The 72,089-nt window shown below is 35.1% G+C and overlaps 3 protein-coding genes across 5 annotated transcripts; 1 reads left to right on the top strand and 2 right to left on the bottom strand.

Moving 5' to 3' along the window:
• Nucleotides 1-27,472: 27,472 nt before the first annotated feature.
• On the bottom strand, nucleotides 27,473-29,229 carry LOC131029939 (uncharacterized). 3 transcript variants are annotated; one of them, XM_057960626.2, is made up of 5 exons: nucleotides 28,911-29,229; nucleotides 28,600-28,811; nucleotides 28,335-28,487; nucleotides 27,996-28,243; nucleotides 27,473-27,891 (listed from the first exon to the last, which is right to left on the bottom strand). In XM_057960626.2, the coding sequence occupies exons 1-5, from the start codon at nucleotides 28,978-28,980 to the stop codon at nucleotides 27,639-27,641; spliced, it is 936 nt and encodes a 311-aa protein (XP_057816609.1). In that variant the 5' UTR covers nucleotides 28,981-29,229; the 3' UTR covers nucleotides 27,473-27,638. The 3 variants fall into 3 exon arrangements, with proteins under 3 accessions (XP_057816609.1, XP_057816608.1, XP_057816610.1); XM_057960625.2 differs by having other exon boundaries at nucleotides 28,335-28,505; nucleotides 28,911-29,228; XM_057960627.2 differs by lacking the exon at nucleotides 28,335-28,487.
• Nucleotides 29,230-40,886: 11,657 nt separating this feature from the next.
• LOC131029938 (uncharacterized) lies at nucleotides 40,887-43,117 on the bottom strand. Its single transcript, XM_057960623.1, has 5 exons — nucleotides 42,811-43,117; nucleotides 42,513-42,724; nucleotides 41,841-42,011; nucleotides 41,463-41,710; nucleotides 40,887-41,326 (listed from the first exon to the last, which is right to left on the bottom strand). Exons 1-5 carry the CDS (start codon nucleotides 42,878-42,880, stop codon nucleotides 41,080-41,082), a joined length of 948 nt encoding a protein of 315 aa, XP_057816606.1. The 5' UTR covers nucleotides 42,881-43,117; the 3' UTR covers nucleotides 40,887-41,079.
• An 8,757-nt stretch (nucleotides 43,118-51,874) lies between these two features.
• On the top strand, nucleotides 51,875-53,316 carry LOC131029943 (uncharacterized). The gene is made up of 5 exons (XM_057960629.1): nucleotides 51,875-51,944; nucleotides 52,030-52,241; nucleotides 52,432-52,602; nucleotides 52,690-52,937; nucleotides 53,064-53,316. Exons 1-5 carry the CDS (start codon nucleotides 51,875-51,877, stop codon nucleotides 53,314-53,316), a joined length of 954 nt encoding a protein of 317 aa, XP_057816612.1.
• The last annotated feature ends 18,773 nt before the right edge of the window (nucleotides 53,317-72,089 follow it).

Raw genomic sequence — 72,089 nt, 5'->3', positions numbered from 1 at the left:
TCTCCAGGAGTTAAGCCACTCAAACAAAAGCTACGAAAGATAAATCCATAGGTAGCACTCATGGTCAAAGCTGAACTCAAGAAGTTATTAGATGTCGGATTCATCTGACCCATTGACTGTGTAGAATGGATTTCCAATATAGTACTAGTATCAAAACTAGACGGCAATATCAGAATCTGCACTGATTTCAGAGATGTCAACAAAGCTTGTCCAAAAGACGACTTTCCTCTACCCAGTATCGACATCATTGTAGACCTCACAGCAGGCCATGCAATGCTCTCACTAATGGATGGTTTCTTAGGCTATAATTAGATCAAAATAGCCCCGGAAGATCAAGACAAAACAACATTCACCTGTCCTTGGGGAACATACTATTGGAATGTTATGCCTTTTGGCTTAAAGAATGCAGGGGCTACCTATTAGAGAGCAATGACAACAATCTTTCATGACATGATGCATACATTCATGAAAGACTACGTGGACAATCTACTAGCTAAGTCATTCACCAGAGCAGAACATCTCAACATCCTAACAAAGATCTTTGATCGATTGGAGAAATTCCAAGTTCGGCTCAACCCTAAGAAGTGTGTCTTCGGGGTTACATCAGGAAAGTTACTAGGCTACATTGTGTCAGCTAAAGGTATTGAAGTGGATCAGCAAAGGTACAAGCCATTATGGAGATGCCACCACCAAAGAATATCAGTCAACTCAGATCTCTACAAGGACGACTTCAATCAATCAGGCGATTCATCGCTCAATTAGCTGATAAAAGTCTACCATTCAATCATTTGCTCCATAAAAATGTACCTTTCCGATGGGAGACCAAGTGTGCAAAATCTTTTTATCAAATCAAACAGTATCTGATGAATCCACCAGTTCTAGTACCACCAGTAGCAGGGAAGCCACTTATTCTCTATATTTCAAAACAGGCTATTTATTACATCAGCAGGACATTAAATGGCTATGAACTCAACTACACATTCATTGAGAAGGCTTGTCTAATAGTGGTCTTCGCATCTCAGAGGTTCTGACATTATATGCTAGCACACACAATTAAGCTAGTAGCAAAAAATGATCCCCTCAAATACCTACTCAGCAAAGCAGCTCTTACCGGACGGTTGGCTAAATGGGTCACGATTCTCAGTGAATTCGACATCCAATACACAGAAAGAAGAGCCATCAAAGGACAAGCAATTGCAGATCAACTAGCTGAAGCACCGCTACTAGGAAAACAAACTATGGAGATTGAATTTCCGGACAGGGACATTCTTGCTATTTCTACCACGCAATGGACTCTATACTTTGATGGATCTTACACCCAACACGGTTCAGGTGCTAGCATTCTTTTCATCACTCCTGAAGGACACACTATACCAAGATCATATAGGCTTATGTTCCCATGCGTGAATAATGTGGCTGAATATGAGGCATTGGTTATAGGCATCAAAATGGCCATAGAATGGAAAATCACAGAGTTAATGGTCTATGGAGATTCACAACTAGTCGTCAATCAAATCAACAACAACTATCAAACAAAGGATGACAAGCTACTACCCTACAAACGAATGGTGGATGACTTCAAATAGTATTTTGTACACATCACCTTCAAGCAGATACCAAGGTTGAACAACAAAGTAGCCAATGCCATGGCTACTATCATTTCATTACTACAAATTCTAGAGCAATAGAGTCGTTACGAGTTCCTGGTAAAGCAACTGTTCTCCCTAGCCTATGACCACTCTAAATCCCATGTCGTCTATGCCTTAACTGGTTTGGATTCTCCTTTATATGGACCAATATATGATTATCTAAAGAACAATATCTTACCCATTGACCTATCCCATAACCAAAAACGTAATTTTATCCGACAAGCCGCCCGGTATACTCTTACTGCTGATACTTTGTATCGTCGAGGTCTAGATGGTACTCTTCTTCGTTACCTTGATCGTAATGATTTTGATTTCACTTTGCATGAGCTTCACGAAGGTATTTGTGGAAAACGTTCAAGTGAGACTACTCTTGCTAAAAAGCTTCTAAGGATGGGATACTACTGGCCTACAATGGAGAAAGATTCTTACTACTTCACCAAGAAGTGTCCTAAATGCCAAATCCATGGCAATCTGATACATGTGCCAGCACGGGAACTGCAACCATTTACAACATCCTGGCCCTTCTGTCAGTGGGGGTTAGACTTGGTTGGGAAAATTCATCCTTCATCTTCAAATGGACACAAGTTCATTATAATTGCAACAAAATACTTTACCAAGTGGATAGAAGTAGTCCCAATGACCACAGTAACTGGAAAACAAATTGCGTCTTTTATCCTAAACTATCTGATCTGCAGATATGGTATTCCAAGTTCCATCATCACCGATAATGGATGCCCATTCAAAAACCAAGATGTCCGAGAACTATGTGAAAAATTCAAAATACAACATCGGTTCTCTACACCATACTACCCCTAGGGGAATGGTCAAGCAGAAGCATCCAACAAAACAATACTGAAGATTCTCAAGAAAATAGTAAATGATGCAGGCAAAGATTAGCATATCCAACTCAATCCAGCACTTTGGGCATATAGAACCAACATCCGTACACCTACAGGAGCAACACCTTTCTCATTGGTCTATGGATTTGAAGCTATTTTACCACTAGAGGTAGAAATTCTGTCTCTCAGAGTCTCTCTAAAAGGCTTAATCCCAGATGAAGAGTATAGGGTCAACCGACTACAAGAACTGGAACTATTAGATGAAAGATGTCAGCATGCTTACACTCATCTCAAAGCATATCAGCAACACATGTGCAGGAGCTACAATCACAAGGTCATCCCTCGCAGCTTCAAAATTGGTGACCTAGTCCTCAAAGAAAATCCAAGAAATCAACGAGATCGAGAAAAGAAAGGGAAGTTTGAACCTAACTGGTTGGGTCCCTATGTCATCATATCAGTCTATGGATTAGGTGCCTATTAGCTCACAACCTCAGAAGGAGATGTGCTCGAAGAACCAACTAACAACATTCATCTGAAGAAATACTACACTTGAGTAGTCTAATGCACAGAAAAAGCAAAAACAAACAAAAACATCAAAAAATCCATAAAAAGCAAATAAAAAGGTACAATAAAAGCAATTGGTGAAAACCTGGTAACAGGCGCTATTGTGCGAGGACAGCTCCTCTATCTATATCCACATCCTTATCTTCGTAGTAAAGTACTATCGGCCATCGCCCAACACTTAGCTAAAATCCCTTCAGGACATACTTAGCGTAGTCACTATCCTGGTCTATCCATATATATCCTCTTACCACATTCCTCCATGGCTTGGAAATCGCCGTACATATTCACATCAAGAGGCACACTCAGCTAGAGGCAATAAATCGTGAAAACTTGCAACACATTCAAGACATCAAAACTATTTGCAAAACTCAGAAACACTGCATCCAATGACCAAAACTAAACTTCATCGCAAAAACAAAACAAAGAATTGTAGAAATACCAAAGATGATTTTCTGAAGTACCAAATGTTGCATTATCACATAATGTCTTGACTATTTTTGCATTTGAACTTTTTGAATCATTGGATTCTTTGCATTTTCTCGCTAAAGGCTTCAAAGCTAGAGATCATAGGGAAACTCCAATATTTTCTTAGTCTTCTGTTTGGGAGGCAATTATTTGTACTGTGTAAATACTTGTCTCGAGACGTGATGTGCAAACACATCATTGAAGACCTGATTCCACTTTACACATACAAATGGTTTAATCTTGTTTGTTTATACGCAATCCGCACTCAGGTCATCTTGGTTCAATTATACCTTGACGCTTGTGCTATCTTGCAAAATCAAACATCATGTAATTTTTTCTCAGGTCATTATGGTTCAATTATACCATTATGCTTGTATAAATTTTCAACATATCCCAAACAAATCAATGCTCAATGATGATACTTATCTTGAAAGCAAATAACATATGGTTATATCAGGATGACAAATGCACAATGAGGATGCTCCAAAAACATAGTTGCATATCATTTTAAAGTAGTTGCATATCATTTTACAAATAGTTGCATATCATTTTATAATTAGTTGCACATCATTATCATACATCTCATTTTCAAGATACATCTCATAAATCAAACATCATAGCACATATTCATCATGCATTTACATCTATCAAAGCATTAGATCATCATAGAATAAACAAACAACATATAGAAAGCATGAATCCATAACACATCACATAAAGATCAAGGAAAAAGGTGTCCTCTCTCTCTCTCTCTCTCTCTCTCTCTCTCTATATATATATATATATATATATATATATATATATATATATATATATATATATATATCTCCAAAAATGATCACAATACAACATATGTCATGTCTCTGTCAAATACAAATACAATGATCAAAATAGAATGGAGACAACATCTCTCAAGTATGACTATCTCTTGATGGAGACGGTCTCGCTACAGAAGTCCCCACCCCTAGATCTCCAGGAGGATCATGTCTCGATGGCCCTGTCACACCTTGGCTCTCTGACCGCGACCCGATCTCTCGAGATCGACTAGATCTCGACAGTGTAAAGCTCTATACTCGACGATCCCTAGGCACCACAGCCTCATAATGATGACGGTAGTACTCCACCTCCTGCGCTCTCAAAGAAAGCTCTCTCAGGGTGTCTCTCATTGGACCACCTGCTGCTGCTCTTTGCACACTCGCTACAAGCTCCTCCGCTTGACCTCGCCGCTCTATCTACGTGTCTCGTTCAGTGGTCAGCTAAGCAATCTGCCGCTGCTGCGTCAGAGTTGTGCTTGCAGTTGCTGTACTGTCATCTGTAGGGTCCTAATCCGTGTGTCCTCCACATGAGTAGGGATCCGGACCCGTAGGGGTACCTGTGAAGAGGTATCCCCTCTCCCTCTGCCTGTCCTCGGTGCTAGAGGCGGTAGCACATCAGTCCTCCTCCTCTGAACTGGCCATCTCACCTCGTCAGTCCCTCCAACTGCAGCTATCACCTCCCCCACCATCCCCTCACTTCAAAGAGGGGCAAAATGTAGACGTATAAAAATGACCATATTCCTAAATGAATATTTTATGTTCATTTCTCTATTTAATTAAATCTAATTTAATTGAATCACCCACATTCTTCTATTTAAATTAAGTAAATTACTCAATTTATTTAAATTAAATTCACTAGACTTCTTTTTACCATTTAATGAATAAATCATTTTATTCAATTAAATCCCTTCTATCCACTTTTAATTAAATTCAAATTTAATTAAATAGTTGTCCTAAATTGAATAAATCTAATTTATTTAATTTCCCCAAATTGCAACCAAATTGAAGTAAATTCATTTTATTTCAATTAAATCCTATTATCCCTCCATCCACTTGCAAAATCCTACATCTCCCACTTGCCTCCTAAACCCTATTCCTAACCCCCTTCTAGACTCTTCTAAACACTTCTAATTAGCCTAACCCATCTCATAAACTTTGTCACATCCCTAAGCAAGGGGAGGTCACTTCTCAAATCCTCAAAGTCTTTGAAAACCTTTAAAGGCTTCAACCACTTAATTTTCCAAGTCTCCCAAACCATTAATGGTTAACTCAACCCTCTAGCATGATTAGAGAATTTCTCTAAACTTAACCTCCATGTAACCCAAGGGTCTCATCAAGCCTTCAATGCTTTGACCATGGTTATCCCTTAATTATTTGCGCAAGAGTTTATCCTTTAATAAAAGCTTTATCCAATGGATAACCCTAACTTAACCTTAACCCTTAACCCCTAAGATAACCATGAGGTCTTCTCAAGCATTTAATGCCTCCAACCCCTTTTCTCAACCCAACCCTATGTTGACATTTGTCACCATTTCATTGGTACCAATTACAAATATGGATCCCCAACTTTCAAACTTGGCCCTTGATTATATCTTTCAATCCTGACCATCCATTGCCCTATTTTTGCTATAAATAGAGCTCTCATTCCTCCATTTTAAGAACCAAGTCTTTAGCATCATACTTATACTCAAATACATTCAAGCTTTCATACCATTTTATGCTCATCATTTTAGCCTCTCTTTTAGATAGAAATTAATCTAAATATGCATGTCTAGAGTACTTTCTTTATCATTTAGCTTAAATCAGGGACTAATATAGTATGCTAGGATAGTCTTGTTTACTAACCTTGTCATCTTATAACTAGTTTATTGCATTTATAGGATCATGCATAGCTTAGGATGCATCTCATCTCAAAATCAACAAAAACATCCCTCGTTCTTGCATTTGTCATCCCTAAACATTTTTGCTCAGTGATCTGAGAGCAAAAACATTGATTTGAGGGACCTTGTGAGATAGAGAACCATGGAACCAACCTTGGGAAGCTGAGCCATACTTCATGACTCGATAGCTTGCACCAAGAAGTCCTGTGGGTGTGTGGACAAGTCTCCCTAGAACTCCATTTTTTGCATTTTTAGTTCTATCCACCCGATTTTCCCGCATACAATAATAATATTGGTTTACACTTTATTCTTTACACATTGGAATTTTTTTGCATTTTCCATTATTTTGGTGCAAGTTATGTGAGATGCATGCTTAGTAATGTGATTTTAAGGATGCATCCACTTTAAAAATCACAAGAAAAAGACAATAAAAAATTACAAAAAACTATGCAACTTCTAGTGCTCACTCTTAGCTGTATTTCTACTAGTGGGTTTTTCAAAATACTAAATGCAACAAAAAAATTGTGGGGCACACACCAGACACTATGTTATGTTTTCTTGAAAAAATGTAGAAACACTTTTGTGTGCAGGGTCTTATCTATTTTTGAAAAAAATTAAAAATTTAGAAGTTGGATTTAGAGTACTACAATTCTTGTTCTTTTGGCATCTTCAAATTTTGAGTGTGTGAATCTAAAATTACTCCTCCAAGGTTAGGTTTAGTTGATTTCAAAAAAAAAATAAAATTAATTAATTAAAATAAGTGGCCACTTTGACCTCCTTTTTGTGCACTATCTTGGTGCATATACTCTTTTGCATTACATTTAATATTGCTTATTACAATGTTCACAAGATTCTAAAGATACATTATGTATAAGAGGTCTTGCTTATAAGGCAAGGTGAGACCTAGGAATGTGTAGAATTAAGACAATTGTCACAATCACATTCAATGAGACATAAAGAGATATTTTGTTGGCAACAACAATGAAGGAAAACTAAGAGGGGGGGGGGGGGGTTAATCTGTTTTCACCGGATTAACAAACTTAACAATAAATGTAAATCTAGTAAACTACAATAGCAAAAAAGCCAAGCACAACACACAACACCAATATTTTGACATGGAAAACCCAATTAAGGGAAAAACCATGGTGGGAACCTACCCACAATAAGATGATACTCTACAACAATATGTGTAAATATTACAATGGGGAATGCACCCGCATTCAGGAACACTACCTAGAGCTTACAGCTCAAGATACATTAACTAGAAGGCTACAACCCTCAGTGAAGGCTCACTACCTTACAAAGAAGTCTCACTGACTTACAAATTCTTTGAACAAAAATCCGAAATCAAATGAATTGCAATAACATCATCTGCTAATGTCTGATTACAGTTCCGGTTAAGCATACATGTCTGCTCTGCATCACTTCAATCTCTGTTCAATCTCAATGCCAAAGGTATTCACTTATTCGTACCCTTTTCAACTCTCTGATAATGTAGACACAACACCCATACCTAAATTATATGAATATGACACCTATTTATACAATTCATCAACCTTGACAACAAGTTTGGCTAAACCCTCAACACCTAATTACAAAATTACATCGCACGATACAAAGATCGACCACCAGACCAATATGATGATATACATGACATAACATGGACCCAAAATAAAATCTCCAAATAGGCAACACCATCGAAAATCTTGCCAAGATTAACCACAACATGCTACACCACCAGGAATACCACATAACATGAAGAACAACATCAGATCATGAAAACCACCAAAAACTCGCACAATGATCAATGTGGATCATCAAAACAAATAGGACATAATTAGTAAACACCATCAAGCACATTAGAATTATCAATAACATTTGTACCAACACCACTTATCAAATCTTCATCGATCAACATCTAAACTTCAAGAAAACTCAAACAACAACAACTATCACGAAGAAAGATAACTTGCAGAGCACCAAATCATGAACCATCTGAAATGAATATACACAAGACCATCCCAAACAATCTCCCAAGAACTCAAATCAATAACTGATCACACCATAATATACCAGAGGAAATACCGAACTATGCAAAGCACTGATCATAAAAACGGGATCATATGATATGATCAATTGAGATTTCTGGATCACCAAAACCAATACAGAAAGATATAATGATACTAGAAATTCTCCATACACCAATCCATGATCCCACTAAACCAATCCGTGACCACCGAGGCAATAAATCACAAGAATATGTTGACATCAATGACAACAACATATCCTAGCAGCAACAATGTCCAACAATATCCCCCTTTGACATCAATGACAAATGTCTTCAAAATAGAAAACCAAACTTACTATCCCCCTTTTACAAACAAATCACAATTCTCTCCTCCTAAAACACACTGACTGCTTCAACAAAGTAGTAGCACCAACTCATCAATCTCGACAAAAGGATAAGATGGTGAAGTCCATTGGATTGGTGCAACTCAATGCATCTAGTTCTCATTAGGAGGGGTAGATACCCCTAACTTGTCTCTCAAATAGATAAATGTATCTACAGACAAAGGTTTAGTGAAGATATCAACAATTTGTTCCTTTGTAGGCACATACTCTAGCTTTACTTCCTCTTCACTGATTTTTTCTCTCAAGAAATGATACTTGATTGACACATGTTTAGTCTTTGAATGTTGCACCAGGTTCTTTGACATATTAATGGCACTAGAATTATCACAATATATGACAGTAGGCTCATCATAGATAACTTTGATATCCTTCAATATTTGCTTCATCCAAACTACCTGAGTGTAGTTACTAGCAACAACAATATACTTAGCTTCAACAGTAGATAGGGACATTGAATCTTGTTTCTTACTTGCCCATGAAACCAATTTCTTACCCAAAAAGAATGCATCACCATCCCAATCCCAATCAGCATCAGTGTAAGCACATAACATGAAATCATCATTCCTCAGATACCACAAACCATAATCCATAGTTCCTTTCAAGTATCTGAATATCCTCTTTACAACAGTGACACGACTCTCTTTCGGATCAGCTTGATATCTAGCAGCCATGCACATAGCATGCATAATGTCTGGTCTAGTCTGAGTAAGATATAGAAGTCCACCAACCATAGATCTATACAAAGTCTGATTAACTTTCAGAGATTCATCTTTTTTAGACAATTTGCACCCAGTCACGATAGGAGTTCCAACTAGTTTGGAGTCTTCTAACCCAAACTTCTTCAACAATTCCTTCACATATTTAGTTTGAGATATAAAAATACCTTTTTGAGTCTATGAAATCTGCAATCCTAAGAAAAATTTCATCTCTCCTATCAAAGACATCTCAAATTATGTCTGCATATGATTGGCAAACTTCATACTCAAGTCATCATCTCCTCCAAAGATAATATCATTAACAAAAACTTCAACAATTAAGATGTTATCATTCTCAATCTTGAAATACAGATTACTATTAGCAGTACCTTTATTAAATCCCAATTTCAATAAATAATTATCCAATCTGGCATACCAGGCTCTAGGGGCTTGTTTCAATCCATAAAGAGCTTTCTTCAATTTGCATACCATGTCACCATCATGTGATAATGAAAATCCATTAGGTTGCTCAATGTAGACTTCTTCCTCAAGATCACCATTCAAAAAGGCCGACTTGACATCCATTTGATATACCTTGAAATCCTTATAGGCAGCATAGGCAATCAATAGTCTAATAGCTTCAAGTCTAGCTACTGGAGCAAAAGTCTCCTCATAATCAATCCCTTCTTTCTGTGAATATCCTTTGCATACCAATCTTGCTTTATTTTTGAGAACTTCGCCAGCTTCATTCAATTTGTTCCTGAATACCCATTTAGTACCAATCACATTCTTATCTTTAGGTCTAGGCACAAGCTCCCATGTTTCGTTCTTTTCAATCTGATCTAATTCTTCTTCCATATCCTTTATCCAATTTTCATCCTTGAAGCTTCAACAACATCTTTAGGTTCAACTTTAGAAATCAAACATACCTCTTTAACAACTAACCTTCTTCTAGTCATCATGCCTTTATTTTTATCTCCAATGATCTGATTTTTAGAGTGATTCAATCTTACATACCTCGGGGTCTTCTGATTATTTTAATTTTCAGGTTCCTGCACCTCTTCATTGGAACATTCCTTTCAATTGGCATAGTCCTTGCAACATCCAAGACAATCCCGTTCTTCCTTTCAACAACTCCATTCTGTAATAGGGTTCTAGGATCAGATAATTGTCTTCTAATCTCATGCTTCTCATAGAATGAATCAAACTCACCGGAATAAAATTATCCTCCTCTATCAGATCCCAGACATTTTACCTTCAATCCTGTCTCAGTCTCAACCTTTTCTTTGAATATCTTGAATTTATCTAATGCTTCTGATTTCTCCTTCAAAAAGATAACCCACATCATTTTGGAACAATCATCAATCAACAACAAAAAATATCTGTCACCCTACACACTTCTAACATTTGTAGGTCCACACAGGTCAGTATGCACAAGATCTAGCAACTCAGACGTATATTGCTTACTCTTAAAAGAAATTCTTGTTTTCTTTCCCATTTGACATTCCTTACATACTGAATTAGTAGGCTTAACAATTTTAGGCAAATCTCTAACAACTTGTGTAGAACTGATCTTAATCATTGAATGAAAATTAACATGACACATTCTCCTATGTCACAACCAACTCTCATCAATTTGAGAAATCAAACAAATTTTCTCACCAGCATTCAAATGAAAGATATTACCTTCAGTCTCAGTTCCTGATGCAATCTCTATATCATAGGTATTTAGGATTCTGCATTTTCCATTCTTGAATTGCAAATCATAACCTTTATCTACCATTTGTCCAACACTTAAAAGATTATGCTTCAAAACTTCAACATACAAGACATCATTAGTGTTATGCTTACCATCAAAGGAAATAGAACCTCTATCATGGATTACCCAGGCTTTGTCATTTCCAAATCTTACTATTCCACCATCATACATTTCCATATTCACAAATTTTCTTTTATCATTGACCATATGATGTGAACAACCGCTGTCAATTACCCATTCATATTTCTCTTCAACTTTAGTAGCTAGAGCTTTCTCCTCAATAGTGTAGCTTGTGGAATCAATAGGTACCGATCCATCCTCTTTAATAGCAATAAACATAACTTCATCTCCTTTTAATTCTTCGTTTTTAACACCTTCATCAACAATATAATAATAGTTCTTCTAATGCTTATACTTTTGGTCAGGCTTGTAAAGCTTAAATCATACTTCTCATGCTTCTCATATCTATCATTCCTATCATGCTCATCAAATTTATCACGCCTATCATATTTATACATTCTCTCCGGGAATCTTGAAGCAAAATGTCCTATCTTATAGCAAGAGAAACATTTTAGAGGCAATTTTCCATAATACTTACTAGCTCCCTTAGACATTCTTCGGGCAATAAATGCTTCAAGCTCTTCCAATTCTCTTTCTTTCTCTTCCATCTCTCTTCTGTCTCTATCATATCTGGATATTTTGCATTCTTCAGGATCATACTTCTGCTTCTTGGATATAGATTCTCTAAATGTTGTCTCAAACTTTCCATGTGATTCACCAAACTCATTCAATTCAAATGCAAAAATCTTTCTAACCAACATATCTCTTGTCACAATAGTCACACTCTGAATCTCATCAATAGCAGCTACCTTATGTTTGTAAGCAAGAGGCAATTATCTTAACACCTTAGCAATAATTTCATCTTCTACAAGGGCTCCACTAGAACATCTGATACCTAGGACAAGTTCATTCACCTTAGCCATAAAGGAATCTATGATCTCATCTTCTCCCATCCTCAACATCTCATACTTCCCTTTCAAACTCTGCAACATAGCAACTTTGACTTGTTTAACTCCTTCATACAAGATTTTAAGCTTCTCCCAAATCGCATGTGCAGTTTGAAGTCCCATTACATTTGTCATCTCTAAATCAGTCAGGGCACTCAACAATGCTTCCTTAGTTCTAATGTTATTTTCAGCTTCCTTGATCTCATCAACAGTATCTGGCCCATTCAGAGGAACAAAATAGGCATTCTTAGTGTAGACACCTAAAATTGTCCAATCTAATTAAATAAATAAATATTTATTTAATTATTTTAGCCTAATTCTTCTATTAATTAAATAAATCTTTATTTATTTAATTAATTCATTTAGCCTCTTCTAGCCTTATTTCTCATTTAAATAAATACATTTATTTATTTAAATTATCTTTTTTCTAAATTAAATAAATATTTTATTTATTTAATTGATCCCACTTCTATTAATTAAATAAATCTTGATTTATTTAATTAATTCATTAACCTTTTCTACCTATGACACATGTCATTCATCTCTTAATTCCTACACTACCTACCCTCTCATTATTTTCTTATTTTCTTTACCTACCCTCTAATCATAGCCGACCATTTATCTTTTACACCTCTTAATCTTATCCCTCCATTTCTTATGGTGTCTTCTATATAAGGAGATGTTTCCTTCATTATCAAACCCCGACCCCACCCAACTACACTATGCTTTCAAACTTTCATATGCAATCAAGCCTACTTGCAACCACATTTCCGTTCTTTGTTGAGCTCTTGTGCACACATAAAATCTGAGAGCAAATATATCAAGCAAGATCAATGTAGATAGGAAGAATGGAGATCCAAACCCTATTGGACATGTGATGGTATAATCTTGTGATTTCATTTGATTTGCATTGTATTAGGTAATCTTCATATGTTATGGTGGATCTTTGTTGTTGTTAGGCTAGGGTTATGTGGTTGAATTCATTTAGTCTTTCAACATTGTTGTTATCCATTTTCACCATAAACATTTTGGCATGCCCCGTGGGACATGGATTTTTGTTCGATATGTGTTTTTTGTAGGTTTTTCTAACCCTATATTGCGGTTTTGTAAAACAATTTGGAGAATAACCTTGTGCAACTAGGGTTTTGGACACAAAATCAAGATCTTGGAGAAATTTGATCCGATCTCACAAATAGCTTGGAAATTTTGCACCAATTTTTTTTTGCAGGTTGAAGATAGTAAATGAGAGAATTTTTCGGATTTTCTTACATTTGTGGAAATCTCTCATAATTATACACAGGGTTTGTTCTTTGTGATTTTAATTTTGATGCAAAATATTTCCTAAAAAATCAGATCTTTGAAAATTAGGGTTTTTCATTATTTTGATCAGATCTCACAAACGGCTTTGAATTTTGGCATCAAATTGTTTTTGCAGGTTAAGAACATTATCAGAGGTGTTCACTAAAAAAAGAAGATTTTTTGGAGCATATTTTAAACTTCTATGAATTTGTTATGTATTTACATAAAAAAATAATTTTGAGAGAAAATTAGCAAATTTTTTGGATGCTCTCTGATTTATACATAGGATCTATTCTTTGTTATTTTAAATTTGATGCAAAATAATTCCTAAAAAATCGGATCTTTGAAAATTAGGGTTTTGCATTATTTTGCTCATATCTCACAAACTGCTTGGATTTGTTGTAGAAATTTTTTTATACAGGTTTGGAAGACCATCAGGAGTGTCCAAGAAAAATTTCAGATTTTTTGGATCAATTTTTCATTTTATATTAATTTTTTATGTATTTTCATAAAAAATTAATTTTGAGAGAAAATTAGTAATTTTTTTGGATTTTCTTACATTTCTGGAAATTTTACAGGTGGTCTTTTTTTATGATGAATCAGATCTTTGAATTGGTCAAAAAAGTGCATTGTTGAAGGCCCCTATTTCACAAAGTCTTTTTGGATCTAAAATTTACCTAACTTGTGTGCTTGCAGGAGGGGTATTATTGCAAAACTACTAACAAATCTTTGTTGCAGAATTTTGGCAAGGGTTTTTTATCTTTATTGTGTGCCTTGTTTTCATAGATTATCAAACACTTCAATTGGTGCACTAAAATTGAACCATTGTCTTTTATGTCTTGGGCAATAGGCTCTTTTTGTTTCATCTTTAGAGGGCCTGTCTCCCTGTGTGGTCATTAGGACTACTAGTGAGGAGAGAACAACCCAAGTGGTAGTGAGGAAAACCCACCTCATCTAAACCACTATAAACAACTGTATTCATGGTGAAAACCATGGGTAACGTGTGCTAATTAGTTCATACTGACACTATGTCTCCCCATAAACCCGTTTGATCAAATTTTTTTGATCAGTTATAGGGCATAACCCCTACCGGCTGGGAGCCTTCTGTATTTACAGAGCCGAAAGTGCCGCATGTATGGCCACATGAGCAGATGCCCTTACTAACACCTTTTTGTTTTAGAAAGCCAAAATCCTTCTAGTTGTTGGGTCAGGAGGTCGGACCTCTGGAGCGACCCACACACATACGGTTCTTAGTAGAGATACAAAGTTTGCCACAGGGAGTTTTCGTGGGGACTGATGCTTGGTTGACTCAGAGAAGTGAGTGCCGAGGGTGGAGCCAATGGGGTCAAACATCTAAGTATTTGCTCTGAATAGCATAGCCTTGGGGGAAACCCCATGTGGGATCAACAACTATTGTCTTGGCCAACCATAAGAATTTTGCTTGTCTTATTTTGAACAATCAAACATTCAAGACCAAACATCAAAACATTGTGTCTTTTGTGTCTTCAAGTGTATGCAAAACATTTTTACATCAAAAAACACACTTTCTTTTGAGCCATTTTGAGTCTAAACACTTGCAAACATTGAGTCTTCATCAACATTGTGTCCTCTTGTCACGGAAAAACAATCAAAAATTCAGATTTGGTCACAACAACAACTTCACAAATTGGAAAAATTTACAGTCCAGCAAACAAGAGCAATCGGCTTCAGACTTATTGAGCTTCCTAGGTCATCTCTCTAGGTTTTCATCTAGCATTCAATGTATTTGTGGATCTCACAAAGTCCATCATTGCTTTACACCTTGCATTACATTCACATTCATCTAAACTTGAGTCAAAATGTCACTTGCTTGTCCTCATTTTGTGAACACACTACATACAACAACATTTTGCTAAGTGGTCCCTCATCAAGGTCTATCACCTTTGGGTCTCATTTGATCTTACTTAGAGTCAAGGTCAACTTACCTCATCAAGAGAAACTATCATCTCTTTGGAAGCCACACCTACTCTACTACATATATACTTGGTTTTACAATTTGGACATTGCAAGTACACTTCAGATTCATTTACATTCCATCCAACTATTGGTCTTTCATACTCTTTCCATCTTCATCTAGTCTCACACATCTTGGTCAAGACCTAGTTCACGGTTGAAACCCGTTCCCAAAAATCTAGGAGAGAAGCTAAAGAGGCTCAAGAGTCCGCAAACATGAGTGCCTATGAGTATGACGATGATGTCTTTTTCAATTCTAATCATACCACATTACCTGACATGGATGCCTATAGAAACATTCCAAATGTTGAGAACATGGATACTACAAACAACAATGATACACACAATGACAATATGGACAAATTTTCCATACATTCAACATAAGCGGAAGACTCCATTATGGATCCCCATTTCAATCGATTGCTTGAGGAAATAATGAGGCGAGATAGACAATATTTCTTACAAGTGATGGCACAAAGTGGAGCCAAGATTGCTCATGATTTTGACATGTCTCAAATAATGGAAAATCAACCTTTGCAACAACCTCACCTCAACATGGATCAAAGGAGGCCTAATAGTAGAGGCAATAGAGGACCACATCTTGTGCCTGAATCACCATCATCTTTGTTTCAAAAACATGAGGTCCCACATACACATGGTCAAGCATATGATACTCATCTTCGCAGACCATTATGGAAGTCTTATGCATAAAAATATGCTCAATCACATTCCAATGTTAAGGACCAACCACCAAAGCAATTAGATATCCAAAGGCATGTTCAAAATTTGGACATAAGGAAACCCTGTGTCAAATTTGGGGGCAACACATTAGAACAAACTCATGACATGCTTATAGAGTATGGTATACATGGACAAAACAAATATTCCATTCCTCATCATGACTCTATACCAAGTGGTCCTTATACGCAGTATCATTATAGACCTCCTCCATATGAACATGTGTATGATCAATACCATCTATATATGCAACATGCTCCTCCTCCACACAATGGCTCAGGCATGGGATTCTATCTCCACCTAAGAACAATTTGGAACAACAAATTAAGGACTTACAAAAGACAATGGAGGACATAAATACACCGAAGCCAACTTACACAATGAGAGACATATGTCCCTATCCATTTGACAAAAGCATTCCAATGCATCCATTTCCTACACACTTTGTGATACCTAAGTTTGATAAGTACAGAGGAAAAGGGGATCCTAAGGCACATATAAGACAATTTTTCACAGCTTGCATTGAGGTAGCAGTAGAAGAGACATATTTGATGAGATTATTCCCACAGAGCTTAGATGATCAAGCTATGGAATGGTTCTCCCAACTCCCACATAGAATTAAGTCATGGGGTGACTTAGCAGAGGCATTTATCCAACATTTCTCATACAACATAGAGACAGACATATTAGTCACCACTTTGTGCAACACCAAGCAAAAGGATGGAGAGTTTTTTTCATCATTTTTACAAAGATGGAGGAATCTAGCCAGTAGATGTTCTTGTGAAATTCAACAAAAACAAATGGTAGAGATGTTCACCCAAAATGTCAACAAAGACATTGGTTATGACTTGAGAAAAGCTTGTTTGTCCACCTTCAAGAATGTCATTGAAAAAGGCTTAGCAACAGAGAAGGTCCTAATTGAGCAAGGCATCATTAAAATATTCAAAGAAAACAAAGAGGACTTTAAAGGAAAAGACAAGCAAATATTTTGGAACAAAAACAATAACACAATCAATGATGGTGTTGTTGATGCCAATACAGTACGACCCAAAATCATTTTTTCGAGATCAAGCTCTACAAACAATCAAGTGAATACTCAAACAACTTCCAAATCATGAAGGAAGTACACCCCATTAGGAGAACCACTTGAGTCAGCTTTCAAGAAGCTAGTGGCAAACAAAATAATAACAATTCTAGATATGCCTCCATATGAGCCAAAGGTCAAACCAAATTGGTGGAATGATGATGAATACTGTGAATAAGGGACATAACACAGGAAATTGTCATTGACTGAAGAACATTATACAAGATCTTATTGATAGAGGAGACATTGAGATCGAGGGACACTCATCTAACCAAGAACATGAAATGTTTAAAGAACCATTCCCAAAACATGACAAGGGAAAAGCCAAAGCCATAGATGAGCAGACCAACTATACCAGAGCATCCTATAACTATGATTCAACTGTCAATCATTTTTCAATGGACAATTATGTCTCTACCATTATCATCAAGGACAAAACGCCTAAGAATTCTATCCAAAGACCCAAGATTGTCCTAAAAGGCATTGGATCTTCTTCCGAACCTACCTCTGAATGTAATGTGACAACTTGTCGAGGTAAATTCACTTTGCAAGGTGCTCCAGCTAAAAACACCACTTCCTCATCAACTAAACCTGAGTATGACCTTGTAGAACAGTTAGGGAAGACACCCGCCCTTATCTCCATCCTTGAGTTCTTACGCATATCCCTTGCACATAAAGCCATTCTTGACAAAACTTTGAGAGACACTTCCGTCCCCACTGATCTGAACATGGATTAGTTTCAAGCCATGGTGGGATACCTTTTCGTTCCACACTCCCTTACATTTATAGAAGCTGATGACGCCTCCATGAGCCAACCACATAATGCACCTTTACAAATTGAAGCCTTCCTACACAAACATCGAATAAAATGAGTCTTGATAAATGGAGGAGCTGGTCTCAATATATGTACTTTGAACACAATAATACAATTGGGATATTTAGACAGAGCTGTGAATGCTACAAAAAAAATTACCATAAGGAAATATGATGATGAAGAGCTCTCATCCAAGGGCACAATCACCTTATCTCTCAGAGTTGGGTCAGTTACAAAAGATGTGGTTTGTCAAGTCCTTGATCTAGAGCTCACATTCAACATATTGCTAGGATGTCCATGGATTAATGAGATGAGTGCAGTACCATCTACATATCATCGATACATCAAGTTTCCACACAATGGAGTTGAAGTGACCGTTAAAGTTGACCCAAATCCATTCATATATTGCAACAATCTGCGACCTAGATCAAAAATAACAATCCTAATCAATTGAGAAGCTATTCCATCATCAGCATATGTGGATCCCGAATCCTTGAAAGATTCTACATCAAAACAAGCAGAGATCAAAGAAAATTTCAAGATTAAAGACATGGGATGTGGTGAGTATATCTTTCATGTTAATCAAGTCCCACTATCTCCTAAGTTATTCAGTCAACAAGAACAACCTACAAAAAATTTGCAATGCCAAGGAATTGGGTGTGAACCACCTAGTGTTGTGGCTAGTAAGTCTAAATGCAAATCTCCTCTAATGGTGCAAGCATCTCTTGAGATCAATAGTCCTAAGAGTGGTTCCAGTGAAGAATTTATTGAGTGTATTGCCAACCCTCTTGAGAGCTCACATAGCCTTACCATTTCATCCACTCATTCCATTTTCACTCCACTTCTAGACTTGGATCAACAAGAATTACAAAAGCCCTTACTAATTGGGGATCAAAAATCAAGTTTTGAAAAGAAAAATCTAAAAGAAAAAAATAAAGAGAAGTCCTTTAGTCCAAATCAAAATCAAAACCTATTGAACTTTAAAAAAATAAAGGTCAAGGATAAAAATCCTATGAAATAAAAAGAACAATAGTTGATCTCCCTAATACCAAAATAACTGGGGGTAAAAGCTCTAAAATTTTAAGTCAAAAAACATACTTGTTGATCCTAAGTCTCCATCATGCCATCCTACTTTCACTTCTTTTCATAATCATAAGCCTTCATCACTCAACCACTTGTTCCACACATCCTTTCCCTTATGGTGATACATCCTGGACCTTTAATGGAGTTTCCTCGAGGGACTTTGTTATCAGGGATGCCCAAACTCCTTTAGGTGACATGCATATGGGCCTACGTAGTCCACACGCTAGTAATTCTATCTCAGTTCCTTCATCAAGGAAGACAGTCACTCGAGCTACACATCATTCAGCCAAGGAACAACACAACTACAATCATAAGGTAAAGCCTCACACATTTGAGGTAGGTGACTTAGTTCTCAAAGAAAATCCTAAAAATCAGCAAGATAGAGAGAAGAAGGGCAAGTTTGAACTAAATTGGCCTGGTCCTTACATCATTACGACAGTCTATGGATCCGATGCATATCAACTTTCAACCACAAAGGGTGAACCTTTGGAAGATCTTATCAACAACATGCACCTTTGTAGGTTTTACATATAGCTTTTCAGAGTATCCTAATTTAAAAATACAAAAAATTCAAAAAAATATCAAAAATACAAAAAAATCATAAAAATAAAAAAACCGTTACTTGGTGAAAACCTGGCAAATAGGCGCCTTGTGACACAGCAAAAAAATTGAAAAATAAAAGAAGTAAAGAAAAACATTTCGTCCAATGGTGAAAACCACTTTGGTGGCGCCCTGGGCAAGTACCATGGTGAAAACTGGGTCACCAACGCCATACATAGAGACATTGCTCCTCTCTCCTTCAGGATTCACTCTCATCCTTTCACTTTGCACACACTCACAACCTCTTCATCCATAATAAACTTACCCATTCCCATCATGGCTTGTTATTGATCTACCTAAGATTGGTTAGCCATTCATAATAAACTTCCATTTTCACCCTTTCCATCTATAATAAATCAGCTCCTATCTGTGGCTAAAGCAAATCCTACGTCTAGTGATGGGTGTGGAATTGAGAGCATCACATGTTTTGAAGAGTACAATTTCTTTTAGTTTTCTTCAGTCTATCCGTGCACAATCCACAATAAAACAACATTTGCATCGCCAATCCACAATAAAGCTCCGTCTTCTCCGCAATAAAGTATCAGTTTCATGGATTTGGTCAGTTTTAGATGAGACGTGACAACAATGGGCTTCAACAAATCAAATCTTTCAGCAGACTCAGACAACATTATGGTTTAGTGCTATCTATCCTTTTGTGAAAGTAAACATTGTGACCATAATCAAATTGACTTATACAAGTGACAAGAGACACTAAACTTGAGGACTACAGTGGATGTTGGTGTTGAGTCTTGGTTTTCTTTTGATTTTATCTTTCTGGTGACATGTCTTTTAGCTTTTCCAGGATGTCTCTGACTAGAGATTTTATCTCCAAGATGTCTTTGACTAGAAAGGCGAGGATGGGGTATCGTTACCTCTTTTTCTTTGTTGTCTGTGGATTGTCTCTTAGTAATGCTATGACTTGTCCAAGGATATGAAAACACTATGAGTCTACTATGAACTGGGGCATTCCTTGTTTGTGATTATCTTATCTCCATGCAAATAGGTACAATGACTTTTCGGGTCAAACATATGCCTGGATTGTCATAACCTACTTGCCATAATAAAGCTCAATGATGATAATAGCACACAAAGATCTTTCACTTCCATATCTTCTATCTTCCATCCCCCTTTCTTGATTGACTTCCATCATCCTTCCCGAGTCCGTGTAGCCTGCTATCACATGACTAAGTATAATGACACACCAAAAATATTTGCATTTCATGTAGTTTGCACCTGCACTACCACATGTTAGCATTTCATACATAACATATATATATCACAATTCCATCACATCCTGCACACAACACATATTAGAACATTTTACATTCTCATCATGTAAATAGTTATTTGCATTATCATATTCATCTACATTTCGTACATTCACATTTGCATTGACAAAACATTTAAAAACATAAAAGAAAAAAAAAATTGCATTGCATCACGTACATATTTGCATCCATATCATAAGCATCATATAGACACATGCATTAACACATAGGTACACATGCATATAGGTGCTGCAAGGATGAATCATCTCATATAGATATATAAAATCATAAGTGTCATGATACAAGGATGTCAAAATAATATGGCTACAATCATCCGAAGGTGTCATCATACAAAATAGTACAAAACTGATACATAGGGAGCCCTCTAAGGCTATGATGAACTCCCTCTAAGGCTATGATGAACTCCCTCCCTTCGAACTGGTTGGCCTCGACGGAGTCTGAGCCCTGGAAGGACTCGCCCCAGGATAATCTCTCCTGCCCCCTCAATCTAGTGGTGGTGGAGGACCCATGACCCCACCGCTAGATGCATGTCTCCTGTGTCTCCCTCCAGTGGTCATTGCAGTCCGCGATGGTCTCCGGAAGCTCCTAGCCTGCTGATCTGGTGGCATCACTCCATAATACAGGTCTCTCCAGTAGGCTATCTCCTCCCTTGCCCGCAGAACATAGGCGTATTTGGCCCCTATGTCCTCTACTGCCTGCCTCCCTGCCCTCAGTGCTGTCTCAGCCTCTGTATAGCGTTGAATAGCCTAATCCCTCTCCCACTTAGTGTCCCTCAGTTGTCTCTTGAGCCTAGATGTCTCCCTCTCCAAATCCTGGATCTCATCTTCCTGTCCCTGAAAGATCTCCCTCAAGGATAGTAACTCATCATCCTCCTCCCCCCCATCCCACCCTATACAGACACGGGAACCCGCTGATCACTCTTGCTAGCATCGCCGGTAGTGCCAATCCTGTCACTGTCATGGTATCCCAAGCCACATGTTGAACCCTCATCTCTTGTCCTGGATCCTGAAACACTCGTCTCAGTGCATCCTTGTCTCCCTCTCGATCGTAAGGAACTAACTCCCCATCGATTGGTATCCGCAATATCCTGTATACATCCTCTAAAGTGACTGTCATCTCACCCATCGACAAATGAAACGTACATGTCTCTGAGTGCCATCTCTCAGCTAATGCAGTCAGCAATCCCATGTTTGCCTGAAACTCAGGCACATGCAGAATATATCACAATCCCATAGCCTGCACTGCTACCTTATGTTTGTAAGCAAGAGGCAATTATCTTAGCACCTTAGCAATAATTTCATCTTCTACAAGGGTTCCACTAGAACATCTGATACCTAGGACAAGTTCATTCACCTTAGCCATAAAGGAATTTATGATCTCATCTTCTCCCATCCTCAACATCTCATACTTCCCTTTCAAACTCTGCAACTTAGCAACTTTGACTTGTTTAACTCCTTCATACAAGATTTTAAGCTTCTCCCAAATCGCATGTGTAGTCTGAAGTCTGATTACATTTGTCATCTCTGAATTAGTCAGGCCACTCAACAATGCTTCCTTAGTTCTAATGTTATTTTCAGCTTCCTTGATCTCATCAACAGTATCTGGCCCATTCAGAGGAACAAAATAGACATTCTTAGTGTAGACACCTAAAATTGTCCAGTCTAATTAAATAAACATTTTATTTATTTAATTATTTTAGCCTAATTCTTCTATTAATTAAATAAATCTTTATTTATTTAATTAATTCATTTATCCTCTTCTAGCCTTATTTCTCATTTAAATAAAAACATTTATTTATTTAAATTATCTTTTTTCTAAATTAAATAAATATTTTATTTATTTAATTGATCCCACTTCTTCTATTAATTAAATAAATCTTGATTTATTTAATTAATTCATTAACCTTTTCTACCTATGACACATGTCATTCATCTCTTAATTCCTACACTACCTACCCTCTCATTATTTTCTTATTTTCTTTACCTACCCTCTAATCATAGCCAACCATTTATCTTTTACACCTCTTAATCTTATCCCTCCATTTCTTATGGTGTCTTCTATATAAGGAGATGCTTCCTTCATTATCAAACCCCGACCCCACCCGACTACACTACGCTTTTGAACTTTCATATGCAATCAATCCTAGTTGAAACCACATTTCCGTTTTTTGTTGATCTCTTGTGCACACATAAAATCTGAGAGCAAATATATCAAGCAAGATCAATGGAGATAGGAAGAATCGAGATCCAAACCCTATTGGATATGTGATGGTATAATCTTGTGATTTCATTTGATTTGCATTGTATTAGGCAATCTTCATATGTTATGGTGGATCTTTGTTGTTGTTAGGCTAGGGTTATGTGGTTGAATTAATTTAGTCTTTCAACATTGTTGTTATCCATTTTCATCTTAAACACTTAGTAATCTTCTAGTAATCCTCTCCAAGACATATCAAGTGCGCCTCCATCCAATTCTTCCATATAGCATAGTTACTTCCATCAAATCTCAGATTCTCCTTCTTAAAGATAACAATTCCAATTCCAGTTGCCATCCCGGATCACCTCAAGCGGTTAAGCTTCTTTAGGAGGATCTAGCTTTGATGCCAGTTGTTGGCAACAACAATGAAGGAAAATTAAGGGGAGGGGGGTGGTGGTGAATCGGTTTTCATCAGATTAACAAACTTAATCGCAAATGCAAATCTAATAAACTGCAGTAAAAACAAAGATAAGCACAACAACAAGATTTAGACGTGGAAAATCCGGTTAAGGGAAAAACCATAGTGGGAATCTACCCACAATAAGATGATACTTTGCAACAGTATGTGTAAATATTACAATAGGGAAGACACCATCATTCAAGCACTCTACCTAGAGCTTACAACTCAAGATACAATAACTCGGAAGGCTACAACCCTCAGGGAAGGTTCACTACCTTACAAGGAAGTCTCACTGACTTACAAAATGTTTGGACAACAATCCAGAATCAAATGAACTGCATTAATAACATCTACTAATGCCTGACGACAGTTCCAATTAAGCACATATGTCTGCTCTGCATCACTTCAATCTTAATGCCGAAGGATGTATTCACTTGTTTGCACCCTTTTCCACTCTCTGATAATGCAGATACAACACCCATACCTAAATTATATGAATATGACACCTATTCATACAACTCGTCAACCTTGACAACAAGGTCGGCTAAACCCTCAACACCTAATTACAAAATTACATCACACGATACAAAGATCAACCACCAGACCAATATAATGTTATACATGACATAGCATGGACCCAAAATCAAATCTCCAAATAGGTAACACCACCGGAAATCTTGCCAAGATCAACCGCAACACGCTACACCACTAGGAATACCACATAACACGAAGAACAACATCGGATCATGAAAACCACCAAAAAATTGCACAATGATCATTGTGGATTATTAAAACAAATAGGACATAATTAGGAAACACCAACAAGCACATTAGAATCATCAATAATAGCTATACCAACACCACTTATCAGATCTTCATCGATCAACATTTGAACTTCAAGAACACTCAAACAACAACAACTGTCATGAAGAAAGATAACTTGTGGAGCACCAAATCATGAACCATCTGAAATGAAGATACACAAGACCATCCCAAACAATCTCCCAAGAACTCAGCTCAAGATCTGATCACACCAGAATATACCGGAGGAAATATCAAACTCTGCAAAGCACTGATCATAAAAATTGGATCATATGATATGATTAATTAAGTTTTTCGGATAACCAAAACCAATACAAAAATATTTAATGGTACTAGAAATTCTCCATACACCAAACCATGATCCCAATAAACCAATCAGCAACCATCGGAACAATAAATCACAAGAATATGTTGACATCAATGACAACAACACATCCTAGCAACATCAATGCCCAACATAAGTATGCTATGTGTAGTCTAGACGCTACTTAAGTAAACTTAAGAACTACATGTGAATAGGTCCTTGAAAAAAACCAATTAGGGAATAACCCTTTACACACGAACATAGATAACCTTCATAAAATGTTTATTTGACAAGCAAGGTAAACTATAAAATTAAGGTCCTAATATAACCCTAACTATTTAACATGGAATGAATACAACACTATCCAACATTTATTTGAGCTAAAATATTTTATCTTAAATTAGCTAACAAAACCTTTTGTCATAACACAATTGATTTTTGAGTTTAGCAAATATTAATTTAGTGAAGTTTTGTACACGTTCTCTCTCTCCATATTTTATTGATCAAGATATTATTTTTTTCTTGTTATTGATAAAGGTGGGCTTTCGAAAGGGCCCAAGCCCTTTTACAAAGAGATAAAGATAAAATGATGAATCCCAATGAAGCAAAAAGAACTATATAAAAGCAACAATAAGAAGATTGCAATACATTAACAAGTAAACAACAAAGGTATTAAAAGAAAAAGGAAAAAAAAAAACTAGGCTAACTACCCAAGGACCATAGGAGAATTAATCTATTTCAATTTGAAACCAAACCACTTCAAGGAACATTAGATAGCATCAACCATCTCCTAATTACAAAGATCTTTCTAGGCTAACTTATATTTTTTAAAGCTAGTCTTAGATTTGGAGGACCTAGAGGGTCACATGAAGTGTCTTCTCCTAACATCAATACCCATAAACAAAGGGGAGAGACCATTGCAACATAACTAGGGGAGAGATCACTCGGGTTTACAATCTTGAAATTCCTTCTCCCTACAACTCTCCTTCATAACTTTCCCATAAGTGTTTTGCAAGCATCATTAGATCCATTCAACAAGGGACCTTCCACCTCACCATTGAGAGGCAGGGAAGGCAAAGATTGCTTCATTTTATCGAAAAAGATAACTTTTTCTTGTTGCTCAAACAATCCACCACCTCCACATTAGCCACTCTAAAAAAGCAAGGAATTATCGAAGGCTATTTGTTTTTACCCATTTATGCAATTCAAAAGAAAAGATAATCCTAGAAGGAGACACCTTCTCAATATCCACATATATATAATCTTACAAACAATAATCATTTTCTAAATTTGGTGACCTCATCCACTTCAATAAATTGCCAAAAGGAGTTGCTTATGCTTACAAGACCTCCTCATTCTAGTCCTCCAACAAGTCTAACCCAAACCAAAAGAAATTTTTGATGAACTCTTTCTTGGGATCATAACAGAGCATCCATATTTGGAGTAGTAAGCCATTCTTACTAAGAAACCATTGACCATCTAATATGGTCTATGCACTATCTTCATGTTTGGTGAAGAAGATAAAAAACAAGCCTTGTGGAAAAGCCACAACCTAATGTCAACTAGGTTTCCATTTACATTGTTTGTGAACACACCTATATTTGGCAGGGGTCCAAAAAATTTCCCTACACTCCCCTATATTTGAAATACAGGTAGAAACCATCCTTATCACCATCTTTGTTTTCAATGTTGGCCTCTATTCCATTTGACCCATTCTCGCTCAAGCCTCATCCAAAGCCTATTTTCCTACTCAATGTCATGCTTCATAATTATCATAAACCAATACATTGTTTATTAATTTGTACCTCTCTCTCTCTCTCTCTCTCTCTCTCTCTCTCTCTCTCTCTAAGATTGATTCTAATCAACAAAATCAAACATTTTATTGTAACAAAAATAGACAAGCATTGGAATACCTAACAACATTTATTTTAAAATTGTTTTGAATTTCATATAAAAAACATTTATTTAAATTAAAAAATTTACTGTATCAATTTATTAAGATCTAATGAAAAGACAATTTCAACTCTCAACAATTCTTTTTGTAGAAGAAAGTATCTGCTGGGTGCCTCTTGATATCATACGTGGTGATTTAGGGTCACTTCTAATGCTTTAAAGTGGCTTATTTGGCCAAGCCTTGCTCATAACTAATGTTCCAGGGCTACATCATCAAATATGATGCCACATCAACATGCTTTTTGTTGAGATGTCCAAAAAGACCCTTATAAAAGGGTAGACTTGTGGGGAAAGGATCCAATAGTTGAGCACCCTTTGTGATTCTCAAATCCTACATGAAAATTTTAAATCACTACAAATTTTTACGATATCTTACTTGGCAAGTCTACTATTGAAAGCTAAGGCCTTAGGGTCATATCATCAAATATGATGCTATCTATTGAAGTATCTAAAAAGACCCCACAAAAAGGGTAGACCAATAGTTGTGCACTAAGTCATGCTTTATTGGTGCATTGATGTAATATCACATGATGTGGCATCATCAAGAGAGACAATTTTAAAGTCACAACTATTAGTGTAATATAGTTAAAAATATTCGGCATTAAACCATCAAATGCTATTACAACTATTGGAACATCCTCAATTACTGGATCCTTTCCCCTAATTGTGCATTAATTCAAGTTTAATTGATACACCGATGAAGCACCAGATGAGTTGCTACTTTTATAGATTGCATTCAATTATGAAAACTAATGATCAAAATGAACATTTTTATAAATGCAATCAAAAGTATTAAAACATGCTCAAAACTAAACTTCTCCCAGTTCCATGGTTGCAGGAGAAGACCATAAAAGTTTGTGTACTTTTATTCCTATAAACACTTGTTCTCCCTGCTTGGATGTTAAATTTTGTATTGTTTTTAGCATTGCAACTGCTGATTGAGGAAGCCAATTAGAAGCTTATTCACTTCCTGCGGGAATTGTTCTTGAACAAAGTGACTTCCCTCGGACAAGAATTGGACCTCCAGATTGGGGACATCGGACTTGAGCATCTCACTATTGATGTAATACTCCATTCCTGGAAATTTTAGGATATAGTCTTTGGTACCCATTATCACAAAGCTGGGACTTTTAATAGTATAGTCTGTGATCTCCTCCAGTTTGCCCCAGTTCCTGTAAATGAAATTTGCCCATATAATTTGCATGATAGAGGATTCTTAGTGGATGATTCAAAATGCTGGAATATTTTAATAAAAGAAGGTAATTTCTAGCTATACCTGGAAATGCCAACGTATGTAAGTTGCAGAGGGTAAGCAAAACCTGATTTCTCATACAGGCTTGAGTATGTTTTCAGGTCATCCTCAGTAAACCAAGATGGCAGAGGAGTTGCAGGGTCATAGAGGTCCATGATCTCTTTACCCTCCTCTGCTACTGGTAGTTCACTTCCAGAGAAAAGGGTATATGTATTCCTTACCACTGCTTTTACATCAAAACGCCCAAAATCTGCCAAACCTTTTCCAGGCTCCTACATAAGGAAAAGGGTCCATTAGAAAACAATATGCCAACATTCAGTCCAGTATATATTGAACAACAGAAGAAGGGAAATAAACAGAAACCTGCCAATGTCTAATATAAAATCCTTGAGGAAAGGAATCCAAGTGAATGGTTTGTGGACCAGGCCTAATATAAGGTACGCCCAATGTTACAATGCCTCTCACTCGCTCAGGGTGAAGGAGGTAGAAATAATATGCAATCCCTGCTCCAAAATCCTTACCCACAACAAATACCTATAAATTCATGGAATATATATTTGGGAGATGAGATGAAGATCCAATATCTCAAGTGGGTGTAAATCAATGAAATAGAGTTTTGGCTACATACTTTCTGAATACCTAAGGCATCCACAAGGTTTGCCAGGTCTTCCACCAGATCCACAAAGCTGGCATTCTCAATTTGAGAAGGCTGATCAGAGAGTCCAAAACCCCTGAAGTCAGGTGCAATTGCATGAAATCCTGCATCTGCTAAGGCAATCATCTGATGGCGCCATGAATACCAGATTTCAGGAAATCCATGCAGCAGCAGCACATCTGGACCTGTATTTAAACATTATCAATATCTCAGGGTTCATAAAGCCCTAAACAAAAAGTTAAAACCCCAAGGTGGAAGAAACTTAAATGGGTGATAAGAAACACCTGATCCAATCTCTGCAACATGTAATTTGAGCTCTCCAACATTAACAAACTTGTGTTGTATTTTCTCCATGGAAGACAAAACACCCACAAATTTTGTGCCTTCCGATGATGTATAGAAGCTTGGCAACACCAACTGATGGCAGATTTTGCACTGATCTGGAGGAATTGAAACTAAGCTGATCGATATAAGATCTCCAAAACTCACGTTGATAGCATTTTTGTGATGGATTTAATATAGAAGATCGAACTGCAGAGAAGATGCCAGTCTACCATTGGAGCAGAGAAGATGCAGAGCAGCGACAAAAGGTCGTTGACCTTCTTCACTATATTTTATCATAGTTTTGGGAAGACGGGCCAAAAAATTGAAAAGGGAATCCAAGGTAGGAAAAATAAAGGATAATTTAAAAAAAAAGAAAAATATGAAATTTCCAGTCTATATTTATAATTGCTCAAGTAGTATTTTCTAGATTTGATAGAGTGAGTTTTTTTGTTACCAACGTTTCACATCAAACATCATGATCTAGGGGAAAGGACCGAGTAGTACGCGTTCCAATTCTTGTGATAGAAGTTGTTGATTTAATACTTCCATACTTGCTGATTTTATGTCCAACTTTTGTACAACATTGCACCAATAGTTGTATGATAAGTACCAATAATTGAATCAGGGTAAGATTTTTCATGTCTTCTCTTGCTATCTTACCCTATTGATGGATCATGGTGTTTAATTTGAAATGTTGGTAACAAAAAATCTCACACTTTTTTGTAATGATCAGATTAGATGAAATGATTATATTAACAAATTTATTATATTTTCAAATTTTACTTTTATTTTTCATTTATATCTATTTTAATATTTGTTTTATTTTTATTTATATATTTTTATATATTTGTCATTATCAAATATTCGCTACATTTATCATTACATAGATATTCATATAATCAATTTTCTTTTTTTCTTTTTTCTTTTTCTTTGTGTAAAGTCAAGTCAATAATAGGTAGGCACAGTCGTGAAGACCTTAGGATTATTCTTAAAATTCATATTCTCAACTTGTACACTATTCCATTAATCATTATGAGTTGACTTGTACACATTTATGTGATTTATTGATATGTCTTTGTATACAAAGACATTGGATGTATAACTAATTGGCATAGGTGATTATTTAGAGCAAATCATTTTAGAAGCATTTTTGTTTGGAGCACAAAATAATTAGAATTCACGTCAAAAATCACATATGGCATGCATGCTTGAGGGTTTTGTCTTGAATATATATTTAAGGTATAAAGTCAAGGTATGTTAGTGATTTGACAATATCTTCAAAGGTATTACTAAATATGGCCATCTATGTGCACACTTAGATATTAGATACTAAAGGAAAAACAAATTTTGGAATTCTATAGTCCACCAACTCAATCATGTGGGTTACAATTCAAATTAGATTATGTTGATAGAGCTTAAGGTTGATCCCAATAGAATTGAATTCAACCCATAAGAAGTTTTTAGTTCATTTTGATTTCAAGACAATGAATGTAACAAGGACATGCATTTTTCAATAATTTAACGAATAAATACTACATGCACCAATAATTCATTTTTCACTGTAATTCATGAAGCTAAGTGTCATCCCTCATTAAATTTATAAATTATATTTGTTTCCTAATGATTGTTTCAATTGTAAATCTAGGTTGATCACGATTAACTATTTGGTTTGATTTTTTAGTCTAGATTTATAAAAAAGAATTTATTTATTTATATATATAAAGATAGAAAAACATAATTTGATTTCACCCTAAATAGTTTTGAACAAAATAGTTTTGTCTCAAAAGTCGAATTTGCATAAGATGTTTTCACCAAATTCTTTTTAAACTAAATTATTTTGGTGAAAAAATATTCACTCAAAATTATGTATGTGCTAGCCTATATGAAATCTTAACTCTAGATTTCTACATACCTAGGTACTTTTCATGAAAATATGAAAATATCTTTTTGAAGAGATGAGAGTTTAGAATTTTTAAAATACATATTTGTTGATTTTTTGATCTTTTGATAAGTATTTTTTTAATTTTTAAAAAAGATAATATATGAAGGTTATTATAATCAAGCATGAGAATGTTTTGATATACTAAAGGATAACATGTTCTTCAAAAGATATATTTTTTTTAATTATAAAAAAATTCAAAAAAAAGGTGACATCCCATGAAAGCTATTACATTTTGATTGAGTTTGGCTAAAAATTATGAAAAAATAATTATTAATAAAAAATAAAAACATTATGTGTTAGATTTTTAATTTTTTTATGTGATTTTTTTTCTTTTTTGATCTCCCATCAACATCTTATTTTAATAAAAATAGTAAATGGACTTTTTTTCTCTTGAATTTATAAATAATATATCTAAAACCTAAAATATTCATTATAATTCCTAAATATTTTAAACCACTTTGAAACATCTTGCCAATATGTATACATGAAATATAACCTAAAGTAAGTATATAAGTATAAGAAAGTAAGAACACGTATTGAAATGACATTTATACTTAAATGTTATACGTGAGCCTATTATAATGCACTCGTGTTATTATATTTTTTTATGTATTTCCAACTCTTTGGGTTGGATTTACCTTGGGAATCCAACCTAAAGGGTTGGACTTACATGTCAAAGCCTTTATGCAAATCTTCAAAAAATGTCACAGTGTCGAGCATGCTCTCTATCATGTCTGTATATTTTTCAATGTCAAGTGAAAAAGATGACATAGTTACATAGAGATCTTATGTTAAATTACATTTTACTGGGGCACACTAGATGTTATGTTAATTTTTTCATAAAAAATAAGACACTAGATGTTATGTTATTTTTTTCATAAAAACAAGACCATATTTTATGAACCCCTTTTTGAACTCCTTAATCTCTACCATTTAAAAAATAATAGTATTCTAGAAAGTAGATTCAGAGTACTACAATTCTTGTTCTTGTCGCATCTTCAAAATTTGAGCATAATTGTAGAGGGTGGTGTAAATGGGATCCACTAGTATGATTATGTAAACTAGGAATCAAACACATTTATCACTTGAATACATTAAGGAGATTAAATTTCAATAGAACCTACTTCTAAACCTATTGAAAATAAGTTGGGATTTATTGATTCTCCTTGTTTGAGTTGAACTAAATTGATTATAAAATGAAGTAAACTAGAGATAATGATGCAAAATTGAGAGTAAACAACATAAACAGGAAGCTATAGATCATATATGCATGCCCTGAGCACAGATCTAGAAATGGGAGTCAGAGAGCAACTTGTTTTTAAATTTTAAGCTCAAAAGTGTTGAACTATGGGGATAGGTAACTTGTCCCGAAGGTGTCAAATTTAGATATTGGAAACAATTTCAAGATCAAAATGTTGCTCAAAAGCTCCTTGTAAAATTTTATCAAAAATGTGTCGAACACTGTTCATCGATCATCACTATCTAGGGTTTTTGGTTCTTCAAAATCTAATCTTGTTTGTCTTAGTATGCACTTTTTGGATTTGTATTCCGTCTCTTTTGAACCTATTACCTACTCACACAAAAGAAGAAAATTTTTGTTGGGTTGATAGGGGTTTGCCATAGTCAAACCCTGGGTTAGAATCAACCCTTTAATATAAATAGATAGAAAGGAAAGATTTGAAGTAAAATGTTGGATCCATAATATTATACCTCAAGCTTGATCTTGTTGTTGTTGATGATGTAATGTTATTCTCTTTCAATAAGACCCTCAAATGTTGATGCAATAATATGACATGACAAGGCATAAAAGATTCAATCATAAAACACCACTTGCATGAAGATTGTTGCAACTTGTTACTCCATAATGCTCAAATTTGAAGAAATTCACTCATAATACTTTCTCTAGGATTTGATTGGAATGGTGTGGATATGAGAGAATTACAACGAATTAGGAAAGATTCTCTTATATAGGGTTCCCAAGGCATTTCATAAATTAGGTTGACCTTTAATGGTCATATTAAAATATTGGGATCGTGGATCAACTAGCAGGAATTGATAAATCAACATATTTAAAAATGGGCCTAGACTAGAGGACTATGAAGCCTAGCACCCTAGTCCACTAGGACTAGGGAGCCTATCACTCTAGTGCACCCATAAAAGGGGTGAAACAAAGGTAACACATGTGTATGCAGATTGATTAGGACAAGGATTTAGATCACCATATGCTCATATGACATCTATTTTGTAGTGCAAAGACAAAAATAGGCTTAGAAAAGAGCTAGGAGGGTACACACTAAGGTAAGGGCACAAAAAAGGAGTGTGAAATTGTAAGGGGTTACAATTTGCGATAGTAACTATCTTCAATTTTTTTTTTATCTAATATAGATTTTCCTAATTTCAAAAAAAGGTGGCCACTTAAGACATAGGATTTGGTCCCCCATATTTGTGCACAACTTACTCTGGTCAAGCCAATAGCATTACATTAAAAAGATGTTACTTAATTTAAAGGCAATGCTCCTCGCACTATTATTTGGGTCCCATCGTTCTCCTCTTCCCATAAGGACCAATCTCCTCCTTAAGGGAATCAACATAATCAAAATTCTTGGTTTTCTCATGGTTCTCATAGTCATCATCAATATAGTGAAGATCTCATTTTATCTTGACAATCATATTAGTTCTCTATTACTTCAAAGCACTATAATTGGGGTAATGCTAATAGAAAAAATCATATATTTTTTCATACCATCTTTAACTATTTTTTTTATCCCCCTCCAAATGACACTTATCAAGAAGAAACTAATAAATATGTTGCTAACAAGAGATAGGATCCTATGGCTAAGACTTGTAAACTAAATGGAACAATCTTAAAAATAATTATCTACCATCTATTTAGGTTTTTTTTTTTTAGACAAAAGGCCATGGCCTATAATATATTGATAATAATTGAAGATTTACATATACTTAGATAAAATACTATCTTCATCCCCCTGGTAAATACTGTGTGTGTGAAAAGTGGTATGAGAATCTGTATCTGCAAGACACAACACTTCAATTAAGTTATTACATGCATGGTTAATCAGATATAATCAATGAATAAATAAACCATAACAAATCGACCCATTGCCTTCTAAAAGATGCGAGTATAAGATTGCTCTCAGATTATAAGTAATACCAGTGACTAGACAACATCAAGACGAAGGATTTTATCTATATGAACATGATGAATGCTAGATGGATGCAATATTAATCTAACAACATTTTTGCAATATTAAACTAAATGATTTAATTAATATGAAATAATTAATATGCAATATATCAATGAAATCCTAGAGCAAAAACAGTATAATAACAATATATTCTCCAGCCTCTTTTTGAATGAGAGATGAGCCTGAATTTATAGAAAATTCAGAAAGAAACCAATGGTTGAGATCAAATGATGATGAGCGGTCAAGATTTTCCAAGAGGAAGCACAATCCAGGTGAATTGATGTGATTGGATGCTTTTCTCAGTTTTAAAGGAAATTGAACTAAAAATAAGATTAAATCAAGAAAAAACTGATTTAAAGGAAATTGAACTAAAATTAAGATTAAAATTAGGAAAAAACTGATTTATTCTCTATTTCATTCAATTTTAATATTTAATTGTTTTAATTCTTTTCTTTGAGATTATCTATCAATTTTTAATTTGTTTTTTTCAAGATTATCTCCAATTGATTTCTTTTCTCAAATTTTAATTCTTTTTTGTCAATTAATTCCTTTTTTGATTTATTTCCATTTTTGAAGATTTGTGCTCAATTGATTTATTTAATTGAATTAATTCCTCTTTCTTGATTTGTTTCCTTTTTTGAAGATTTATGGCAATTTGATTTATTTAATTAAATATGCTAAGATATTTAATTAAAATAAATAAAATAATTGTTTAAAATGATTTACTTGGAATGATTTAATTAATTAAATAAATAAATATTTGATTAATATTGAGTGATTGATTTGCCATGTGACATTTGATGATTTTAGGAATTAATTGTGTGCTCAAGATTGATTTAATTGCCTTTGGTTAGGACCTTGGTGACGTTGTCGAGATTAGGGGCCCATGGTTTAGATGACCATTTTTAGGGTATTACAAATACAAATCTAAAAGAAAGGCCCCCCCAAAGTAGACAAGTGGTCAATTGAAAAAACCTCGGACGGAGCCTGAGAGAGACAAAATCTTTCCCAATATGGACAACAGAAGAACAAAATCTGAACAATCAATGGAGCAAGATTATCAAAAAATGACAAGGGGCTACATGTTTGAAAGTGCCATGCTCGGATCAACCCCAATTCTACCACCTTTAACTTGCCACCCCAGTTGGCGAAATATCATATTCCAATCCCGGATTCTTGAGATGAAGCGACCTCCATTGGAGTTGGGAAAGATGAGGTATACCTGTGAGGGTCAACCAACACATGATCAAGGATCTGCCACACAACCCTGAATTTAGCCCTTATAATTGAAGCCAATGGCTCCCCTATTTGATCTTCAAAGAGTTGAACCCAGCGGAGAAAAGTAAGGGGAGATGCATATCCCAGGCCATAGATGAAAGAGAGGAAAACAACTCTTGGCATTGAGTCAAAAACAAAGAGATCTCTATTGAAAAAACCTCCCCACCACACCTCTCCACTAAAAAAATCATACTTCTCCAATTGCAGGTTCAAATCCTCCCAAGAAAATAATGCAGGATGAACAAAAGCCCCCACCACCAACTTTGTATAGTCCTGAGACTGTGTGAGGTCCATCACCATAGATGCCATTCTGGAAGCCACCAGGTTTGGAGAGGCCATTGGGTTGGCTGCAATCCATTCCTCCCCAAGAATAGTCCTCATCGCCCACTCACAAACTTCACATGGGATTACAAGGGAGTCAACAAGTCGCAGAGGACAAGCTAGAGCATTCTGTCTCTGGTCAAGATGACCTCCCTCCAAGTAAATTCGAAGGGCCATAACTGCCACGAGAACTCAATTAACGAGGAAAGCAAGAAATTGGACTAGCTAAAAATGAGCCTGCAATTTTGAAGGAACATGCTTTGAGTGGCCGATAAATAGAGAAACATGAGGGAAAATTATGCAAAGGAATCAATGTAGCTCGTGTGAGCCAACATAGTTGAAATCATTCCATGTCCTTAAGCTTCCACACAAGACCTCCTTATTGAACTTAAATGATCGCATTTATTGTGAGAAAGGACATGATAGCTTGCAGATATGTGGGAGCCTTGGAATTTCCTCAAGTTGGGATCCTTCGCAGGGAATGACAAGATTGGGGATGCCGCGGAGAGTGAACATGTGGCCTGCCTTACAGATCCACATGTTTGAAGTACCTCCACAAATCCCAAACCAGAGGATACTTATCCATTCCCCATGTGAGAAGATATTGAAAGGTACTCAAAGCGTGGGAAGGTCCAAAGCCGCTGAGTTGATCTCATCCCATTCTACATGCCACCTGAAAGGACGCAGAAATGACAATCCCCATCTACTCCGCAAAAAAGCCTTACCAGGCTGGAAGCGTCCTCACAGGACAATCAACAGTGACATGGCTAACTATGGCTTGAGGATCTTTCCACTGCACAAGCCACAGGAAGGTTCTTGGAGTGAGATCAGCTAAAATTAAACCTCAACCGGACACATAGTGGGGCAAATTCCAACTCCGATACTTTGAAGAATGAGAGGCCCTGTACCCACAACAAACAACATTAGATTAAGCAATCTGAGTGGGACCAGGTGACGCATCCAAAGCCAGTTGTACACTGAGGCATTCATCTTCATGAACCTGACTGAGAGAAAGGAAAAACACTTCCTCATTTGACTCACATCCCTTATTGGCTAATAAGTCAGCTAACTTATTTGCTTCCCTATAGCAATGGGAAATGATATATCCTTGAAAACTTGAAATCTTCTCTCTAGCTTCTTGAATAATGTAATCTATTTTCCAATTGGGAGCTTGGAAGTTTTTTAAGGCTGATATGATGTTCAAAGAATCCCCTTCAATCTCTAAGAATTCAACTTGCTCTTTATTGGCTAAGTTAATCCCATATAGTAAGGCTTTAGCCTCTACTATGCTATTTGTGCCATTTGGAATTTTTGCAAAACCTGCTCTCAAAACTTGGCCTGATTGATCTCTGAGAACACTTCCAATTCCGAACACTCCAAGATTACCCCTCGCAGCTCCATCAAAATTTAGTTTCACAAAATGCTTCAAGGGAGATCTCCATCTAATTTCTTTTCTATTTAGTTTATTATTCTTGTTGCTTAAACTTATTTCTCTATCCATAATTAATGTCCATTAAAAAAATTATTTATTATAATATTATTATAAATTTTTATTTATCTAAACCTAAAAATATACTTTAATTATTCTTTAATATATTAATATAATATAATAAAAAGTTATTATTAATATCTATAAATATAAAATAACTAAAAAATGAAGTTAACAATTTATTAATAAATAATCAATCCTAAAATCAATGCTTAACTCCTCGAGGCAAATTTTAAGGTGAGATTCAAGCATATTATTTCATGAGAATACATTCCTAAAGATTATGACATTGGCACACTTTCAATAGGGGCATGCAGTCTTTTAGTGAGTGACTCAATATTTGGTTGTTCCTAATGAGTTTAAGTCTCTATCTAATGTATATACTTATCCTTAATACCTATAGATTAATAGATGAATATCCATCCTATATGAATAGATGTTTATTCCCTATACATATATAATTGTATGAATAAACACTTATCCCATATGGATAAAAGTACATGAGTATATAGATGAATGAACACTTAACAAACTTGATAAAAATAATTAAATTATAAAAAAATAGTAGTAAATTTAAGTGTAACAAATAGGGTCATTACACATTCTCCTACATTCATCGGTTTGTATCTACCATGCTTCCTCTAACCATTTCTTTTGTAACAATTTGACTATAATACTAGTGTTAGGTTAGGACTAATAAATATAGTAAAATTGATTAGCTTTATTATTCTATATAATTGTATATATAAAGGAATGCTTACATTTTAAACATTCTAATTATGGATTCATCTAATTAAATAATATTATTTGTAAAAATAGATTTGTGAGTTTAGAAATTAATATATATTGAAGTATGTGAAATATAAATTTAATTTATTTAGAATTTTTTGATTGAATTCAAATTGATTTATTTGAGTGTTGTTAATTATTGCTATTTTTTGATTTTGAGGAAAATTTTAAGTATTATTTCCATGGTTTTATATCAAAATGTGGCATATTTAAAATTGGATCTACAAAAATATTTTAAAATTAAGTTTTTTTTTTTACATATGATTCTTTTGAATGATTGGTTTATGTTTTCTACTAAATCACATGTATATGACATGCTTTTAAAGTTAAAAAAAAAGTATTCAACATTTAAAATGACGAGAATACTTTCTAGAGCATTTGATAATATTCACTTCCCTATATATATTAAGTTGATGATTCCTTTTAATGTTCTTTTGCTAATCTAGGTCAAGTCAATAAAGTTTCACTAAATATAGCCTATTTACAAGTGTTACTCAATTGCTTGAGCAATGCTCCTTGCACTATTCTTTGGGTAGTTGCTCTCCTTTTCTCATAAGGACGACACAACCAAAATTTCTTAGCTTTCTCATGGCTCTCATAATTGTCCATCATTATAGTGAAGATTTTAGAGTAGACAAAATATTTTTTTCCTTGGGTTTAGCTATTTCTCCTATCATAAATGCTAAACCCCTCCCAATGATACTTTCAAAAGTAAACTAATAAAGATGTTGCTAACAAGAAGAAACCCTATGTGTGGAATAATGTTAGTAGGCAAAAATGATATTTCTCCATGAGCTTTGAGGTTTCACCTATCATAAATGATAAACCTTTTTCGACGATACTTATCAAAAGTAAACCAATAAAGAAATTGCTAACAAGAAGTAGGATTCTATGACTAAGACTTAACAACTAAATGAAAGAATCTTACAAACCATGTACTACCACCTACTTAATTTGTTATTCTTATTGCTTAAATTTGTTTCTCTATCTACAATTAATATATATTTTAATTATAATATTATTATTTAAATCTATATTTATCTAAACTTGTAAATATGATTCCACTCTAGGTAAAAAATATTAATATCTATCAATAAATAAAAAGTCAAAGTAATTTCTTAATTATGCCGAAGGCATACCCTATATGAAGTTTTCAACTTACTTATTGAAATCAATGGTTCAAAATCGACTAGAAGGATGCAAGACAATTGAATTGATCTCAATCGTGTGTTTACATTAATATTAATTTATTTAAAAAAAAAAGAATTAGCTACTTTTTCTACTTTTTTAAATGATTAATTTTTCATTAAGTGAAAATCTTACTTTAATTATTTATGGTTTTTAATGAAATTACAAATAATAATTCCAAATTATTAGAATTCATTTAATTTATACTTTTTTGTCTTATTAAAATTTTAATTATTGTAGAAAACTTAATTTTTTGAATTAGAAATCTATCTTTTATTTCTATCTTTTTTTATAAGAATATATTTTAATTTAATCTTCTTTTATTAGGATATTGTATCTTTTTTTTAATTTAATTATTCTAATCATCATCTTCTTTTAAGGTTTAATTTACATTAAGTTAAAATTTAATTTTAATTATTTTTGTCTTATGAAGTTGCAAATAATAATTTTAAAAGATAATAGAATTAATTTAATTAATACATTTGTGTTATTAATTTTTAATTTATTGTAGAATAATTACCTTTAAATTTTTAGTTTTATATCTCTCTCTTCTTATTCTCTCTCTCAAACTCATAAACACACACTCCTTGTTTCTCCCTCCCTCTCTCTATCTCTATCTCTCTCCCTATCCCTCTTCATTTCTTTATATTTCCCTCTATCTATATCTCTTCCTCTCTCTCTATTTCTTCCTATCTCTCCCTCCCTCATTCCCTCTGTATCCCACTATTTATCTTTTTATTACTACCTCTCTCTCCCTTTCTCTTCTTGTATATATCTATCTCTCACTCTTCTTCCAATATATGTTTATCTCTTCCTCTATCTCCCCATATTTTGCTCCCTCTCCTTCATATATATTTGTCTATTTGTAGTTCTCTCTATATATCAATCTTTGTGTCTCTCTCCATCTCTCCATCTCTCCCTCTCTATGTCTCCTTATATCTCTATATTTCTATGACTCTATCTCACCATCTATATATCTCTTTATCACTCCATATTCCTCTATAGACCTCTTTATCCCCCTATCTTTATATCTTTTTCTTGAATTCTACATCTCTTTATCTCTCTATCTATTTTATCCTCTTCCTCTCTCACTCTATCTTCCTTTCTACCGAGCTATCTTTCTCTCCCCACTCTATCTATATACATGTCTCCCTCTATATATGCATCTCTCTCTCTCTCTCTCTCTCTCTCTCTCTCTCTCTCTCTCTCTCTTCCACATATCTAATCCTATCTCTTCTCTATCTTTTTCCCTCCATATCTCTCACCTTTTCTCCATATTCATATTCATCTCATCTCCATCTCTATCTATAATCTCTTTACCTCTCTCTCCTTCTCTCTTGCTTCCCTCCCTCTACCTCTCTCTCCCTCTCACCTAATTGCAAACATAACATGAGTCTGTTGGTTATGGAACTTGATTATCTTCCTAATTGAAAAGTTTTGTTTCTGTTATAATTGGAACCTTGTAAGAGGATGCCAAGTAGATTTGAAACATCACTTCTCCATTGAGACCTTTATTGCACAAGAAACATTATTTTCTAAATTTGGCCTACCAATCGATCTCGTGTACTACACAAATTTATGCAAAAAACTGACCAAATTTTGCCCTAATTGACCTTTCACATCTCTTTGACATACCCATTGCACACTAAAGTACGATTGCTAGTATATAATTCATTCTATACACACATAATAGACAGTGGATTCAAACATTTATTTAAATAAATAAAAAGAAAAATCAAAGCCACTTTATTGCCTAGAATTTTCCGTTCGTAATAATGTGAAATCGATAGTTTTAAATTAACAATGATGTTAACTTATGAAGCAACATTCATCCATGGATTCAGTATCCTGTACTTCTGTTACACCATCTAAGAGAACAAGTTACTGCATTCTTGAAATAAAAGTTTGCATCTCTTCTAGATGTGCTTATTGAGGAAGGCAAGGATGAGCTTATTAATGTCCTCAGGAAATTGCTCCTGAACAAAATGGCTTCCATCTGGAAAAAACATGATCTCAAGACTGGGCACATCAGCCTTGTACTGCTCGCTGCTGATATGCTCTTCCATTCCCGGAAACTTGAGAATATAATCTTTGGTTCCCATGATAAGGAGGGTGGGAGCTTTTATAACAAAGTCGGTCAGATCAGACAAAACCTCCCAAGTTCTGTAAATGAACATCCAGAATCAAAAGCAAAATCATCAAATATCAACTGTGTGTGTTAAAACAAGATTTTAATGGCAAATTCCTTATGTGGGTAACTCAAATTCAAGCAAATTGAAGATGGGTTTTGTGGGTTCACCTGGGCAAACAACGGTATGGAACTTGCAGAGCAAAGCGAAATCCAGACTTCTCATACAGAGTTGCATAAACATTGAGGTCATCTTCAGTGAACCATCGTGGCAGAGGAGTGGCAGGGTCATACAGATCCATAATCTCCTTACCCTCTTCTGCAGTGGGTACCTCACTTCCAGAGAAAAGTGTATAGATATTCTTCACTACTGTTTTTACATCAAAACGCCCAAAATCCGCCTCTGCTCTTCCGGGCACCTGCACATTGATATGAATCAGGGCTAATGAAAAACATAGAAGTTATCCAACAGCAGATTATAGGGCATATGGTAAAAAGTATTCCAATTTCCCATATCATAAAATTCTTTGGGGCATCTGTTTCTGTTACCTGCCAGTGTCTGGTATAAAAACCCTCTGGAGAAATGTTTCTCTGGGTGATTGAGGAACTGACCCTCCTGTAGGGTACGCCCAATGCCACAATACCCTTTACTAACTCTGGGTAGAGAAGGTCCAGATAGTATCCAACAGCTGCTCCAAAATCCTTGGCCACAACAAAAACCTAACAAAATAAAATCAAACAACCTTAATCCAGAGCACCAAGAAATTAGCCTGCAGAACCTACCAAAGTGAATCTAAACAGTACTACTTTAGATGATTGTTCCTATAGGTTTAAGTGTTTCTGTGAATGTTCTCCAACTTTTGTTTAATTGCTGTGGTTTGAAATTGACTTGATCCTTTCAAACTATATCTCTACTATTTCATTCAGAGGATTCTCTGGGTGTTCTGTTTTGAAGTTAATTCTTTAAGTTTTGTTGTTGTGCATAGCTTTTAGTTTTGATTTTGTATGTATTTCCTTTAATGTTTTGCATCAAATTCTGTGATGCTTCATCAGAAAGTAAGGATGAAAGTAAGATAAAAGAAGAGAATTGTGAAAATGTTTGCAGACCAAGCCAGATAAAAAGATGGGAGAAATTTTCATGGCATATGTGTATCTGAGATCATTATATGGGATGATTCATAGCAGCCCTAAGGAATTATTTAATGTTTTGAAATACTTTACCAGTTTAATTCCCAGAGCATCAAGAAGGCTAGCCATGTCTTCCACAAGGTCCACATAGGTGCTTTTCTCGATTTCAGAAGGGTGGTCTGAGAGCCCATAGCCTCTGTAGTCAGGAGCAATTGCATGAAACCCTGCTTTTGCTAATGCTATCATCTGAAAGCGCCATGAATACCAGATCTCAGGAAACCCATGCAATAGCAGCACTGCTGGGCCTGTACATGGGCATTGCTAGATATCATATGAATTAAACTGGACAAGAAATCCAAATATAAAATTGAGTAAAAGATAGAAGAATTACCTGATCCAATTTCAGCAACATGCAAGTTAAGTCCTCTGACAAACAGGTTAGTGTGCTTTATGTCCTCCATGGCTTGGAATATACGGCTAACTGTGGACTCATTTGTCCCAGCACTTTTGTGTTGAAATACAAGGATATGTGAGCTGCTTTCCTCATAATATTCCCTCTAACCTTGTTCCATAGATTCCAGATTGTATTTTGTCCTGTATTGAACCATTAAACTTGAAGTCAACCATAGTTTTGTGATGGTTTTGTAAGAGATTTCTGTAGCCTATTGCGATGATGTGTAGGAAAATAACAATACTTCAAAAAGTTTTTGCGTAGTCATTGCCATTTATACAACCATATATAATCTTGGATTCCAAATGAAATTAGCAGACTCACGTCTAATGGTGAAATCGGCAAATCTATAAATTTTTTTTATTTAATTTTGCATTATTTAAAAAAATGTAATATATATTTTTATATTAACTTTTTTTTTTTTAACATTCTGATAATGGATCAGTAGCATGATTCAAAACATTGATGTAAAAAATCTCTAACACAATCTAAACCATAAACAATTTAGCAATAATCATTATGGATTGTGGAAACTTGATATCTTCAATGTAGTATATTTTTATATTTATTTTGATTTATTTTTTATTTTTTATTTATTTTCATATAATTTAACATATTTACAATTAATTTATCATTATTGTATCATCATGTGCAATTATTTTTATACATTCTTTCTTTGTCTTGAAATTTTCACCCTAATCTTATGGTTCACTTTTAGTGGCACTTGATGTAGTTCAATCTTGAAGCATGCAAGAATGAACCTAAAATTCACATTTTCAAATTCAAAATTCTAATATTATTGTCCCTTTTTACTAGATATTATGAATTGACTTGACACATTTTTGTGTAACATGTAGCTATGTTATGCAATTTAAAGACATTAAATTTTGTGGCTAATTCATCATCTAGAAAATGAGAACATGTGGTTAGAGAATCATTAGGGCGAACTTAGATTGCTAAAGGAGAATAAAGAATCAAACCAATATCAACGTAGAGGCCATTTGAATGTCACTATATGTTGTATTTGATTTCATTAATTATAGTTAATCTAGCATAGGTGAACTTGTTCACATATTAACTTGGCAAACTCCTCCACGATGTCTCTAGACACTACCTTGACAAATTCAAATGTTAAGGAAGGTGAAGGTGAACTCATTCTCATGTGCACATTTTGTTAGTTCAATCCCACACAACACAACAATTTTGTATGTAATAGATTATATTTACAATAATGAAGATTAGCCTATGATGCTCATAATCAACCTTCATCATTTTAGCAGTGGTTACAATTTTGAGATGATTATCAGACGAAACCATTATTTTTTTAGACACAATGAGTCAATTTAGATCATCAATATCATTCTCCCCTCGTTGGTTTTAGAGAGAGATACTCATATCTCTTACATTTTATTTTTGTACATGTTTATTCCAATAATTTATGCCAATGCTACTAATTGATCTAGGTCAATCATTTGCTTTATTAATTACATTTATCTAATTAACATAGAATTATGTAAACATGATTTTATTCTCTTACAAGTTGAAAATAAAATTATATGCTAAATCCATACATAAATACTATATTTAAAATTATTTATATTGACTCATATTAGCCCTAAGGTAGAATACAATTATTTTATTTTTCTTATGTCTAAGAGGAGATTATTTTGTTGACCTAGTTTTACCTTGCTTATGTGAACACCTTTTTAACTTAAAGTTCTTATTAGTTTTTTAGATATAATAGTTGGGGTTTTCTAGGGGGCGCACCCATGATATAAAATGATTACAAACAAATTAAGATAAGACACAATTAAAATACTATTAAAGAATCAACTACAACAAATAAAATCAACAAAATATTTAGCTATAATAGAAGCATGCAACCAAAAATTAAAAATAATCCTACAACCAAGCTTATATCTACCACCTCTTCCATCCATGATTCATCTTCATGCATTGGATTACCTCTATAATGATCTACAAGAGATGAGAAAATCACTCCAATTTTTGAAGATATGGTATATGCATAAAGGGGCCACAAAATATCAACATATTGTGTGCTTGCATATTGCACCCATTAATAAGATTTGTAATACCCCCAACCATACACTTAGGAAATTAGCCAAATTAAGAGTAGCCAAATTCAGAGAGAGAGAGAGAGAGAGAGAGAGAGAGAGAGAGAGAGAGAGAGAGAGAGAGAGAGAGAGAGAGAGAGAGAGAGAGAGAGAGAGAGAGAGAGAGAGAGAGAGAGAGAGAGAGAGAGAGAGAGATCCCCCTAATGAGTGGGATTTGATCTTCCTCACTCACTAGACTTAATGGTAACTACTACTATTCTTTCTTTTCTATTTTGTTGGTAATAACCTTAGTATAGAGAAACACTAACCACTTCAATGAATTACTTATAACTACTAAGGAATTGCTATCCATTGAAGAGTTAAAAAATAGACCAATCCAAATTTGCAATTAGTTGATCAAATACTCTATCTATGTTTAATGATGGATGCACAATCTTCTCATCATTATTCTTTTTTTTCGGTGGCTTTTCTAATTTACATGCCAAAATCATTTAAATAGTTAACCCACAATGGTTCTTTATTCTTAGTTATGCTCATTAGGATAGTTGGTCCAATGATATTCTAGTGCAAGCTCATGTTTAAATAATTCCCATGTCAATGGGTTGATCTTCTCAATTGGATCAAACTTGGGTCTTATATCATGATGCAAGTTGATGGACAATAGGTCCATCTCAATGTCAATTGTCTGGACATTACATGCATATTTGAACAAGTGCAGACTCCCACCTTGATGTGGAATACATATCTGAAATTATGCTTGCTAACCAAAATCTTTTGAATATTCAATGTCATATCTAGTAATCTTGTAGGGTGCCTTGTGGAAGTTAAATTTTTTTGAACTAAACACACCAGTTGTGCCAATTGATTAATTCACTAGTTGCTTCAAAGTTAATCTCTTTTCAAAATCATTCTCTAGACCTCTTATTATTGCAAAAATAAAGTCATCATCAATAATACAATAGTGTTTTGGGCTCTCTTTCAACTCTAGATAGGGATAATGATAGTAAACCTTTTTTCTCCAAGTTGGGGGGAGCCAACTCTTCTCAATCTTGGAAAATTGGCCTAGTATGTTAACATGTATATAAGATAGGATTCCATGTGAAATGTAGTATTTTTCAATACATCCACTAACTGGCCATGCAAATTATCATTAAGAATTATGCTCCAATGCATTTTCTGCCCTTTCATTACCTTCAATATGCAATAGCATATCCAAGGGTGGAATTGATTAGTATGGGGTTGTCCTTATAGCCTACTAAGGAATGTGATAACATCCTTAGCATCTTCACTAAATTCAATTCTATGTTACACCCAAGTTATCATTTCCATTTAGAATTTCTTAGAACCAAGAGGAGGTCAGTATTAGGGCCCTAATATCTCGCATCCCACTTTTTTTGGTGCCTATTTTGGCAAGACTATGTCAGTTTGCTCACATGTCCTAACAAAATTTCCTAAAATTTTGGGGATTTAATGGTTTGGCCTTGACATTGTGAAATCTAGTCTCGATTATTATATATGACTATTGGAAGTTGGCCTAAATGCAAAAATACCTTGGAAATCCTATATAAGACATCATCTCTAATTCAATTGATCATATTTTCATAATCCACAAATTCTATTCAAGCACTCAATTCTTTGAATACAAGACTTGAGTACAAGGAGTATTAAGCTACACCTAGTTATCTTCAAGTATGTTTTCATGATCGATTTTGTGATGATTTACCATGTTATTGCATCTAAACTTGGAGGAATTACCTAAAGAGCATTGAATCGCCATCATTGTGAATCCAAAGGTATAATCTTATCAATTAAAAATTTCATTTAAGATTTAGGAATTTCCCTACTAGGGGTAACCTCTTTTTTCTAATCAATCATAGCTATAGTAGAGGTTAGCACCTACCAAGGGTTTGACTTGGGAAAGCCCCTATATAGAACAACACTATTTTCCTCCTCTTTTGTGCATTTGTAGGCTTAGACATAGGTATTAAATTAAATTTATAGGTACAAGAGCACTGGGTAGATAGAGCGAGAAATTGTAAGAGAAAAAATAGAAGAAAAATCTCAGGTCCTATGACAATTAGTGCCATAGTCATGCCAATTTGACCTAAATTTTGGAGAGATTGCAGTTTGGATGTTCTTGACTCCAAATTTGATACTTGTTTGCACCAAGACAACTATCTAGACTAGGGTGCCTAGCACACTTGTCCGAATGTTTTAGGCCCATATTTATGTAATAGGTTCACCTCTATGTCTCTATTTCATTTTTGTACTTCTGTATTAACTTTCAACTCAGTATCTTTCTTATTTGTGCAAGAATATTGTCAATTTTGCATCTTTTTACCTAGTTCTTTCATCTTCAATTTGATTATATGTAATCATATCCAATCAATGTATTCAAAAGAGAAAAATTAGTCTTAGTGATCAACTCTCCTATTAGATTAAAGTTGGGCCTAATTGGTTGTTCTCCAATGAAAGAGTTTTGAAATGGTTCTTAGTTTGCATTCTTAAACTAGAATCCCATTTTCCTACATTTCAGTACTAGTATTGATCTAAGGAAAGGATACATGTAGTATGAGATGCATGCTATCTTTAGCTTAAGCATGCATTTATTAAAAAGATATGATATCAAATGATGAGAGATTACGAGTGAGACATAAGTAGTAGTTGGGTTTAATGTTATATATGTTCTTGGTTATATTGTGCCCCAGGGTGATAAATCTTATTAAATATAAAGATTTTCTTGGTTGGATAGTTTTATGTATTTAGGTCATATGAGTATTTGATGATAAAAATGATGTGATCTAAAGTGTTGTGAGATCTCAAGACTTTCTTGGAGCAATTATTTGTAGTTTGTATATTTATATGACATGCAATAAAAAATTAATTATTTGTAGATGGTTATTTTAGATCTTAGTTTCTCGCGTATGAATGTGATTTAATAAATGAATTAATTGATCAAGATAACCAAAAGTGGCAAATGTATCAAACTACTAGATTATAGATAGATACTTCTTTTATTTGATTGATGTATGAGGAGGAAAGTGAATTCCCATAATGATGGGTTTAATTCCTTTGTTGATCATTAATATAAGCTTAGAAAGTTGGAGGGATTCACTTGTAGAGTTGAATTTGGAGTCCTTCAAATATATTATCATGTATATTGTATATGAATACTTTGTATATATGGTAGTTAGCTTCATGGTCTATGATATTCAACATCATTGATGAGAGTTATAGTACTTGAATCCTCATATAACTTGATTATGTAATGATGAGCTATCTTCACTAACTTTTATTAAAGGGTAAAATAGGCTTTGAATGAACCCTATAAGCCTTTATAATAGTGAGAGATAAAAAAAAAACACAAAAAAAATGTTACATAATATTCACATCATGTGAAACCAAATACCAATAGCTAAGGAACACCCATCCTAAGAGAATAAAATAAATAATTAAACCTAAATATATTTTCTTTGGGATATTGATAGCCTCTAATTCCTTCTCATAGAACCACAAAATCCTAGATACCTTTCATCTCTTCCTTGAAAGATTTAATTTTTTAACTTTTTGTTGTAGTGCTTAATCCTTCCTTGTCCATTTTTCTAGCATTCACAATATTTCTTTTAGGCCACAACATAGATTTCATAGCTTTTAGCTAGACCTTTATCCTCTTGGAATAATTTTGATTAAAACTTTTAGTAACCTAAATCACCTTATAGGGGCTCTCCTTTTTCCTTGTTATCTCCTTTTCAAAGTTGGGTACCCTATTATTTCTAGTCATTAGCAACTGCAAACATACTATCATTGTTCTCCTTCATCTCCACCATCTCCAACTTAAGATTTCCCATAATAGGAACCAAATCTAAATTCTTAAGGATTTTTTATCATTTCTATTTATAACATAGGTATGGTATCCAATCTTCTTTTCATAGGTAGCCAACATCATATCCAATCTATTAATTTTAATAAAAATCTATTTTTCCTAGCATGTTTTGTTTCCCCAACTCTCATATTGTGAATTGTATCCTAATTCTCCAAGATTTATTTATCATTTTTTGTAGAAACATAAGTCTAGCCCCTAATCTTCTTCTCATAGATGACGAATCTCATATTGTCTACTAATTTCAACATAAAAACTTAATGTTAATTTTATTGTTAATATTAGGTATGTTTATTTATTGTTATAGTTAATGACATTCATATGATGGGATATATAATGTGTTTATTATTAAAAATTTAAAAAATTTCTAGTCACTTTGTTGGGGTTATTACACTATGCCTATAGATATGATATAGATATGTGGACTCATTTTGGCATAGAGAATATAGCTTGTTCTAGAATAGAGATATACTATAAATAGAGAGAATTAGTTTTCAATCTTGAAGTAGGTGGATTTCAACCTCTACAATATATCTATGCATTATATTTATACCAATAGGTACTCCTTTTCTCTTTCACTTTCAATTTTAATAATTGACACCTAATATTTTACTATTTTGAATATTTATATCTACAACTCTGATATTCGTATTAATTCATATACTTATTATTTATGGTAATTAATTAGTTTTATAAAACACCTTTAATTTAGAGGAAATTTATTTCTCTATATTTTTCCTTTAGAAGTAAAATGAAAGAGGTTCTTAAATCAAATTAGGAGAATGAAAAAATGATATTATACACAATGAGGTAAAAAAATAACTCTTTGACATGATATGGATATGATACAAAATGCTACCATTATTTAAAATAAGCCAAAAATATAATTTCAAAGGGCATAACAATACAACAGAGAAGAGTGAAAGATAACTTAGTGAGATAAAGAAGTAGCATGATGACCTCATTATCAATGATTCATGGAGACTCATTATAAATACCAACCATCTTAGAAAGTTTACAAGGTTCTAAACAATGCATTGCTATTGTCAATGAATATTTTAAGTAAATCAAAATCTATAATCTATCAATCTATGAAAATGAATAATTTTTTTAATAATTATATATTTTATTTTTATCAAATTGATGAATAACTTTTTAAATTTACTATTAACAATAAACATACATATATAATTTATAAAATTATTAAAAAACTTATGTAATGGTTATTCTAGAAGTTCATGATAGCTCTTGAAGTTTGTCTTATGAAGGAATCCCATTTTAGTGTGAGTGTTGTTTCTCTACTAGTCATTTGGCTTTGGCTTGCCCTCACTAGAAGATCCCTCATTTATCATCCTCTTGGTGGAAGAAGACTCCACATAAACACCTCACCATGGAGCTAGTTAAGGATGTTTGTAATTCAAAGGCTTTTACCTCTCCTACTCTTGTTAAGGAGATGATGCATGATCCTAATGTGTTGCCTATGGCTGATTTTCCTATGTCACCAACATTGGTTCTTGGGGATGATGCTAGTGTGGCCTTCTCCTATCATTGGGTTGACAATACCTAATCATCCTATGTCACCTATGATAGTTTCTCTTAGGTCACCTGTAGTTTGTCTTGGGGGTGATGTTAGTGCACTTGCTTCGACTTTGTGTAGAAGCCTCTTGTCCTTGCTTATATATTTTTCCTCTCCTTGGAATTCTTTTACATCCTGATGATGAATCATAGAGTGTGATTCAAAATGTTGATGATAAAAATACTTACACAATCAAATCGAGAAAAAATAAAGAGAATAGGAGCTTCTTGTCATTATCTCCCCTTGATTGTACATTTCTCTCATATATTCTCCCTTGTTGGGTTCTTAGTGAGAGTTCCTTCTCCCCCTTCTCTTATCTTTATGAATGACAATAGTAAATTCTCATGAACTGTTATATAGTAAAAGAAGAAAAGTCTTCCAAACATGTTTCTTTCTCTCGAACCTAGGCCAAGAGTGTGTGTGTCTCACTTGATCTAGTTGGGAAATTGTCTACTTCGTTTTAGATTTTTTTCTTTAACTACTTTGTTATAATTGTACTATTTCTAAATTGCTTTTAATAACGTTGATGCATGTACATTGTTAATTGATCATTGTATACCAATTTCTTTGTAAAAAGATTAAGATGCTTTCCAAGATTCCTCCTACCTAATAAAAAATATATACAATAATTAAACAAACTTTTTAATCTTTATCTATCATTGTCTCATATTCTGTTATTAATGTAGTGAATTTAGATTATTCCTTTAACTAACGACAATCACTCCCCTTATTATTCTCTTGTTGAAGGTGGGTCTAGAAGAGAAGAATATACCCATCTGTGAAAGAACAAGAGGTAGAATAGGCCAAAGAAATGCCCAATGCCAAGTTATTAGCAAATTGTGAATGTCTCATATTCCCCACCTACATCGTAGACATAGTCGTTCTCGGAGAATTTGTAGAGTTGCTCTTGGCTTCTTTCAGTTTCTCGTTTACACATGGTTGTCGACAAAGTGATGAAACAAAGCCGGCCACATAAACATATCTTTCAATCACATTTTTTGACAGAAAGACGCATCAAAATAATTGACCTCGTCCAAGATCAGTCCAGTTTTATTACCGTTTTTGTCTTCTTGGTTTTAAGCATCCTTTCACATCAGTTGTTTCATCTTCCCTTATAATAATATTGCTTGGCATCTTATTCAATGCTCTAATTTTCAATTTAGTTAAAGCAAACGTGGTAGCGAATATTGGACTTTTTATAGATTAATGGTTCAATGGTAATTTCTTATTTCATTTTAAGATTGAGATGATTGATAGAATAGTAAACTTTTGGACTTGTTCTTTTACCATTTTAAAAATTGGAACAGATTAATCATTCATTAAGAAGAAATAAAATTGTTTGTGCTACAATAAACCCTCGTATTCTCCGTATAGTAACACTCCTTTCTAACATAAACTCTATATAGCACTTTGCTTGAGAGACTATCCCTAAGATTAGAAGCTTTTGAACTCTGTTCTCATTTGGTTTCATCCATGGAGAAAATACAGCACAAGAATGTTGATGTTGGGGAACTGAAATTACATGTTGCAGAGATTGGATCAGGTATTTATCATTCTTTATTTAAGCCTTCTTTTGTTCTGTGGTTCAAGTTTTTTTGCTATATTAGTTTATGAGCTTTGCTTTACAGGTCCAGATGTGTTGCTACTTCATGGTTTTCTTGAAATATGGTATTCATGGCGCCATCAGATGATTGCCTTAGCAAATGCAGGATTTCATGCAATTGCTCCAGACTTGAGAGGCTATGGGCTCTCTGACCAGCCTTCTGAAATAGATAAAGGCAAGGTTGTGGACCTTGTGGAAGACATGGCCGGCCTTCTTGATGCCCTTGTCATTGAAAAAGTAAGTACCCACAAGATCAAAAAGGTTCAAACATGGGACACTCTGTTTATTGTTTGATTGTCTCAAGTCCCAAATAGCAAACAGCATGTGGGCTGTTAATTTTTAGACCACAAAACCATTCCATAAATTTATATGGATTCAGAATCAATATTTATCTTATATACAAGATGTCTACTCCATGAACTTTCAGGCATTTGTTGTGGGCAAGGATCTTGGGGCAACTGTAGCATATAGTCTGGACCTCCTGTATCCTGATAGAGTGAGAGGCATTATAACGTTGGGTATACCTTATTTGAGACCTGGTCCACAAATCGTTGCATTTGACCTTCTTCCTAAGGATTTATATGTCATTCATTGGCAGGTTTCTCTCTCTTAACACTTTCTCTGCAACTTATTAGTTCTTAAATATGCTAACTTGTTTTTTGAAGGAGCCTATTTCTTCATGTAGATGCCAGGAAGAGGTTTGGCAGATTTCAAGCGTTTTGATGTAGAGACTGTGATAAAGAATATCTACACACTTTTCTCAGGAAGTGAATTGCCAGTAGCAGAAGAGGGTAAAGAGATTATGGATCTCTATGACCCTGCAACTCCATTGCCACCTTGGTTCACTGAGAATGACCTTAAAATGTACACAAGCCTGTACGAGAAATCAGGATTTGCTTTTCCTCTGCAAGTTCCCTACATTTGTGCCACAAGGTAAAAGCTTGAAACTGACTTTTTTAATATAATTTTTCCTCATTCTCTTGTCATTCTAGATCATGCAATAAGAACTTTATATTATAAAAGTTAAAAGGTCTTGATTTTGTATATGTTCATTGACAGAAGCTGGGGCAAATTGGAGTCCATCGCAAATTATAAGATTGAAGCCCCTACCCTTCTAGTGATGGGAAGAAAGGATTTTTTCATAAAATTTCCAGGGATAGAGTATTATATAGAAAGTGATATGCTAAAGGCTGACGTGCCCAATCTGGAGATCAAATTCTTATCAGAAGGAAGCCATTTTGTTCAAGAGCAGTTTCCCCAAGAGGTGAATAAGCTTGTTCTTGATTTCCTCAAACAACAGCTCCAATGCTAAAAGTAACCAGAAACCAGTAATATAGCGCTTTTGAGCGTCCTTGTGTACTGACAACGTGAAAATTTATATATGATTTCGAAATATATAAATATTTTGGTTATCAATATAATCATTATCATTAGATGATAAATACACATTTGTAGTACGTATTACGAATTTAGGTGAAATATGTTTTTATGATTTCGTTTAAATATATAATAGCTTAATGATTTTATGATCGAATATGTTTTAATAATTATATTTATTTATTATTTTTAAGTAATTTTTTAAAATTGATTTATTATATTAAAAAATGTAAATTTGTTCATCTTTTAACAATTAAATCAGAGAATTTTTATTTTTTTGCTTGGTAAGTTAGGTATAAGTGAGTTGTACCTTATAAAATTATTGGAAAATAAAATATTGATAAAGTGCATAGCTTGTTTCTCAAACCACCTATGTTGGCAAATCTACTCAAACCTACTATTATTAAGAATCTTGCCACCCCATCTTAACATTAGAGAAAAATATCATATTACCTAAAAATAGCTCAAGACTCATCCCTTTTCATGGCTAATCTTAGGATCATTTGATGTGTAGCTTTTGAAGGAGGAAATTCTTCCTCTTAACTTTTGTCCAACCTTGTTCAAATTGAGAATCCATGTTTTGCTCATATATCTTTTTGTGTAGTCAACATCATCCTTAAGATCACCAAGACACAAAAGAAGCCTAAGACACAAAAGAAGCCACAAATCTATCTATAATTATGGAGCCTTCTAATTATAGTTCTACTGTATCTCTACTTTCAATGTTTATGACTTTCTTATTCCTCTTTGCCATTGACTCTAATACTTTCAACCACCCCTATTATTTTCTCTTTCAACACATGGCATATGATTCTTAACAGCTAAATCCACCAACTACGGAGAAGGAGCACACGAGGTTGGAGGAGGATTGAGAGTTGGATCAAACATATTATCAAAATTCATAGTGAAAACATCCTCCATGTGTTGTCTTGGTAGATTATCTTTCTACCAAGACCACAAATAATCATAATTCATCTTGGGTCTAGCATAGTCCACTATAGCGTGCCTTGTTTCTTAACACCATCACTAGTAGAAGGGAGCTCATGGTTTCCAAAACCATCTGAATTCAATGCCTAAGAGGTAAGTTGTGCCATAAACAATATTTTGATAATCCGATGACATGTTCCACATAGAAACTTTGAAAGAAACAACACCTATCTCATCCATAGTGATCACCTTGCCAAATAAAATGTAAGTACACAATATAGAAATTACCATGATAGTGATAATGTAAATTTGTCATAGTCCCAACATAACAACCTATGGCACGAGTGCCCTAAACTTTAGGATTTCCAAAATGGGTGAGAAATAAATAAAAAATAAATAAATATGTTTTGATTGTAAGGTTGAGACACCTTAGTCCCAACAATCTCCCTTTTGTTTAAAACTTGTCAAAAGTCAAAACTCTATTATTTTCTCAAGGCCCTAAGGGCAATATAATCGACACATTATCATTAGTGCTCATTGGGGCCATTAGTACATCTGCAATATTTGCCAAAGTATCAACTTTTTCCATCTTCTCCTTTCCTTCTTCTACCATACCATTAATAAACTGAAACTGTACATCACTGTGCTTTATTTTGGCGTGTAAAGTAGGATCCCTTGCTAAACAAATAACACTCTAATTGTCATGATAGATAGTAATCTGACCTACATCAAAACCAATATTAGAACACAATCTCTCAATTGAAATGCCTTCCTTGCAAGCATGAGTAGCTATTGTGTAATCTTCTTTTGTACTGGACAAAGTGAATACAACCCACAACTTACTCATCCAACTTATAGCACCACCAAATATCATGACAACATATTCATTGGTCACAGATCTTCTATTGTCAATGTTACCTACCCAATCCAAATCTACACATCCATAAATGCAATCTAAATGCTGAGGTCCAAAAGGATAACCATGAAAACATAAGAAATACTTGAAACAACTCCTCAAATACTTCAACACTCACTTAATCACATCCCAATGCACCTTGCCAAGATTAGCCATAAACCAACTAAGGACTCCCATTGCTTGGGTAATGTTTGGCCTAATATAGGCCATAACATACAACAAGATGCTAACATAATTCACATAAGGTACTTTAGGCATGTCCTCCATCTTAGTAGGAGATTTTTAACAATCTCCCATAGTAAGTTTCATTTCCTATAACACTGTAACAGCTAACTATGTGCATGATGTCATGCTAAATCTCTACAACATAGAGTTAACATACTTACTCTACCTCATGCAAAGATTTCTTCTAGATTTATCTTTGATGATCTTAATCCCAATGATATATCTATATTTACCTTGATATTCCCTCTCAAACTGTGCTTCTAACAGAGACTTGAAATCTAAAACCATTCATTTATAATTCCCAATAAACAACATATCATCCACATACAAGACTATGATAAGAATGCGACTATTATGATATTTATAATACACACAATCGTAGGATTTAAATCTCATAAATCCTAAAGACAATACATAGGTATCAAAGTTTTGATATCATATTCTAGGATATTGTTTTAAATCATATGGAGATTTATTTAACTCATAAACAAGGTTCTCTTTAAAATTTTCAATGAAATGCTTTGTCTATGACATGCAAATTTTCTCCTACAAAACATTGTGAAGGAACATTGTCTTCACATCCACCTACTCAAATTCCAAGTCACAAGCTCTTGTAAGTGATAATAGAAATCAAATGAATGCTAATTTAGCTATAGGAGAGAATATCTGACCATATGTAACAAATTCCGTCCACCTAAGAATACCCCTTCACAACCCACAATGCTTTATGCTTCTCAACACTACCATCTAGACCCAATTTATTCTTGAACATGGTCATTTACATCCAATAAGTTTCTATCCTTTATGAAAAGATATGATATCCCATGTAGCATTCTTCTTCAATGCAGTCATCTCCCATTCATGGTTCCATCCAGGAATCTGCATCATGCATACCCATAGCCTCTCTAATAGTCCTAGGCACATCAACATTAACAATCAAAGAAAATATGCAACTAGAAACCAAAAAATAATATCCAAACCTTTATGGTGAATAATCATATCTTTCAAGTTTCCACCTATCACATACAAACCTCCTCAATTACTAAGGTTGAGGTTATTGCTCTTCTTAAACATTTTTGGATCTGCTTGAGCTCTCCTTATCATTAGGTCTAATAGAAGTGCATAGTTCATCATTCATCAAACTAGGTAGTTCTTGGACTACTTCCTTTTTCTATTTTTCCCCTTCTCTATCTACACATTAATAGTGGAAGGTTTCAACTCATAGAAGGTCACACTTCTACTATAGAGCACCTTCTCTATAGCTAGATCCCAAAGCTACCAACCTTTCACATTGAGACCATAGCCGATGGAGATATACTTAATAGTCTTGTTCTCCAATTTTGATCTTTTGTCTCTTGGAACATGCAAACATGTCGAGCATAACCAAAGACTCTCAGATATCTCAACAAGGGATTATTGTGAGACCATGCCTCCATGGGTGTCTTTTAAACTAGCACCAAAGTAGGAGATCTGCTAATCAAATGACATGCAATGGCTCTAGCTTTAGCCCATAGCTTTTGTTCAAGACCAACACCTCTTAACATATTCCTATCCCTCTCCATCAATATTTTGTTTATCCTCTTTTCAACTCCATTTTGTAGTGGAGTGTGTGGAGTTGTATTCGGCCTCTTAATCTCACAGTCTTTACAAAACTTATTAACATCTATCAAACAAAACTCACCGCCATTGTTAGTCCTCCAACACTCAATTTTTCTACTAGTCTCATTTTCAACCAAGGATTTGATTTCCTTAAACTAACCAAAAACTTTATATTTACTTTTTAGGAAATACACAAATGTCCTTCTACTATAGTCATGTATGAAAGAGGTAAACTACATAGATCGATATCGAAGGAACATTGACATGACCAAACACATCTGAATGAATATAATCCAAAATATTAGAATACTTATGAGAAATGGAATAAAAAGAAACACGGTGTTGTTTACCATAAAGACAATATTTTTAATAGTTGAACTCGAGATTATAGTCACCAAGGACTTCAACAAGGCTCTTATTTTTAAGATTCTAAGACCATCCTCACCAATATGACCAAGTCTCTTGTGCAATAACATTGTCTTTTTAGTGGGGCCTTTCATCTCCAAAGAATTTACATCCTTAAGTACCTAGAAAATATGACAATCAGATGTAGACACAATATTGTTTTTCTCTACTTGATTTGATGGTGTGGATGAAGAATCTAAAGCCCTTTTCTTGGACTTCACAAATGCACTATTTCGCTGAACTACACATGCATCCAATTTATACAAGGTGACAATCCAAACACCCTTATCAAGCACATAGAACCTCTTTTTATCTTACATCCACCACTTAAGAAAACAATTTGCACACCCATATCACTCAACTTGCTAACTAAAAGTAGGCTTCATGCCAAACTAGGGATATGCAAAACACCATCGATCCCATTCACTCTATGGTTAGGGAATTGAATATTGGTCCTTCCATGACAAACAACCTTTAGTTTAGAGTCATCACCTAGATACACCTTCGCACCATCAAACTTTGTATCTTGAAAACCAACCTTTGTGAGAAGTCATATGAGAATAAGCACCTAAATATATCAACCACACATCTTTCAATGCATGTGTTTCCAAGGCTACAACATAAGAATATACTCCATGTTGAGAGGATTTTTCAGAGTTAAAATAACAAAATCCTTTTTACCTTTCTTTTTCTTCTCCTCATACTCTTTACCAAAATGACCAAATTTGTCGCAGTTCCAACATTTCACCTTGGATTTTTTACTAGGAGACTTAGATCTCTCTAAAGACTTGGATTTACCCTTCTTGTCCTTCTTCATTCCTTTCTCCATTATTCTACCATGAGCAACCAAGGCCTCCTTATCTATATTAGAAGGTTTCCTTCACATCTCTTTAGATAACAATGAAGTAACCAAATCCTCTACATTAAGAGTGGTTTTAGTGTTTCTAATGGCCATAACAAGATGTTTCTAATGGTTTTAGTATTTTTGTTATTAACCAATCTTGATACTGATAAAACCCAGTTGGGAAACTAGCATGTTGAATGTATTCATGTCATCTACAATAGATCCTTCTATATCCTTAGATAATACAACTTCCTTCTCAAGAAATACTTATTTACCAGGGATTTCCCCTAATGACAAGCGAAAGAAGATGAGTACCAATTTTGGGGAATTTTTCTTGTGAAGAAAAATGTCACTAGAAATGGGGACTCAATTTTTAGAAAATGGGCACCTATTACACTTTTGGTGCTTGAGACAAAAATTCATATCGTGGGGCCTCATTATTTAAAAACAAGGCCTAATTATTTAAAAAATGGAGCCCTATTATTTACAAAATGAGGCCTTCTTTTCTAAAATAAATATATTTTAAATAATGGGGCCCTATTATATAAGAAATGAGGCCCTGCTATTTCAAAAATAGGGCCCCATTTTGTAAAATTATTTAAAAAAAATCCTACAAACTCATTGTCCCATTTTATATAACAAGCACTCATAACATTTAAACAATGAGCATCTATTCTAGAATGGGGCCTTATTGTTTAGAATTTGAAAATCCACCTTGCTCTATCCATCAATGTTTTGGTTGAGAAAGACCTAGAACGTCCAAACCTGAGCCTTGGACTTGCAATTACAAGGTTGTACCATGCCAATAAGAAAATAATGAGTTTGGCATATATGTTTGATGCCCTTTTAAATTTTTTTTTTTAGATGAAATCAAAACGCATTAAAGATTACAATGTGTAGATTCCAATATGTATTTTTAAAAATATTTGATTATTTTTTCTATTTTTTAATTAATTTTTATTAAATTTGGTCCATAAATTGAAATATGAAGTTTTCTTATTTATTTAATAACTTTTTGAAAAAAAAAGTTTATGAAATCAATCTACACATAATTCTTTTCAAAATGAAAAATGATTAAATAAAAAAATGATAACTTTAGGTCCAATTATGGTGGTCGTACATGAGGGATTTTTAGAACAACAATTAAGGCCAATAAAAAAAAAAAAAACTAAAAAAATATCATCGTCAATCTTCAGTGTCTTATAGATCTTTTCCCAAGTGGGTTAGAAAATATCTCTATTTAGGTCAAAAAGTGGTGGTTGTACATGTGCATGGTATGGTCCTAAAACAAGCATTTTTAAACAGTGATTTTGAGAAAATCCTTTTTGAAAGTTAATTTATATTATCTAGGTATTAAAATAAATTACACATTTGGAAACTAGAATCAGAGTGCTACATTTCCTATTACTAGAAATTTTTTAAAATTCAATCTCTATGTGTTTCAAATTTTTAGGTCAAATGTGGCAAATTCTAAAAAACCAAAAAATACTTCCTCTATTTGGCCAAAAAGTGGACAACTTCTTGCACACACCCTTGCTAAATATTAGCAAGATTCTTTCATAGCTCAATTGTAGTCTTCTCTCCATTGACATTCAGGAGTACGAAATTAGCCAAAAATGGTCCTATCAAACCCTTAGGTTTTTTATCCATTGTGTCTCATACATCTTATTGCTAATTTTGGAGTTTCATTGAAAAAACCAAAGCCCATAGGATCTCTATCTATGAGCATGTCCTCCATTTTGAGTTTCCACAACTAAAACTTGCTTCCATTAAACTTATCCATCTCTATTTTTCTCAATGTCCTTGCCATCTCAAAGTTACAACAAGGTTATAAAATATTCTTGTACAAACCTCTCACTAAAACTAGATCAACAAAAAAAAAACTTTAACCCAACAACAATAACAAAGTTGGGTAGGCTCTAATGCTAATTGAAAGGAAGAAAAGTGTGGATAACACTTCCAAATGCTAAATATAATAATAGAGTGAATGAAAAAAAATATTAAAAACCCTTTAATTAATACAAATTAGATACAAAGACATAGAAAATCAGATTTAAACAAATAAACTGATAAATCTACATTTATATGAAAAAATCCTTTAAGGAAAAACCCATACTCTAGAATCCATACACAAGTATATTATCAACAACAACCAACAGTTAAAATACAATGCACAAAACCAATTCTCTTCACAAGTAGCTATAACAATAGAGAATTCGAGAAAAATTCTAGTAGCATAACAATCTCTTAGAAAATAATCAACCTATCTCATCAAATAAACTAAGGCATGAACATATATATATATATATATATATATATATATATATATATATATATATATATATATATATATATATATATATATATATATATATATATATATATATATATATACAGAGAGAGAGAGAGAGAGAGAGAGAGAGAGAGAGAGAGAGAGAGAGAGAGAGAGAGAGAGAGAGAGAGAGAGAGAGAGAGAGAGAGCTCAACACAAAGAGGTAGACACACTCATGATTTTCAAAACAATCTTCCATGCCTCAAACATAAGTTACATATCATAAACAATATCTTGCTAATCCCATGACACATTACACATAGCAACTTCAAAAGCAACAACACTTGTCTCATCCATTCAACAACCACCTTGCATAATACAATGTAAGTGCAATATAGAAATTACCGTGATCAAGAACGGGTGCATTCCTTACCTTACACCACTTGTAGAAAGTAAACTCCACCATAATAACAACTACCAAAAATAACTATTCATGATTCTTCGACCAAACTAGTAACTGTCATATTCATAATAGAAATTTGTCATAGTCCCAACATAGAAACCTATGATACTAGTCCCCTAAACTTTAGGACTTCCAAAGTGGGTGCAAAATAAATAATAATTAAATAAACATGTTTGGAATCTAAGATTATGATTTTTTAATCCCAACACAAATTGATTAGAATGCAAGAGAAGGTGGTGTGTGAAACCAAAGATATCACTATCAACTATCTAAAAATATCCTAAGTTGTTGCTAAATAGAATGAGTTGAACCAAAATTATATTGTAAGTTTTGAAAGGTGGACCCTGATTGATTTTACTGCAGACACTTAAAAATAATTATTTTTATTATTTTTAATTCCTCACATAATTAATTTATTATGCAAATTCTAATTCTCCTCAATATTAATTAATTATAATTAATATAGTCACTATAGTATGTGATTTATTTATTTAATAAATCAACCCCTCTTTTTATTCTTCTCAAATCCTCCCCTTAGCTAATTAATTTCAATTAATTAGTTAACCTACATGATTCCTACAAATCATCTTCCTAATCCATCATTAACCTAATAAATTCTTCTAGAAACTCCCTAAACTCACTTAATCTTATTCTTCTAATTTTTAATTCCCCCCACTCATTCTCTCTCCTAGTCAAATCCTCCTACAAATCCTATCCAACCTAACCTTTCCTCTAATCCCCCTCCTAATGAGTTGCTAGTGGCTAATCATCATGATTAGCCACAAAGTCAACTCCTTGTCCCTTCCATCCAACCACTATCCTTAAATGCTCTTTTCCTAGGTGAATGTGAGATTTTCCTCTAGGCATCTCATCTCCCAAGGAATTTTTAATTCCTTCTTATTCCTCAAATCCCCATGATCATTCCTTTTTGAAGAATTTTAAATTCTTCGTCCCCATTCTTCAAGGAATTTCCCATCCCTTGCTCTTCTCAAGGTACATTGGGAAGACTTCCCAATGCACCTTGAGGAGTGTGGAGACAAGAAATGCCTTTAAGGCATATCTCTTGGTCTCCACACCCTCTCTTGGGCCTTGTGTGAACTCACAAAAAATCCTTGCCCTCCATCTTGGGTCCATCCTAGCCATCCATTCTTCCTCTCTTCTTCCTATAAATTGAGGACTCCATTCCTTCATTCATCATCTCCAAGTTTAGTAATCTTATGTTGTTAATTTGAGCCTAGAAAATCATCATAGCATCCTTACCATGCCAAAATCATCCCTCATCCACACTCAATCATCTCATCCATATCTTTCCTCAAGATCCATTTTTATCCATTTGTGCACAATATTTGGAGAGCCATCCACATCAAGCAAGCAAGGAGCAAATCAACATCAAGTTGGAGGCACATAGGACACACTTCAACTCCATCTAAGCTCCATCCGAAGGAGAAGGTAAAAGATTGTGAGGTATATGCATATCATTCATGTTTTTTATTTGATTTAAGTTATGTCTTTGATTTCATATTCTTCTATGTTTGATTTGCATGTTAATTAACTAATCCACCTCACTCTCCTTTTCACTATCTTTATTTTGGCATGCCCTATGGGACCCACATGCCTAAAAACTAATATTTTTGTGTTTTTGTGAGATGCATGTTCCAGAACAACGCGAGAGACTGCAAATCAGCGCAAGCGACTCGGGTTCAATGCGATAGAAAGCCTATTTCGGTGCTTGCACAAGCGCATCAAGGTGACTGCCTCATAACATTTAAAATTTTCCCGCTCTGTTTAAATTTTAATTTATTTTTACTCTATCTGTCTATTTACCACATGCGTAGGTGTTTTAGCGCGAGCGTTTTCTAACCAGTGCGCCCGTTTTCCCAAAATTCCCGCCCTTAGGAAAATTTAATTTTGAAAATTTTGCCCACTAATCTTTCTTGTCTCTGTTTTTCAGGATTTCAACGTGAGTGTAGGTGTTTCGGTGTGAGTGCAGGCGTGTCAGTGCAAGTGCAGGTGTTTCGGCGCGAGCGTAGACATTTCAGCGTGGGCGTTTTAGATTAGCGTGACAAACAGGTATAAAACCCCTATGTACTCTGTTTTGGCTTTATCTTTTTTTTAATGGTTTTATTTACTACAATGCATACACAGGCATTTCAGGGCCTATGCAGGGGTGTCAACACGACTGACTACACTTCAGTGCATGCATTGTATGTGCAATACAATGGGTACTAATTTTTTTTTTTTTTTTTGAAGTTTTAATTGACCGACCAAGACCTTAAAAAAGCAGAAAAAACTACTAATCCACTTTTTTGTAGGTTGCCTAGGAGACCCAACCAAACATTGCGCTTCTTATTTTTTTTAAACTAGGCACCTAGATGTTAATTAAAGGGTGAATGAATCATTGTTTGATGTGTTTTGAGAAAAGCGTAAAGGTAGGAGAGTATGCTCTCGTCTAGCTAGACGATTAGAAATCCAGACCCTCCAACCTTTTCTTGTTTGATTGCATTCTTACCCTTAGCGGGCTTGCCCTCCCAACTTGCTCTTTGAGAAGGTAAGAGGGGAACGACCCAAGTGAGTACACTCGGACCTGGGGTTCCCAACTCACTATAATAAATAGGCCATTAACTACGAAAGGGTCAATGGTTGGGGCTATATGAGAGTTCACTCTCACATTGTGTGCTTAGTAGGATCCTAGAGATCTCAATCATGCTTGTGTGACTACTAAGTTCTTGGTGCTTCGTTGGGCTATAGGCCTCAATTGCACTTGCACAACTACGAAGGGTAGGTCCTAATGGGAAGCCATACTAAACACCTTGTGCATAGTGGTCAAAAAACCTTCTAGTCATTGGTGCAAGAGGTCGGACCTCCAAAACCGCCCATATTTTTACGGCCCTTAGTAGAGACATTGCCATGAGGAGTTTTCATGGGAATTGATGCTTGGCTACCCTGGAGAAGTGAGTGCTGTGGAGGGGAGCCAATGGGGTCAAGCATCTAAGTGTTCACTCTGGGTAAGCGTAGCTCGGAAACCAATTGGGATCCAATGACTATTTTCCTTGCTAGCCTTAAGAGTGTTGTATATGAGCATGAGTTTCTTTGAGTTAAAATGCATTTGATCATTGTGTTTGCTTTGTTTGATACATACTTGCCAAGAGTAGACTAAAAACACATCATTATCCTCATAGATTTTGCAAAAAAAAACAACTTGTCCAAACACAAATAATTATCCAAGTCCTCACCCACACAAAGTCCAAAATTACGTCAAAACTCCGTCCGTCTCATGTTTCATAAGCCCAAGTTGTATAAACATCCTAAGAAGTCAATTCACCGACCTATCAAGAAGAAAAATCTCAGACAAGCACAACTCCTTAGGCATTAGAAATTTTGGTATACAAACTGTAAACTCTTGCTCATACATAGGACATTCTTGCATCATTACCACGATTATGTCCATGGTCATAGCAATGAGTTTGATGCTAGTGATGAACTAAGAGTCCGTGCTCTCCATCAAGGTTCAGGTTTGTCCTTTAACACCAACTATCATCAAAATTAGGGTGGTTGTGTCCCTTCATATAACTTGCCATCCGAACCAATCATCTATTGAGTCAAGTTCATGCCAAGAATAACCTAGTCATCAAGTTTCTTCTAGTCATCACTATCATACCTCCTCAATCAACCATCTTCAATTTCCTAAGGACTTAGCACATCAAATCAATATCTCTCCACTATCAAATCAATTCTTAAAATCCAAATCCAATCATCCTTTAATCCAATTTAACCTCACGTTAAGGTTGCATGCCTTGTGAAGTTCCATTTAGACCTCATCATTAATCAGTTGGCTCTTGTACTTGAAGAAAAATCATCTCCAAGTATCTTTTGCCTCATCCTTTTTGAGTCGATCAAGACCCTTAACTTGTGCCTTTACTTTGCTTAGGGTCATTAGTCAACCCTTGGTGGAAAACAGGTTTTTTAATCATCATTCCAAGGTCTAAATTCTACCCAACTTGGTCATTACCTTTCTTGTGGTTTCATCCACCACCTAAAATCCTCATCCAAAGACTAAGGTGTCAATCCTAATCAAATCCGGGCTCTAATCTAAGACCCCTACCAATCAGTAAAATCCCTTATCATCAAAGACAAAATCCAAGAATTCCACAAAAAACTTGCTAAAGTCCTTTTATCAAAATTTTCTTCCTCCAAGTTTTTCTAAGGTTATTCGTGTATGGTCACAACTCGATCTCAAAAGAAAAATATGGTTGAACAACAATATGGCATGCCAGAAATTAGTGTCCTATATGAAGATCCCATGCAAGATCCTACACAAAGTGGGCAACCTAGCAATCAAGATCAAAGACAAAATCCTAATATGGTTAGCCAAAATGAACTCTCTCCGGAAGTGAAAACTTTCCTATCAGACTCTTATAACCAAGAGGTGATTGAAAAGTTCATCCAACACAATCCTACTGCACTTCTAAAAACTCTCCTTGAAAATGGAGCTCAACTTCCACCCGAATTTGATAGATCCGCTCTTGGCCAACAACCACAAGGAGACCTCGCTCCCACACAAAATGCTGCACCTATTATTCAAACTCAATCAATTACAGCCCCATCATTCATCCAAACTCAATCAATGCCACCCGCAGCACCTCCTACCATGGTCTCCATCCCACCTTCTTCCTCCTTACCATCTATACCACTATCAAATCTGATCTCATCTATTCTCCAACACGCTTCTATACCACCTCCTTCCATTCAACCACACATCTCTATTCCATAAACTTCACTTCCTATCAACAATGTCACAATCTTTATCCGGGCTACACTCAATCCTGTCACAATAGTTTGTGGACCGCAACCAACTATCACTCAAATCCCAATGACATCGATCATCACATCTCATATTCCCGCCTCCTCATCATATCAATAGATTGGTGGTGGTACACCTTCCTTGACTCATCCAATTCTTGGGGCAAATACAATCCATCATTATCAAAGTCCACAACAAGACCTCATCAAGGAAATTCAAGACATGAAAAATATCATCAAGGATTTGAAAGAAGGGACTAATAAGAGCAAACCTTACTTATTTGAGGAATTTTTTCCTTGTCCCTATGACCCGTCTATATCAGTTCCACCTTATCCCTCAGGATTTGAGATCCCTAAATTCACCAAGTATGAAGGCAAAGGAGACCCCCGCGACCATGTTTGGGAATTTCACACCTTATGTCAAGAAGTCTCCTATAGTGACCTATATCTTGACAGACTCTTTCCCAAGAGTCTCACAGCAGATGCCTTGGCATGGTTCTCATCTCTACCACAAGGCTCCATTGTCTCCTTTCCAGACTTGGCAGATAAATTTGTAGCTCACTATGCCTACAACATGGCTAATGACGTTTCTATGATGGACCTATGTAACACAAAACAAAGGCCCGGAGAGACTTTTGCCAACTTCTTACAAAGATGGTGACATCTTATCAAGAAATTCAAATGGGACATGCCAGGACAACATCAAATTGAATTATTTTAAAAGAACTTGGTACCCAAACTTTCAAGACCTTTGACGTCTCAATGTATCAAATCCTTCCAAAAATTGATCGATAAGGGCCTCTCCCTCGAACGTGTCTTTTTGGAGGAAGGAACCTTGAAACATTACCAAAAATAGACACAAAGTTCTTCCTCTTATCATAATGACAGGCCAAAGTTCTAGTCTAAAAACAAAAATGTAGTCAATGATGGTGTAACTGATGCAAAGCGGGTCCAAACCATGGCTTCTCCCCCAAAATCCACCACCAATAATCATCAATTGAACAATCAAAACAATCAAAATCAATCCCAAAAACCTCACAACAATGTCTCAGTCTAGGGACAACCACCCCGATCAAATAATAGGACTCCAAGAGACTTCACTCCTCTTGCTGAGCCTATTGAAATGGTGTTTCAAAAACTTATCCAAGCAGGTGCAGTGGTTTTTCCGATCACTCACCCGTTTGACCCCAATCAACCCAAACCTAGATGGTATAATGAGAATGAGTATTGTGAGTATCATCATATCAAGGGACATGATACAAGAAAGTGCATGAAGTTTAAAATCTACATACACGATCTCATTGATAGGGGTGAGATTGAAGTAGCAAATGCAAAACCTGGTAATAACAATGACAAACTTAAAATGTACCAGGAACCCTTCCTGATGCATGATAAAGGAAAATGCTCATCATCTAACGTAGTGAGTTATGACTACACTAATCATATAACCGGATTTGACTCTTTAGTAGGTCGCATCGAGCCCGCAGACAACCATGTTAATGTATAACTATCCAAGGAATTAATCTCCCCCCTTCCCTAAGTAGACCAAATCCTGCTAGGATAGTCATTCAAGGTGCTATGCCTTCCACCTCCCATCCCTAAAATGACTACAATGTAACCATACGATGATGTAAAGTCACCGTCCATGGAGTCCCTCCCCCACCAAATCCCCCACCTATGTCTTCCACCCACTGATATGACCTCCTAGACCAACTTGGGAAAACCCCTGCACAAATTTCCATCTTAGAACTTCTCAAGACTTCCCCTGTACATAAGGAAATTTTGGAGGAAGCCCTCCTTGAGTCTCGCATTCCTGATAACATCAATGCTACTCAATTCCAAGCTCTCATTGGAAACCTTGGTGCCCAGCAACACCTTGTATTTACCTCCAAAGATGCTCCTATAGATGAAGACCACAACAAACCTTTGCACATTGAAGCCCTTATCCAAAAGCACAAGGTCAAACGTATTTTGATAGACGGTGGATCCAGACTTAACCTATGTACATACAAGTTAATAAAACAATTGGGACTTTCTGAGGACTTGGTAGACACATTAGGAAGGATCACAATAAAAGCATATGATGATGCGGAAAGAGTTTTGAAGGGCATGATCACCTTACCTCTTCAAGTGGGCCCTATTATAATTGAAACCCCTTGCCAAGTACTAGATCTTGATCTCCCCTACAACATTCTCCTCGGTCGGCCATGGATTCACTCCTTGTAGGTTGTACCCTCCACCTATCACCAATGCATCAAATTCCCCTTCAACAGAAGAGAGATCACTATCAAAGGTAATCCACAACCTTTTCAATATTGAAAACTATTGGAAGGGAAGCATCACATGAAAAATAATCACACATAACATACTGATTTTTCACGTGGAAACCCAATTGGGAAAAACCACGGTGGGGATGAATACCCACAGGTTGTTCTTGAACTCTTCTGAAGTTCACTTTGTTAAGAGCCTAGTCCAGTTAAAGACTTTACAATAGGTTCTACTAGGAACCGATCCTGCTAGGGATCGCTCGGTTAAGGGATGGATAAATACCCAGTTAGAGTTTAAAACCCTGTTAAAGGCTACCTTGTAAGAGGATTTGAAGAACTTAATGATTTTCAGTGACCTTGTTAAAGGATTTACAAAAAGCCTATTAAAGTTACCCGGTAAAGGAATTTTCCAACTGCTGAAATGGTTAGAAGTTAATAGGTAATAAACTGATCTGATAACAACACTTAATGCCAAGGCAGATCCACTTCATTTGCTTTACATCTGCAATCACACTCTACATATCTCTACTAACTTCTCCGGTCTGGTAAGAATCACTTCACATACATTCATTTGCCAACAACTTCAAATGAAAATCATCATAGACCTTATAGACAACAATTAGGTCGGTGGAAAAAACCTAAAACCCTAAGCATCTAGGTTAACAATATAGCTAGTCCAATCCTGTCTGTTTAAACTCATTACATAGGGTAAAACAATCTGGAACAAATCTCAAGATGTTCTTCACTATTTGTAAATGATGGTGTATCTGATGCAAAGCGGGTCCAAACCATGGCTTCTCCCCCAAAATCCACCACCAATAATCATCAATTCAACAATCAAAACAATCAAAATCAATCCCATAAACCTCACAACAATGTCTCAGTCCGGGGAATACCACCCCGATCAAATAAAAAAACTCCAAGAGACTTCACTTCTCTTGTTGAGCCTATTGAAATGGTGTTTCAAAAACTGGTCCAAGCAGGTGCAGTGGTTTTTCCGATCACTCACCCGTTTGACCCCAATCAACCCAAACCTAGATGGTATAATGAGAATGAGTATTGTGAGTATCATCGTATCAAGGGACATGATACAAGAAAGGGTATGAAGCTTAAAATCTACATACAAGATCTCATTGATAGGGGTGAGATTGAAGTAGCAAATGCAAAACCTGGTAATAACAATGACAAACTTAAAATGTACTAGGAACCCTTCCCGAAGCATGATAAAGGAAAAGGCTCATCATCTAATGTAGTGAGTTATGACTACACTAATCATATAACTGGATTTGACTCTTTAGTATGTCACATCGAGCCCACAGACAACCATGTTAATGTCATAACTATCCAAGGAGTTAATCTCCCCCCTTCCCAAAGTAGACCAAATCCTGCTAGGATAATCATTCAAGGTGCTATGCCTTCCACCTCCCATCCCCAAAATGACTGCAATGTAAACATATGACGAGGTAAAGTCACCATCCAAGGAGTCCCTCCCCCACCAAATCCCCCACATGTGTCTTCCACCTACTGATATGACCTCCTGGACCAACTTGGGAAAACACCTGACACAAATTTCCATCCTAGAACTTCTCAAGACTTCCCCTGTACATAAGGAAATTTTGGAGGAAGCCCTCCTTGAGTCTCATGTTCCTGATAACATCAATGCTACTTAGTTCCAAGCTCTCATTGGAAACCTTGGTGCCCAGCAACACCTTGTATTTACCTCCAAAGATGCTCCTGCAGATGAAGACCAAAACAAACCTTTGCACATTGAAGCCCTTATCCAAAAGCACAAGGTCAAACGTATTTTGATAGACAGTGGATCTGGACTTAACCTATGTACATACAAGTTAATAAAACAATTGGGACTTTCTGAGGACCTGGTAGACACATCAGGAAGGATCACAATTAAAGCATATGATGATGCGGAAAGAGTTTTGAAGGGCATGATCACCTTACTTCTTCAAGTGGGCCCTATTACAATTGAAACCCCTTGCCAAGTACTAGATCTTGATCTCCCCTACAACATTCTCCTCGGTTGGCCAAGGATTCACTCCTTGTAGGTTGTACCCTCCACCTATCGCCAATGCATCAAATTCCCCTTCAACGAAAGAGAGATCACTATCAAAGGTAATCCACAACCTTTTCAATATTGAAAACTATTGGAGGGGAAGCATCCATATCATTGTCCACTAAATAGACCTTCGCCAACACCTCCATCTGACACATCAAATGTTGCCTCCACTTCATCCCAACCAGATAATCAAATCAAGATCCTGGACAATGGCTGTGGAGAATACAAATTGGAAGATATCTTATTAATAGGCAACCTCCACCTATCTCCTAAGTCATTTGACAAACCAAAAGAGCTCAAGAAAGACCCAAAACCAGTCATGCAATGCCAAAATACCACTTTCCAACAATGGGCCCCACTTGATGAGGAGAGCCTCGATGCAAATGTCTCTTCATGGTTGTACCGGGAAGAAGATGATGATCTAGCAAAAATATCCAAAAAGATGTACCCAAAAGCATCAGCTCTAGTCGAAAAAATGGGTTACAAAGGACATGGCTTAGGACCAGAGGAGAAAGGAAGAAAAGAACCCATAAATCCTATCTCCTACAAGTACAACAGAGGCTTGGGGTATTCCTTGGTGCCTAAGATTACTATTGCTGGTGCCCCTTCTAGTCCTTCTTTGGATATCAAAAGCGCTGATGAAGAGGAGTTCCACAAAATGCCTTATGAATATGAAAATGATATCTTATTTGACTCTCACATCAGTACCATCACCCCAATAACCCCTCCCCCTTCACATGAGATACATCTTGTCCAACTTGAACTCATAGATTGGGGCCAATGAGACAAACCCACTTTAGGCATCTGCGCCGATGATAATGCTCTCATTACTGTCTTGACGACACGAAATTTGGAAGATTGTAATAGAATAGAGGGTATTCAACTACACGAAAAGGGATACTTTGGTAGTCAAGTCAATGCCCTTAGTCGTAAAAAAGATAATCAAAACAAAAAACATGATTCCCTAGGTGAAAACCTCCCTGAGGCACCTTTGGATAAGCAAAAAATAAAAACAAAGGGCGTATCCGAGAGTGAAAATTTGGAAAAGGCACTTGAAGATGAGGGACTTGACCTCCTTACCATTCATTACCATCCACAGGACAGATCAATTTTGCTGATAGAAGAAACAAACAGCATCAACATGGGCACCGAAGTCACTCTGAAAAATGTGCTCATTACCAAGTCCCTCACAAAAAAAGAGAATCAAGATTTCATCTTCCTTATAGAGGTAAAAATTAATTTTGCATGGTCCTATACCGATATGCCAGGGTTGGATCCTGCCTTGGTGGTCCACAACCTCGTTGTTCGCCGAGACTCAAAACCTGTAAAACAAAAATTGCACAAAATGCACCCACATATTGCACTCCTGGTCAAGGCGAAACTCCAAAAGATGTTAGATGGAGAATTCATCAAACCAATAGACTACACTGAATGGGTATCCAACATTGTTCCTGTTGGCAAACCCACCGGGGGTATCCGCATCTCCAAAGATTTCTGAGATCTAAATAGAGCTTGTCCTAAAGATGATTTTCCGCTCCCCAAGATAGATATTATTGTGGACCTTACAAGAGGACATGAGATGCTGTCTCTTATGGATGGATTTTCTGGATACAACCAAATCAGGATTGTAGATGAGGATCAGCATAAAACTGCATTCACAACACCATGGGGGACTTTTTGTTACCGAGTCATGCCTTTTGGCCTAAAAAATGCTGGAGCTACATATCAATGTGCCATGACAACAATTTTTCATGACCTATTGCACAAAATTATGGAGGACTATGTGGATGATCTGCTAGGCAAATCTAAGACAAGACAATAACACATCCCTATTCTGAAGCAAATTTTTGAAAGATTGGAAAAATATAAACTGCGCCTGAATCCCAAGAAGTGTGTTTTTGGGGTCACATCGAGAAAAC

This window comes from Cryptomeria japonica, chromosome 8, assembly GCF_030272615.1.
Source record: "Cryptomeria japonica chromosome 8, Sugi_1.0, whole genome shotgun sequence".
NCBI lineage: Eukaryota > Viridiplantae > Streptophyta > Pinopsida > Cupressales > Cupressaceae > Cryptomeria > Cryptomeria japonica.
This window is presented reverse-complemented; position numbering and strand designations above follow the sequence as displayed.

Bases quoted from the DNA above. Each gene is read 5' to 3' on its own strand.
- LOC131029939 (XM_057960625.2), bottom strand. From the start codon at position 28,980: ATGGAGAAAATACAACACAAGTTTGTTAATGTTGGAGAGCTCAAATTA. The intron at 28,244-28,334 runs GTTTCTGTTTAT...TTCCTTATGTAG, and splicing joins TTTATATTAGACATTGGCAG to GAGCCTGGAAAAGGTTTGGC. The intron at 27,892-27,995 runs GTATAGCTAGAA...TTTCATTTACAG, and splicing joins ACATACGTTGGCATTTCCAG to GAACTGGGGCAAACTGGAGG.
- LOC131029938 (XM_057960623.1), bottom strand. From the start codon at position 42,880: ATGGAGGACATAAAGCACACTAACCTGTTTGTCAGAGGACTTAACTTG. The intron at 42,725-42,810 runs GTAATTCTTCTA...GCCCATGTACAG, and splicing joins TGTTGCTGAAATTGGATCAG to GCCCAGCAGTGCTGCTATTG. The intron at 41,327-41,462 runs GTGAACCCACAA...GTTCATTTACAG, and splicing joins CCATACCGTTGTTTGCCCAG to AACTTGGGAGGTTTTGTCTG.
- LOC131029943 (XM_057960629.1), top strand. From the start codon at position 51,875: ATGGAGAAAATACAGCACAAGAATGTTGATGTTGGGGAACTGAAATTA. The intron at 52,242-52,431 runs GTAAGTACCCAC...ATGAACTTTCAG, and splicing joins ATGCCCTTGTCATTGAAAAA to GCATTTGTTGTGGGCAAGGA. The intron at 52,938-53,063 runs GTAAAAGCTTGA...GTTCATTGACAG, and splicing joins CCCTACATTTGTGCCACAAG to AAGCTGGGGCAAATTGGAGT.